A 72,089-nucleotide genomic window follows, 5' to 3' on the forward strand; every position below is an offset into this window, starting at 1 on the left:
CAATCAGAGCAGGACTTCCTCTCTTTTCTACCACCACATCATATCTGCCCCAGTGTTTTCTGCCTTTCCTCCCTTCCAGGTTAACTGTGCCAGCTCTGTTCTAAAGCTAAGTCCTCCACTTGCGCATTGGTCCCGTTTTCTTTTGTCTAACTCAGACTGTTCTCTTGCAAGTTCCCCATTTCTCTCCTGCATGAATTCTTCCGTTTCTACTGGATATTCCTATGAGTATACAAGCTTGTTGTCATGACTCTCATCTGAAAAACCAAAAAAACCCCTCCTTCAACCCCCTCATCTTCTTCCAATTTCTTCCCCATTTCTTTATTCCTTTTGTAGCAAATTTCCTAGAAAATTTGTCTATTTTTGTCTCCCCTTCCTTTTCTCTCCTTTCCTTTGAACTCACTCCAATGAGGGTTTGTCCCCATCATGCCAGTGAAACTGCACTTCTTAGTGTCACCAATGACCTCAGTGTGGCCAGATCCCATAGGTAATTCTCAGTCCTCACCTTGACCTTTCAGGAACAACTGAAACAGTTCATCACGCCTTCCTTTTGAAACATTTTTATCACTTGGTTTCTAGGACACCTCAGTTTCTGGTTATCGTCTTTCAGATCCTCTTTCAGACTTCTTTGCCTGTATTACTTCTTTTTGGGAAAAAATTCTTTGCTGATTCTTCTTCCACTACCCACTTTGAAACACTGGAATGCCCAGGGCTCCCTGGACCCCTTCGGTTCCCCATGTATACTTATCTTTTGGGTGACCTTATGGTGTTCAACGGCTTTAAGCGCATCCACTTCTATTTCCAACCTTAACCTCTTCCCTGAGCTCCAGACACTTTTATTCAACTGCTTACCCAACATTTCCATTTGAAAGACCAATATACAGCTCAAATGTAACATGATGAAGACAGAATTTTTAATTTTCCCCACTGAATCTGTTCCTCCCTGGGAAGTCACCACTATCTACCCGGAGGGCTTAAAGCAAAAACCTAGGGGTCATTCTTGAGTTCTTTCTTACTAAGTATACTTATCCGATCTTGAACCTTTTCTTGTCACTTCTACTTTCAAAACATCCCCTAAATCCATCCATTTTTCACTGTTTCTATTGCTGTTGCCTTAGTCCAAGCCACTGTCAACTTTCTCCTTGGTCTTACCTCTCAGGCATCCATTCATTTAGCAAATACCTCTAAACCCCCAATGTGTACCAGGCACTATTCTTGGTATTGATTTTGCAGCAATGAACAAGCCAAATAAAAATCCCTGTTCTCAACTAATTTAATTTCTGTCTTAAGGAGATTCCTCCTTATTGGCTTCCCTGATCTTTTCTTTCTCTCTCCCCTCTCTTTAGTCTGTTCCTCACCTAACAGCCAGAATAATCTGTTTAAAAAAATCTAAGTAAGATCAGCCCTCTAGTGGCTCCTCTGACCTCACCTCCACTGTTCTCCCTCACTTAGTTCATGCAACCTCCCCTTACCTCCGCCAAAGCACACTAAGTTCATTCCAGCTCCCTGGATTTTGTACTCATTCTTCTCTGCCTGGAAAGTTCTTCCCTCAGCTATTTGTGTGGTTTGCAACCTCACTTTATTCAGGCTCTGATCAAATATCACCCCAGAGAGTTGCCCTGATAACCCTCTCTTAAAGAGCTGCCCTTTATCACTCCCTGTCCTTTGACCTTTGTCTATTTTCTTTGGAGCATTGACCATTACCTGACATACTATATATTTATTTCTTTTTCTGAATTTTATTTTCTCCCCCTAGAATGTAAGCTAATTAAGGTAAAGATTTTTGTCTTTCTTATTTCCTGTTTTTTCCAGCGCTCAGAATATTGCTTGCAATATGGTGGGCTTTGAAAAAAATATTTGATGTATAAATGAATTCATGAATGAAAAAATTATATGTTAAAGTGGAGAAAAAGCCCACTAAACTTGGAATCAGGAGAGCTGGATTAATAACCCTGGTTCTGTCATTGTCTAGTTATGAGACATTTGGCGCGCCTTTTTGACCTCCTTGGGTCTTAGTCTCTGTATAATGAGAAGTCTGGGCTGTGAGCCTTAAGATCCCAATTCTAACATTCCAGGTTCTGTGTGCGTGGTGTCTTCACTCTAGAGACCAACTCCCACACCTCATTTGGCCCAAACAGGATTGATGGCATTTTTTCTAGAGCTGCTGGGAAGTAGACATGGGCTTTTTCTTTTCCTTGTATTCTGTCAGGGTTGAAATCCCTGCCAGGAGGGAAGTCACAACATTTGCATCTGCACAAACATTTCAGTCAAGAACGTCCCCAAGCCTACTGAAGGGAAGGAGCCAGAGTTGGGAATATCACAAGGGAAGAGATTCAATGGAGATTTGATCAGAAAATTTATTACATTTGCTTTCGATCACAATGCATACTCAGGTCTGCAATCACTTACTCTGTTAGGCAAAAATCCCACTGGGAAAAAAAAGCATGTGTGCACGACTCCATCTGTGTGAGCCCCTGCCAGAAACATTTATGAATCACTTGTCTCCTGATAGACAACTTGCTTTCCTAGTTTGCAATCATATTTCCGACAGATGTTGCCTTTGAATTAACCATTGTCTCATTTTAAACGTTTTCTCCTATCTGAGACCATCATATGGGCAAATCTCCCCTACCATCAAAGCTGGAAGCACTTGCTCAGCATTAAAGGAAGGAGACATTTGGGGCAAGCCAGGGATCTGGAATCCAGAATCAGGGATAAACACTTCTCCACAAGTTTGGAGTTTGGTATTTCTCAAGTTCTGGCGTCAGGGATGTTTACTCTCAGGTTATGCAAAATCCCAGTTTGGGTTCTGGAAAAAATGAGCTGACTACTTTGCCTGAAAGGAGTTTCTTCCTAGTTCCTGGGGACATCTTGCTTTTATTAGGCCATATCTGTTGTTGTGTTGTCTATGCTGAGCAATGAGGGTGTTACTCACTGTATGGAACCTATTGCTATTGTGGCCTTTGTTGTATGGTGATTTGTATTCTGTTTTACATCAAGTTTGCTTATAGCCATCTTGTCTGGATCTCAAATGTTACTGAGAAAATTTGGAAGGTAAATAGATTTTCTTTTGGGCATATTTAGAAGTTAGCACCCTATGTTTACAGAAATTATTATCTTCACTTTTGAGTCACTCTGCCATTCAACCTCTGTTGATTCTTCAGGAACTTCAATTAGATTTCCCTTCTCTTTTTTTCTTTAGAGATAAAATATTAAACAAAACCGTATAAAGCAAATTTTATTCCTTTTTAAATACCATGTCTGAATGTGCCAATGGTGTGTCCAATTTTGGATACATGAGCTTGAAGTCAAATGCAAATTTTAATTTCCTTTAAAAGGAGCTGATGAAAATCCATTGTGAAAACGTTATGAGAAAAATCTTATCTTATAATTGCAGCCAAGATTCAAGCCATTATTTAAGACATGAAGCATTTGGCAACAAAAAGATTGTTGTCACTAAAAAGGAAGCCTAACACATTACTCCTGGGCCGAGAAAAAATAATTTAGCTGTCATTGTTACTGAAGGAGCAACACAGGAAGATGGCAGAAATTAAAATGAGCAGCTTTATCTGGAATAATGTAATATATTTTTTTTCACCTAAGAAGCAGAGAGAAACATTTGGTGATTGGTTTAAACCTCTCAGAGAGAGAGAGAGAGAGAGATATTCATTTATTGGTTAGTACCTGACATTTAGCTAAGTTTGTATTCCCCTAATGCATATAGCTAAGAGAAAGTCAGTAGAACTTTACCACAGTGGTAGTAAAGAGATAAGAAGTTCTTTTCTCCTTATATTATTAGCAGCCTGAGGTCTGTAACTTAATAAAATTGTTGCCAAATTGTTAGATATTCTTATACAATATTCATTTTTGGAAAGAAGGGTTAGAAAAAGGCCACTGAGGTCATCCTGGCTGGGCTTAACCTTAGCCTGGATGAAGAGGGCAATGGGCACTGGAGATTTGCACAGGTAAGTGTTTGGAAGGCTCTACTATTTTTGGATGCTACGGAAAAGTCCAGTGTACCTCTCATCAACTCTTTCCAAATAGTTCCTCCAATTGTTCCATCCCTTGATGGTTATCCTGAATCACTGTGTAAAATGGTTCTAGCTGTCTCTTTTCTCATCTCCTCCCAATGCAGTGTTATTTCTCTCTCTCCTTGATATGAAAGAAAAATTGATGGACATAACCCCAAAGATGTTTTCAGCTGGGTTTCTTATTCTAACATATTATCTCATGAATATACCTTTTCCTTGTCAATTATGCTTGCCCTAAACTTGAATTGCACTTCTGGGTAACTAGATTGTCTTTTTCCATTTTGGGGGCGGGGGTGGTGGTGGCGGGCGGCGTGAAGAAAGGGATGGCACATTGAACTTAGGCCATAAAGGAGCGATTAACGGAGGGGCTATTTTCAACGTTGTGGGCAAAGTTAATAAAAACCAACCAGGGATGGGGAAGCACCTCAGTCTCACTGGTCTCCTATCCTCTGATCTCCTACTGGTACCTCCTGTTGACCACAGTCAGTTGGAAGCCCAAGGGAATGCCCTGATGCAGGTCAACCTCTTAAGCACAGAGCAAGGTGGAAAAGATTGATGTGTGTATCTGGATGGACATATAGAGAATACTTAGCACATGAATTACCTCTGGAAAACTGTCATTTTCCTCCTTTCCTAGTACTCTTTGGGGTGCTTTCTTATCCTGTTAGCTGGTGTCCTTAACAATCCAAAACTAACACTTATGTGAGTGTTCAGATGAATCAGGGAGCTGACACATGAAGTAAAGGAAAAGAATCAAGGGTTCTAGTGTATTCACCTTCCATTCACAAACTTAACAAACCTAACCAGAACATAGGAAAGTAAATCTGCTGCACTGTACGGTCTTCTCTTGTGGTACTAAGTGTGGTATAAATTGGGAATAATGAATAATGAGTTGTCAATTCTTCAGGCCCGAGGCAGGTAACTGAGAGCTCATCATATTAAAATTTTTATTTTCATTACTGTGGTTCTATTTCATTTAGGGTATTCCTTCCTTTTCTATATTTACATCCTTACCCCAATCATCTTTCTTTTTCTATCGCCATTTTATCTTCTCACATCCATTTAAATGAATACCTTTTTTTTTTTTTCCTGACATTGATAAAATCACTGCTGTAATTATCTGAAAAACTATCAGTGTGTTTCCTTCAGCCTCCTTCCAGAGTAAGGGAGTTATAGGCTAGTTTCTTAAGCATGTGGGAATTCTTGGCTAAGTAAGGGAAATATTTTAAAGGTGGACTATATATATTCATATACATATATTCTGTGTGTGTGTGTGTGTCTGAGTCTGTGTGTGTAGGGTCCTATATAACCACTCCTCTGAACCTTCGCCCTGGAGTAGATTATGGAAACCTCGGAAACCGTCCTCATCTCATGGAGGATGTAAATATCCTTCCAAGTTTGTGAATGACCCCCATTTCTGCTCCCTGGATTCTCTCTTCCCTGAGTCCTCATGCCACTTCTTTATCAGATGATCTCTAACATTCTGTCGGGTTTCATCTAAATGTCATTTTTTTTAGGGAAGCTTCCGCTGATTCCCAAGGCTAGGATGAATCCTTTGTTGTGGAACTTACTATACTATAAATAATCTCTCATATCTGTCTTTGCCTCTGGTTCATAATTTCCAGAAAGGCAGGAACAATAAATGTCCTGTTCACCACCATATCCCTCAACATCAAACATGCAGTAGGCACTCATTAAATACTTGCTGAGTAGAAATTGAATCTGATAGAGCCAAAGACCAACCAAGCTGCAACCAGGGTGGTTTGGAAACAACAGCTTTGTCAGTCACATTCGGCCACCCCACACTGTCAGGCTTTTCAACAAAGTCTTCTATCTTTTCTTTTTTAATAGCTTTTTTGTTTGTTTTTTGGTCAGTAGCAGGTTTAAAAGTAGAATTTTGCATTTAGCTGCTAGTATAGTGGAATTGCAGCCTTACTGCAATTTACAAAAGCTCCAGAGTCTGGCAAATATTTTTGCCTGCTGCATTTTTGTAAGTATTTATTTTGGGAAGAGGCTGCAAATTTAACTTTCTTTTCATGGTCCCTTTCTTGCCTTATTTTTGTCTGAAGGAAACTGATATGAAATGAACTGGAAACTTTAGCATTCTCTTTATTCTTCTTTAACTATATTATTAAAACAATGTGGAAAGAACACTGGACTTGGACTCAGAAGCCCCAGATTCTAGGCCCCAATCAACCATGTTTTCTCATCTGTAAAACTGAGATAATAATAATAGCAATTGCATAGAGTTGTTGTGAGGGTTAAATGAGATGATCCACATAAAACGTTTAGTGTAGACCTTGGCAAATAGTAAGTGCTCACTCTACTGATAGTAGAGGTGATGGTGATGGTGATGATAATGATAATAGATGCTAAATTAACATATCTGAATACTTGTTATTGTATCTACATCAAAGGATTGGGGAGGTCACGTAAGAATGAGAAAAAATATGTGAGAGCACTTTGTAAACTACTTAACTCTAATGTACAACATTAATAATAGTAGGAATGGTAGTGGTAAATAATGGTAAAAATAAATGTTGTGTGTATTTAACCCCTATTCCAAATAGCATCCAGTTCTGTTCTGAACATACTATTCTGTTTTTCTTTCTGTTTCCTTACTTGGGGAATCAAGAGTAATGATTGGGAATGGACTTTAAATGAGCTGGCAAAGCACTCATTAAATGCTTTATCTTTCTAAATGTTGATGTATCAGTTTCAAAACCTGAAAAGTTAATTTCATGGGCTCTTTTACCTACAGTGTCATGAATGCCAAGAAAATTGTTGATCTAACTTTACATTTGTGAAAAGTAACACTTAGTTGTCAAACAAATACTGAACTCTTTCTGAACTGAAGGAGATAAGCTTGCTATAAACTTGCAAGTCATTGCTTCTGGTTTTGTTTTGTTTTTCAAAGAAAAAAATGTTGGTTTCTTTCATTCTTATCACAAATAACACTAGTATCCAGATTGCCAGCTGCAGTGGGGTCCCTAACAAGAGAGTTTCATTGCATTCTAGGCCAGCATTTTCCTTCCCAGATGCCTTTGCAAGGAAGCTTTAAGCTTAATAGAGTTTTAACTATAGCTAACTCTTTTCTGTTGAAAGCCACTGAAGAAAGAGGTATTTTCAGAGAATTTAAGTATGTGGAAAATTCTGTGGATAATCTCAGAACTTCAACTTCTGATTTCATCAAATTTGACTTGAGAACTTCTCTTTCTTTCCTCTTTGATTAGCAGTATTAATGAGAAATGAGTACCTGATAAAAAGATAAAAACACAATATGGAGTACTGAGAATTTATAATCAGCCTTTGAAGGATTTTGAAGTTCGTGTTATTCAGTAGATGCCTTCTGAAAAGTTGTTTGCTAATCAAAGTCATAAAATATTAGCTCTAGAAGGTGCCTTGAAGTCCATGAGTTAACTTCCTTCCTCTGCCAATGAGGAAACAGATACTTCAGTTACTGCCAGGTACCCCTTATGTATGAATGTTATATTTACTATGCTTTTCTGCATCTCTCTTGTTTGGTCTTGGTTATCACATAAACATTTACCAGCAATGAGTATAATTAGTGTTGGCAAAATATAAATGTTAATGCCTTTTAATCAGCTAGGCTTTTAGAAAACTTGGGCGGAAAGCTTGGAATAATCCTACTTAGCTCTAGAGATGAATGGTGCAGCAAGTTTTAAGAATTTTTTATTCTAATTAATGATGGTGATAGAAATGGCAGTCATGTTCACAGCGATAGAAGAAACTGCAAAGGCATGTGTTGTGTGTGTGTGTGTGTGTGTGTCCTGACTTCACCACGTTTCGCATTCCCAACTTTCTTGTTACATTTCCTTCTAGCTTCTGTATTATTTAGCAATAAACCTGGGTGAAAGGCAATGTGTCGACTACCAAATGTTACTGGAGCAAATCAACCATTTCACTGTAAAAACTGATCATATTTCCTTGGTACATGAGGAATTGGGCATCTGTGCAATCTGCCCTTCCTGGATGCCCTAGTATGGCTTGAAATTGACCAGTTCTCTCTCATAACTAAAGCTTTGGCCATGGGCCTAACTCTGTTCCTTCTATTTCCTTTCACTGCTTTCTGATAAGAACTGTGGGATTTGGTGCCCTGAGGACTGAGAGGGTTAGGATACTTCTACTGCTGCAGTTTAGATCAAAATAGTTGGAACCTAAATATTTAGTTTTTTTTTTTTTTTAAGTTCATTTAGCCACTTAGCCATTGATTTTTTTAAAAATTATTTAATTTATTATTTATTTATTTATTTTGGTCTGTGTTGAGTCTTCATTGCTGCGCGTGGGCTTTCTCTAGTTGTGGCGAGCAGGGACTACTCTTTGTTGAGGTGTGCGGGCTTCTCATTGCAGTGACTCCTCTTGTTGCAGAGCAGGGGATCTAGGCACGCAGGCTTCAGTAGTTGTGGCACACGGGCTTAGTTGCTCCACGGCATGTAGGATCTTCCTGGACCAGGGCTCAAACCCGTGTCCCCTGCACTGGCAGGCGGATTCTTAACCACTGCGCCACCAGGGAAGTCCTAGCCATTTATTTTAGAACAAATTTGTCATGAGTAATCAAGGTGAATATTAAAATGGATTTTAATAAATATAAGAAAATACTTGCATTTCAAGAATTATGTTCACATAATATCTACTTTTTGGATTTTAGAGTCTTACTCTGGAGCACATACCAGTGATTGCCCTAAAAACCTTTCCATGGACAGATGCATGTCTATGACACAATGAGCACTGTAGATACACTGTCTAGTTTCACCCAAGCTCTTCTGCTGGGGCTTACCCCTACACCTCCAGAGCCTTTCCGCATGACAAGAACTCTACCAGACTCTTTTTGAGGGGAGCTTACAGTATCCTAGGCTATAGAACATAAAGAAGAATCTGTGTGGTACCTTTGGATTGGGGGGGGGGCAGTAAACTCCAGGCGTGGGTGGGCTTCATTTTGCTGGATATGCCCAGTGTGGCCTACAGCCAACTCTGGATGGATGGCGTTTTCTAAGAGAGAAGAGTGGCTAGTGTGACTCCTCAGCTTAGGCAGCCTGGGGAACTCACTCAAATGACCTTGAGATGTGAGGGAAGGCGTGGTGGGTGGGCTGCTCTGGCTTCTAAGAGGGACGTCTGTACCAGACAAACGGGAAAGGTGTTTTCTAATATTTGCCTACTCTTTCTGGTCATGGGCCCCTTCTCCACTTCAAGTTTCTCCCCAAGCTTGCTTAATTGCTGTTCTTTGAGAAACATTTTTATTTTTCTGAGATTGTGACCTTTTCCCATTTTTAGTGTTAAAATGTCTTTCTTTAACAAAATGATGGTGATAATAGATGGTATTTCTAGTTTTTGACGGCCCGCTTGGCAAAATTGGCACTTGGCGGCCTTCTGCCAGTTTCCCACATTGTTTTTGTGTTTGTTTAACTTACTGGTCACTGAGCTCCCAGTCTGGAGTACAAGGGTGTGCAGGCTCTCAAGGGCAGGTGTGGCCAGGAAAGCTCGCGGAGAAGGAGGATCTTTCAGACACTGTAGATAGCGTGGTCAAGGGTATTGAGGACCAAAGGAAGGGAGGAGCAAGCAGGTACTTGACAAGAAGGAGGTTAAGTCAGAGGAAATGAGGTCAGGCAGCAAGGAGTGGGCCTTGCAAACTTCAGAGCATAGCAGGTAGAAGAGAAGCCAGCTTTGAGACAGGGTTACACAGCACAGGTGCATGCCGATCTGAGGTCAGGGCTCTTTCCCTGAAGCACGTGGGTGGTCCCAGACCTTGAATGGATACCGCGTAGGTCAGAAGCCTGAAATTCCCCCCAGCCTTGTCACAGCAGCAGAGAAATGAGTATTGCTAGGGGCTCCTGCTGTGGATAAATCTATGTTTCAGTAGAAAAGGAACTCAGAATCAATGTTTTCCTTCAACTTAGAACACACATGGAGGGGCAGGCTGTGGGATTTTGTGGGTTGGCAGAGTGAAGGAACTGTGATAACATCATCCCAGATTGCCAGGACAAGGGGAAGCTGGCACCTTCCCCAAATCTCCTGAGAGTTAAGAGAAAACAGGATGGTTAGAGAAGAATATGGTAAATAAGTAGTTACGATTTCAACTGACTGCACCCTCATGATCTAATTTTTAGTCTAAATGTTTTAAATTATACAAGGATAATCTGAGTATATTCTTATTAGAAAAGATTAAGATAACACAGAAATACATAGAGTAAAAGTGTGAGAGAAAATTCAGGGAAAATATGTAAACATTTAAAAATATTATCCTTCATACTCACTTAAATTTTTTCTTTCTATGCAAAATGTCAAATGTCTTTCTAAATGGAAAGTATCAATTTCCTCTAAAAAGTCTTACCTGGTGTCAGTCACAATTAATAGCACCTCAGAGAAAAGCCCATTTACCAGCCTCTTCACCTAAACCAGGTATTGTTACTGTTTGTAACTCTTGCATCCAAAAGTGATGGATGAAAAAATAGATAATGCATTGCTGTTTAAATGTGCATTTTCCTGATATTAGTAGGAAGAGATTCAACACATTTTCTCATGTTCAGAGTCATTTGTACTTCTTTTGACATTGCCTATATGAAATTGACCACTTAGTTTTCCATTGTCTCATGTAGATGTCAGATCCAGGTAATTAAGTTTTATCAAAGAATAGAATACGCCCCCTTTTTTGCCTTTACCTATCTACCTACCTCCTCTGAGAGATTAAGATCTTGATCTTGGATTCAAAAGCCTAGGTTCAACACTTGGCTCTGCTGCTTACTGTGTGACCTACCTCTTAGAGCTTCTTTAGAACTTATTCCATAGAGTTATTATGAAAATTTAGTGAGGAAATTCCATGTACAGGGCTCAGCACAAGATTTGGCACATTATATGAATGGTAGTGATGGTATTTCATAAGAGGGATTTCAGATAATTATAAAGACCAACTCCCCTCCTCCACTCCAATCACTACAATTCCACCTCCTTAGCCTCAGACTCACATCAGGTAAAGATACTCTGGGGCTCTTCTTTTGAGTTGGCCTGAATTAGCTGCAATTCCTTTTGAGATATTTCTGCATATTAAGTGCTTATTTTGCATTTTTGTAAACAGTTTAGAAATTTGAAAATACACTACCAAGTTAAAAGATTTGGCAGTTTTTACTGTGTGGGATCTTGATAGAAGAAAAGTACAGAATTAACCAGAATCACAATAATTATTCTGGGTTGTAAATTATGAGATCAATAACTAAAGTGAATGAAGATTTGAGTATATAAAAAAAGAGAGTGAAGTTCTACAGTTTTCTGCTAGAATATTCTGGAGAATTATTTGTCATTATTGTCAATAATTTTAATAATATGGAAATAATCATATAATTAAATATTACATTTATAGAATGGGTTATGGCTAAGGTCATTTCATAAAAATAGAAATTGGTAATTTCTCCTAAGAATTCTATTTAGAAAATATGCTACTCTGCATATTATGAGAGAAAATATGCAGTGTTTCTTCTTTTTCCTCTTATTACTAAATTATAATGTGCAAAACTGTAAAACATTACATAAAGGACTTATAAATGTCACTCCAGTCTCTCTTACCAATAACTTGTATTTTATGAAACTTGTATTTCTATTAAAATGCAATAGGTAGAACTAGGAATTTACAATACTAATCTTGATAGCACCATGCTCCAGATACTTTTCTCCCATTGATCTCCAAAGCTTACATGGGATTTTTGAGAGAAAGCAGATGTTATGTCCTCTTGGCGGATATCCATTGCATGTGATCATGAAGGGACTTGCGTAAAAGCACACAGAAGCCAGGCTGGTATCATAATCTAAGTCCCTCAGTTCCCAGAATTGGACTCCTGGAGCTCAAACAAAACCAAGGGTTGAAGCAGTTATGTTGATGATTACCTCAGCTGCCCAGCCTCTTACATCTCTAAGTGGTGCATCCATCAGCTCTAGGAAAATAAACAATTATAAAAGTGTTGGGATTCACTTCTACCTCTTGCGGGACTTTCCTCATTATAATCACATACATTATTGTGAATTGTTTAATACCTATTAATCTTCAAATTATTGTAGTATGAAGGGGATCAAGTGAATGGACACGTTTATTCTACAAGGAATTTATTTTCCAGATGGGAATGGGGTGTATCACCCCAATGGAATGATACACATGGACAGGAACATGCCTAGTATCAGGCCAGCACTAAGGGAAACCAGGCATCTGCAGGCTAGATGGACAGGAAATTAGTGGAGACAAAGCTTATCTTAGCGGTCTGACAAAATTAGTGGAGACAAAGCTTATCTTAGCGGTCTGACACCGTGAGGATCAACCCTCCTGGTTTGGGGATTGGTGGTTCAATTTGGATCACGGGATGAGGTACACCATGGAAATCAGTACAAGCCTTTGCAGCTCCATTGTCGCACCAGAGTTTTGAATTTGCCTCTCATATGTGCTGCTGTATCATAGATTTGACAAGCTCCATGAAAATTAGACGAAATATTATTTATATATTTATTTATTTATTTATTTTGCCTTGTCGGGTCTTCGTTGCTGCGCGCGGGCTTTCTCTATTTGCAATGAGCTGGGGCTACTCTTCGTTGCGGTGCGCGGGCTTCTTGCAGTGGCTTCACTTGTTGCAGAGCACGGGCTCTAGAGCGCAGGCTTCAGTAGTTGTGGCACATGGGCTTACTTGCTCTGCGGCATGTGGGATCTTCCCGGACCAGGGCTTGAACCCATGTCCCCTGAATTGGCAGGCGGATTCTTAACCACTGTGCCACGAGGGAAGTCCGAGATATTATTTAAAAAGAAAAAAAAAAAAAAAGGATGCAGAAAAAGTATACAGAGGGGAGTGTGTTAAGAGAGGTTTCCTGGATGAATATAGTGAACCTTGCTACTCAGGAAAAAAAAAAAACACCACCAAAAGCTGAAATGATTTAAATTGAAAGATGCCTTTTAGGTAAGTGTCTTAGAAAACTCTTTGAATTATGTAAGAGCACAAAATAAATATGGTCATGATGTGTGTTTGACCCAGGGTGTCACAAGTGAATGGCACAACTGTAAGAAAACCAAACTTCCACACATTCATCAAGGTCGCCAGGTGATGGTGCTGGTAACAACTATAAAAAGACTCCAGGACACTTGATGCCAGGCTTCCAGGGCACTGCGTTGCATCTTCACTGCAGTCCCAGAACCCTCACCATGGGCTGGGTATAGCAAGCCACTGAAGGAGATCTACTGAGGGTGAGACAGTGCAGCGTTGTAGCTAGACAGCATGGAACAATGGAAAATGGAGTATGCATAGAAGACCTGGGTCTCAGTCTCAGCTTTGTCCTTCAGTAGCTGTGAGATTATGAATCAATCATTGTACCTTTTAGTATCCTAGTTTCTTTGCTTGTGAGACCAGAAGATGAGACTAGATTATTTCCAAAGTCCCCTTTTAGCTCTAAAAAATTAATGATTTGCTAGTTTTGACAGGCGATAATTACCCTCTTTCTTTTTTCTGGAAAGACATCTATGCTGTTCATTTTAAAAGTGGAGGGTTTAAATATATCATGTTTTCTGTTGGTTTATTCATAGGTACTTTTATTTCAGCAAATGAAGAAACACAGTTGGCATTTAAAGGTAACATTATTGCAGGTATAGTGTTCATCTTTCTTGAGTCTACAGTTCTGTAAGAATAAAGAATTTTCTTAGATATCTGGGATATGACCAAAATTCCTCAGAAATAGGACAGAACAGTGCTTAGCCTAGTTGCCAGAAGATTGGCTTTCATTAAATGCGTAATATTTCTGGTGTTTTTGATCTCAACTCCACCCTGCTGCAAAAATGCAATTTGGGCCAAATACCACATCCAGGGATGAGGTAAATTTAATCTGTTTTTGTTCTGGATGAAATACAACTGATATATTTTTTACTATTTTGGTGCAGTCTTCAATGAGAATCATTATCCTATTTAATTGACTATATTTTTCAAAACTGTGTTGGCAGTAAAGATGGTATCATAAAAATGATATCTACCAAAGTAAATCTTTCTAATGAATAGTTGGCAGATATAAATTATAATGAGAGCCTCTAATTTATTTTGAGCCCCTAATTTATTAAAAATGCTTTAAAGAGATATCATCTATATTATATTTTACCATTTTCCCTTAAGTCTACAATCTGTGTCAGCCTTATTTCAGTTAGATTGAAGCAGAATTCCTTCTTCCCTTAAAAATGTAGTGTTCACAATCTTCTCTGCTCCCATTTAGGCACTTCACCAAGTGTAATATTTATGTTTTCTGTGAACCCACAATCACTGAAAATCCTCTCCATAATAAAATAAAGATACATGTGCATAATATGATCACAGATAATCATATATGGACATCACGTGATACATAAACACACATGACTGAATTTACTCACTTATCAAATAGTGACTGAATGTCTGCTCCAGGTCAAGCACTGTACTAGCACTGGAGATACAGCAGTTGCGATGGTTAATTTTATGCGCCACCTTGGCTGTACGACAGGGTGCTCAGAGTCAACGCTACTTCTGAGGGTCTGTGAGGGTGTTTCTGGATGAATTAGTGTTTGAATCGGTGGGCTCAGTAAAGTAGCTTGCCCTCCCCAGTGTGGTGGGCGTCATCCAGTCTGTTGAGGACCTGAGTAGAACAAAAAGGTTGAGGAAGGAGGAATTCACCCCTTTTGCTTTCTGTCTGTCTGATTGGATGGGGATATCAGTCTTCTGCCCTTGGACTGGGATGTGTACCATTGGCTCCCCTGGTTTTCAGGCCTTTGGACTTGTACTAGAATTACATCGCCAACTTTCCTCCAGCTTGCTGAAGGCAGACTGTGGGACTTCTCAGCCTCCATGATTGCATAAGTCAATTCCTCATAATTAATCTCCATATATATGTATGTACATATTTCAATAGGATATATGTATGTGAACTATACATATGTATATATATACACATACACGTCTCCTATTGGCTTTGTTTCTCTGAAGAACCTTAATACAGGAGTGAACCAAAGAGACACAATTCCTGACTCCCTGAGCTTATTATCAACAGGAGATTGGTTGCTCCAGTGGCATAGTAACTCCTTTCTCCTCACTTTCACACACGCCTGGGAAGCACAGTGAGCATTCTTGCTGCCTGCTGTGGCACAGTGATGCAGAGTCTGTGAAAGAGAAGGAGCCCAAAGATGCCTTCTGCACCTTTTAGTTGGCCTGTGTGCCCAGTTATGGAGTCCAGAAGAGAAACTGGATATTACAGATTCCTGTGGGAGTAATTACCAGTACACAAAAGTCAGGAGGTTTTTAAACCTCTGAATTTGATGTTTATTTCTTTGTTTGGCTTTGTAAGCTTTAGTAAGCATGAAAGGCACTATGATCTAATGGCTAAGAACCTGAGTGCTGGAACCAGCCTAGATGGGTTCAAGTCGCAGCTCTGCTATTTTTAGTTCTGGGACCTCAGACATATGACATGCTGGTTCTCTCACCTGTAAAATAGAGATGCTACTGATATCTAATAACTGATTTATTGTGGCTTATTGTGGGGATGACATAAATTAATACATGTAAAATACTTAGAGTCATTTGGCATGTAGCAGGCACTCAACAAAAACTAGATATTATGTACAATAAAAAAATCTACCTCCCCTAAGAGAGATACATTTGGGAAGTGTTTTCTTTGTCCTTCTGTTATAGTACATTATTTTGGAGTCTTTTTTCCCCCCCTTTTGGTATTTAGAGGAAATTTTGTCAAGAATGAAAAGCGTGACCTAATTTTGGTAAATAGCAAGATGGGGGCTGCATTTTGGGTGCTTCACTCCCTAAAGATTCTTCATGGCTTTGTTCCTGACCTGTCACTTTTGTTCTGAGGGCTTCAGTTTCTCTATGCAACGAAACCACAGAACAGATGTTAGGAGGCCAAGTTAATGGTGGCCCGTAACACCAAACACCTTGACTGATAGGTTCTAAAGCTTTCTCCTAGCAATTCAAGAGTGCCAGGAATGAGTGAGCCAAAAAGTAGAGTCATGGCCCTTTGCAAACGCGTAAGGAGTAGTGCTCAGTCTGCGCTTGACAAGTCTGAGGGTTTAGAAGACCGTTTTGTGGTACAGCTGAATCCCAGTGTGCTGTGTTCCCAGGGAAGAAAACCAATAACAACAGATCCCACAACTCATACCATTTGCTAAATGGGCTTCCTCGCAAGTGGGGCTCTGGGAGGAATCTCACAATTTCCTGCCACTTTGTCTCTGAAGGGTAAGAAAGGAGAATTGTTCTCATTTCAGCTGCTTTCATTTCTTGAGACTGTGGAGAGTGTGGAAATGTCTTTCTTTTCATTTTTGCTTCCAATCCAATGCTCGCTTTTATTAGCTTTATCTTTTTTGTTGCCTAACAGTCTTCAAACTTGACATAAATTTCAAGTCAATTTCTACATTTCACCGGTTTGGGGTTTTGATATGGAAAAATTCTCATAGCTATCTTTCAGTCTCTAAGAATACAGAAAAGTGGAGGAGTCATGATGACAGTGACCAAAATAAGGCAGGACCTCTCCACAGCCAATGTGTTGCAGAAATACTGTAGATTCATATGGTTCACGCCAGAGTCTCCAAAGAACAATTTGTTATCTGATTTTTATTAACACTAATATTTTTTTCATGAAGTGTGCTTTCATGTGACTCTAGAATAAACAGAGTTTAATAATTTTCTAGAGACCAGATTCTGGTTTTTGACAGGATTTTGCAATCAAGTCCTTGAAACAAATTCTGTCTGGCAAACACTGGTGTTCTAAAGACCTAACTCACCCCGTTTTTGAAGTTTGAGATGGCCCAGTTTCATCATCTAAAATGCAGGAGTTGATATTCAGTAAGCTCTTGACCATAACCAGCTGACCTTTGATGTTAATTTTAATATTTTGGAGTCCCATTCACAGTTTGAATGAATCCCTGTGGACTGTCAGTTTACCCAGCAGGGAAAATACTTGGAGTCTGAAAGACCTGAACTAATGACTGTCTTGTCCTTGGGAGTGTAATATTAATATCATGATTTGAGTGTCCTCACTTCTTAGATAGCTAGTGTTCTCTTCCTGATTTAAGAAGTGACTGAGTCACCATTTCTAAGAAATTGGGGTCATTACATATTGATAACACTGAATTTTAGGGGAATACTTTTTTCTTAATTGAAATACATTTGACATGTAACATTATGTAAATTTAAGGTGTACAGCATGTTAATTTGATACATTTATGTACAGTAATATGATTGCCATTGTAGTGATAATTACTACCTCTAGCATGTTATATAATTATGCTTTCTTTTTAGCAGTTGGAATAATTAAGTTCTAGTCTCTTTGTAAGTTCGATGATTATAATATTGTTTATATTCACTGTACTGTACATTAGCTTTCTAGGGCTTATTTACTACTCATTGTAAGTTTGTACCCTTAAACAACATCTCTCTTATCTCCCCATGCCACCATCCTTTGGTAACCACCATTTTATTCTAAGTTTTTATGAGTTTGGCATTTTTAGATTCCACAGGTGATATCATACTGTATGTGACTTCCTCTACTGACTTATCTAACTTGGCATAATGTGTTTAAGGTCCATCCATGTTGTTGTAAATGGCAGGATGTTCTCCTTTCTCATGGCTGGATATCTCACATCTTTTTTAATCTATTCATCTGTTGATGAGCTTTTAGGTTGTTTCTATATCTAGGCTCTTGTGAACAAAGCTGCAATAAATGTGGGAGCGCATATATTTCCTCAAAATATCACTTTCATTTCCTTTGAGTATATACCCAGAAGTGGAATTGCTGGATCATATGGTAGATATATTTTTAATTTTTTGAGAAACCTCCATACTATTTTCCACAGTGTTGAACCAATTTACATTTCCACCAACAGTGTACAAGGGTTCCCTTTTATCCTTCTTTTCTTTTCTTCTTGATGATAGTCATTCTAACAGGGGTGAGGTGATATCTCACTGTGGTTTTGATTTGCATTTCCCTGATGATTAGTGATGTTGAGCATCTTTTCATGTACCTGCTGGCTATTTGCATATTGTCTTTGAAAAAACCATCTATTTCCTTTGCCCATTTTTTAATCTTTTTGTTTTTGTTATTGAGTTGTATAAGTTCCTTACATATTTTGGATACTAACCCCTTATCTGGTACGTATATGGTTTGCAAAAATTTTCTCCCATTCTGTAGGTTGCCTTCATTTTGTTGTTTCTTTTGCTATGCAGAAGCTTTTAAGTTTCATAGTCCCATTTGTTGATTTTGCTTTTGTTGTTTGTGCTTTTGGTGTCATACTTAAAAAAAAAATTGCCCAGACCAAAGTCAAGGAGCCTCTTCGCTATCTTTTCTTCTAGCAGTTTTATAGTATCAGGTCTTAGGTTTAAGTCTTTGAACCATTTTGAGTTTTTTGTGAATGGTGTAAGATAAGGGTCCAATTTCATTATTCTGCATGTATTTATACGGTTTTCCCAACACTGTTTGTTGAAGAGACCATCCTTTTCGCATTGGGTGTTCTTGGCTCCCTTGTTGAATATTAGTTGGCTGCATATGTGGGAGTTTAATTCTGGGCTCTCTGTACTGTTCCATTGGTTTATATGTCTATTTTTATGCCAATACCATACTGTCTCTATTATTATAGCTTTGTAGGATAGTTTGAAATCAGGAGGTATAATACCTCTGGTTTTGTTCTTTTTCCTCAGGATTTCTTTGGCTATATGGGGTCTTTCATGGTTCCATACACATTTTAGGATTGTTTTTCCTATTTCTGTGAAGAATACCATTGGTATTTTGATGAAATTGCATTGAATCTATAGATGGCTTTGGGTAGTATGGTCATGTTAACAATATTAATTCTCCTGATTCATGAACACAGGATGTCTTTTTATTTGTTTGTATCTTCTTCAATTTCTCCCAGCAAAGTTCTGTAGTTTTCATTGTATAGATCATTCACTTCCTTGGTTAAATTTATTCTTAGGTATTTTATTGTTTTTGATGCTACTGTGAATGGCTAGTTTTCTCTACTTCTTTTTCAGATGTTTCACTATTATTGTATAGAAATGCAATTGATTCCTGTATGTTGATTTTTTGTCCTGAAACTATACTGAACAGTCCCAACAGTTTTTTGGTTGAGTCTTTGGGGTTTTCTATATATGAAATCATATCATCTGCAAATAGTGATAATTTTACTTCCTCCTTCCTGATTTGATGCCTTATATTTCTTTTTTGTGCCAAAAATTATTATTATTTATTACCCAGTATCTGAGAAGGACTAGAGAAATGATCCTGAAAATTTCTTCTTTCGTTAGGTGAAAAAACCAAGTCAGAAGAGCCTTTCATAATGATGGCAATGATACTTTTTTTTTTTTGTATTCCTTAATTATATATATTTAGGGCTTTGAGACTACCTGGGGGAAAGTTTGGTATCAGTAAGGGATAAGGAGTGTTTGAAGAAAAAAATGTTATAGAGGAAATAAGGAAACATAAGGATATTAATAAATCCAGTGTGAACATAATATTAGGGCTAGGAGAGGAAGAAAACATGGTTGCATGAGACTGAAATCTCTAGAAAGGAAAGTGACAGGCATTTGGGTCTAGACTCTAAGCATTGATAGTTCTTGACACAGGATTACATAAAATTAATTATCTGAAACTCTGCCCAGTGATTGGTGTGTTCTAGGTGTTCAATATATATTTGCTACATTCCTCTTGTTTTAACACCACCGTATACCATCAAACACATTTCTTGCTTTTTATACATGCTCAGAAATGCTTGAACTGGGGGAGAGGGAATGGGTAGAATTTGAATGGGCAGATTGGATGAAGAGGATGTTGAGAATGGTATGAGCACAGAAATGGATATGTATGGGTAACAGGATATGTATGGGTAACCCAGGATATGTATGGGTAACAGTAAATATACCAGTAGGGTAGGGAAAGGGAGAAATATATTTGGAGAAACCACAGATTCTAAAAGAAGTCAAAACTGCTTTTTGGTTTCAGAAACTGAGGGGCCTTGGAACTCTGATAGCTCTGGGATTCTCTAATACTGTGTTATCTATGTATTTCATGGATGCACATCCATTAACTGTTGTAAATATGTGTAACTCTCCAAGACATGAATCTAGCAAAACCATTTTTATCCCATTAGTTTTCATCCAAGATCTAGTGTTTTTTAGATTCCAGAAGTGTGGAGGTTCTGCTGATTTTAAAGTGATGTAAAGAAAGTATACTTCCTGAGGGGTGGAGTCAAGGTAGCAGTGTGGGAAGATGTGGAATTCATGTCTCCCCACAACTCGGGCACCTGCTGGATGCTGGTGGGGGACCTTGACTCCCGGGAGGAACCCCCAAGTGACCGGGAAGGACGTTGGGGGACTGAGACGGGGGAGAAGGGGAGACCAGACAGGACCAGCACCCCTGAGGGGTGGCTTGGAGGGGGGAGGGGTTCCCATGCCTGGAGGGACCCTCGAGGGCTTGGAGCAGGGGGGAGTGCACCTAGCATTTCCCTTGCCCAATCGGCCCAGGAAGCCTGCCTGGCTCCTGGGCCAGGTCCTAAGCCCTTAGAGGCCCCCTCAGAGCTGCATTGGTCCTAGGGTTGTAGGAGGGATGGAGGAGGGGGAGAAGAGGAGGAGAGGCGGTCAGTGGGAGAGGAACCCTCCAGGACTGCACCATCGGGGAAGGTGCAGTGGGCATTTCCCCCACCCACTCAGCCCTGGGAAGCCTGCTGGGCTCCCAGGCCGGGTCCCCGCCTTCCAAAGCCCCCTTTGGGCCATGTGGGTCCTGGGGTTGTAGGAGGGAGGTTGGGGGAGAACAGGAGAGGCAGGCGGAGGGACCCTCCAGTACCAGGGGAGCAGGAGAGGCACGGAGGGCATTTGCCCCCTCTACTGGAGCCCAGGAAGCCTGCTGGGCTCCCAGGCTGGGTACCCTGCCCTCTAAGGCCAGAGGCACGCCTGGGGCCCTTATGTTGTGTTGAGCCTAAGCCCCACCCCCACCCCATGCAGGACCTTTTCCAGCCCTGTGGTCCTAAGCGAAGGTCCACCCACCGCCTAAACCCCACCCCTGCCTAAGCCCCGCCCCCCACAGCCAAGACCTTTTCTGCCCTTTTTTTCTCCTCTTTTTTACTATGGTGGTTCTGTTTTATCTTCCAGTTGTTTCATCTATATTTTCATTTTTATATTCTTTCTAACATATCTGTTACTTTTCTAGTCTAATTTTATTTTTTACTCTTTCCTATTGTTTTGCTCCTTTTTTTCTTTTTTTTTTGCCACCACACACGGCTTGTGGGATCTTGGTTCAGGAGCCGGGGGTTGGGCTGAAGCTCCTGCGGTTGGAGCTCTGAGTCCGAACCACTGGACTAACAGAGAACCTCAGACTCCAGGGAATATTCATTGCAGTGAGGTCTCCTGGAGGTCCTCTTCTTGGCACCAAGACTCAGCTCTACCCAACAGCCTACAAACTCCAGTGCTGGAAGCCTCAGGCCAAACAACCAGTAAGACAGGAACACAATCCCACCCATCAAAAAAAAAAAAGAAAATGAGACAGCAAAAAAACTATGTCACAAATAAAGGAGCAAGGTAAAAACCTACAAGACCAAATAAATGAAGACGAAATAGGTGATCTACTTGAAAAAGAATTCAGAGTAATGATAGTAAAGATGATCCAGAATCTCGGAACTAGAATGGAGGGACAGACTGAGAAAATATAAGAAATTTTTAACAAAGATCTAGAAGAACTTAAGAACAAATAAACAGAGATGAACAACACAATAACTGAAATGAAAAATATACTAGAAGGAATCAATAACAGAATAACTGAGGCAGAAGAAGGAATAAGTGAGCTGGAAGACAGAATGGTGAAAATAACTGCCAAGGAGCAGAATAAAGAATGAAAAGAATTGGAGACAATCTCAGAGACCACTGGGACAACAGTAAATGCACCAGCATTCAGATTATACGGGTCCCAGATGAAGAAGAGTAAAAGAAAGGGTCTGAGAAAATATTTGAAGAGATTATAGTGGAAAACTTCCCTAACATGGGAAGGGAAATAGTCACCCAAGTCCAGGAAGAGCAAAGAGTCCCATACAGGAAAAACCCTAAGAGAAACACACCAAGACATGTATTAATCAAACTAACAAAAATTAAATTCAAAGGAAAAAATATTAAAAGCAGCAAGGGAAAAGCAAAAAATAGCATACAAAGTAATCCCCATAAGGTTATAAGCTGATTTCTCAGCAGCAACTCTGCAGGCCAGAGGGGAGTGGCAGGATATATTTAAAGTGATGAAAGAGAAAAACCTACAAGCAAGATTACTCTACCCAGCAAGGATCTCATTCAGATTTGACGGAGAAATCAAAAGCTTTTCAGACAAGCAAAAGCTAAGAGAATTCAGCACCACCAAACCAGCTTTACAACAAATGCTAAAGGAACTTCTCTAGGTGGGAAACACAAGAGAAGAAAAAGACACACAAAAACAAATGTAATTAAATGTAAATGGATTAAATGCCCCAACCAAAATACACAGACTATCTGAATGGATACAAAAACAAGACCCATATATATGCTGTCTACAAGAGACCCACTTCAGACCTAGGGACACATACAGGCAGAAAGTGAAGGGATGGAAAAAGATATTCCATGCAAATGGAAATCAAAAGAAAGCTGGAGTAGCAATACTCATATCACATAAAATAGAGTTTAAAATAAAGAATGTCACAAAAGATGAGGAAGGACACTACATAATGATCAAGGTATCAATCCAAGAAGAAGATATAACAATTATAAATATTTATGCACCTGACATAGGTTGGGTAAATGCTAACAACCATGAAAGGGGAATTCAACAGTAACACAATAATAGTAGGGGACATGAACACCCCACTTACACCAATGGACAGATTATCCAAACAGAAAATAAATAAGGAAATACAAGCTTAAATGACACAATAGACCAGATAGATTTAATTGATATTTATAGAACATTCCACCCAAAAGTGGCAGAATACACTTTTTTCTCAAGTGCACATGGAACATTCTCCAGGATAGATCACATCTTGGGTCACAAATCAAGCCTCAGATAATTTAAGAAAATCGAAATCGTATCAAGCATCTTTTCTGACCACAATGCTATGAGACTGAAAATCAGTTACAGGAAAAAGAGTGTAAAAACACAAATACATGGAGGCTAAACAGTGTGCTACTAAATAACCAAAAGATCACTGAAGAAATCAAAGAAGAAATAAAGAAATACATACAAACAAATGACAGCAAAAACACTACAACCCAAAACTTATGGGGCACAGCAAAAGAAATTCTAAGAGGGGAGTTTATAGCAATACAATCCTACCTTAAGAAACAAGAAACCTCTCAAATAAACAACCTAACCTTACACCTAAAGCAACTAGAGAAAGAAGAACAAAGAAAACCCAAAGTTAGTAGAAGGAAAGAAATCATAGAGATCAGAGCAGAAATAAATGAAATACAAATGAAGAAAACAATAGCAAAGATCAATAAAACTAAAAGTTGGTTCTTTGAGAAGATAAACAAAATTGATAAACTCTTAGCCAGACTCATCAAGAAAAAAAGGAGAGGATGCAAATCATTAAAATTAGAAATGAAAAAGGGGAAATCACAACAGAAACCGCAGAAATACAAGGGATTATAAGAGACTACTACAAACAACTATATGCCAATAAAATGGACAACCATGAAGAAATGGACAAATTCTTGGAAAGATACCATTTTCCAAGACTGAACCAGGAAGAATGAGAAAATAGAAACAGACCTATCGCAAGTAATGAAATTGAAACTGTAATTAAAAATCTTCCAGCAAACAAAAGTCCAGGACCTGATGGCTTCACAGGCAAATTCTATCAAACATTTAGAGAAGAGCTAACACCAATCCTTCTCAAAAACTGCAGAGGGAGAAACACTCCTAAATTCGTTCTGTGAAGCCACCCTCACCCTGATACCAAAACCAGACAAAGATATCACAAAAAAATTATAGACCAATATCACTGATGAACATAGATGCAAAAATCCTGAACAAAATACTAGCAAAGCGAATCCAACAATATAATAAAAGGATCATACACCATGATCAAGTGGGATTTATCCCAGGAATGCAAGGATTCTTCAATATATGCAAACCAGTCAATTTGATACACCATATTAACAAATTAAGGAATAAAAACCATATGATCATCTGAATAGATGCAGAAAAAGGTTTTGACAAAATTCAGCACCCATTTATGATAAAAAGCTTCCAGGAAATGGGCATAGAGGAATCTATCTCAACATAATTAAGGCCATATATGACAAACCCACAGCAAACATCATACTCAATGGTGAAAAACTGAAAGCATTTCCACAAAAATCAGGAACAAGACAAGGATGTCCACTCTCTCCACTCTTATTCAACATAGTTTTGGAAGTTCTAGCCATGACAATCAAAGAAGAAAAAGAAATAAAAGGAATATAAATTGGAAAAGAAGAAGTAAAACTGTCACTGTTTGCAGATGACATGATACTATACATAGAGAATCCTAAAGATGCCACCAGAAAACTACTAGAACTAATCAATGAATTTGGTAAGGTTGCAGGATACAAAATTAATGCACAGAAATCTCTTGCATTCCTATACACTAACAATGAAAAATCAGAAAGAGAAATTGAGGAAATATTCCCATTTACCATAGCAACAAAAAGAATAAAATATCTAGGAATAAACCTACCTAAGCAGGTGAAAGACTTGTACTCAGAAAACTATAAAACACTGATGAAAGAAATCAAAGATGACATAAACAGATGGTGAAATATACCATGTTCTTGGATTGGAAGAATCAATATTGTGAAAATGGCTATACTACCCAAAGCAATCTACAGATTCAATGCAATCCCTATCAAACTACCAATGGCATTCTTCACAGAATTAGAACAACAAATTTTACAATTTGTATGGAAACACAAAAGACCCCAAATAACCAAAGCAATCTTGAGAAAGAAAAATGGAGCTGGAGGAGGCAGGCTCCCGGACTTCAGACTATACTACAAAGCTACAGTAATCAAGACAGTATGGTGCTGGCACAGAAACAGAAATATAGATCAATATGGAACAGGATAGAAAGCCCAGAGATAAACCCACACATATATGGTCACCTTATTTTTGATAAAGGAGGCAAGAATATACAATGGAGAAAAGACAGCCTCTTCAATAAGTGTTGCTAGGAAAACTGGACAGCTACATGTAAAAGAATGAAATTAGAACACTTCCTAACATGCTACACGAAAATAAACTCTAAATGTATTAAAAACCTAAATGTAAGACCAGACACTATAAAACTCTTTGAGGAAAACATAGAAAACACACTCTATGACATAAACCACAGCAAGATCTTTTTTGACCCACCTCCTACAGTAATGAAAATAACAACAAAAATAAACAAATGGGACCTAATGAAACTTAAAAGCTTTTGCACAGCAAAGGAAACCATAAACAAGATGAAAAGACAACCTTCAGAATGGGAGAAAATATTTGCACATGAAACAACAGACAAAGGATTAATCGCCAAAATATACAAACAGCTCATGGAGCTCAATATCAAAAGAACAAACAACCCAAATAAAAACTGGGCAGAAGATCTAAATATACATTTCACTAAAGAAGACATACAGATGGCCAAGAGGCACATGAAAAGATGCTCAACTTCACTAATTATTAGAGAAATGCAAATCAAAAGTACAAGGAGGCAACACCGGTCAGAATGGCCATCATCAAAAAATTTACAAACAATAAATGCTGGAGAGGGTATGGTGAAAAGGGAACCCTCCTGCACTGTTGGTGGGAATGTAAATTGATACAGCCACTATGGAGAACAGTATGGAGGTTCTTTAAAAAACTAAAAATAGAGTTGTCAAATGACCCAGCAATCCCACTACGGGGCATATACCCTGAGAAAACCATAATTTAAAAATAGTCATGCATACAGAGTGAAGTAAGTCAGAAAGAGAAAAATAAATACAGTATGCTAACACATATATACGGAATCTAAGGAAAAAAAAAAAAAAGGCCATGAAGAACCTAGTGGCAAGACGGGAATAAAGACACAGACCTACTAGAGAATGGACTTGAGGATATGGGGAGGGGGTGGGGTGAGAGGTGACAGGTTGAGAGAGTGTCATGGACATATATACAATACCAAATGTAAAATAGATAGCTAGTGGGAAGCAGCCGCATAGCACAGGGAGATCAGCTCGGTGCTTTGTGACCACCTAGAGGGGTGGGATGGGGAGGGTGGGAGGGAGGGAGATGCAAGAGGGAAGAGATATGGGAACATATTGTATATGTATAACTGATTCACTTTGTTATAAAGCAGAAGGTAACACACCATTGTAAGGCAATTATACTTCAATAAAGATGTTTAAAAAAAAAAAAAAAAAGACATGTACCACAATGTTCATTGCAACACTATTTACAATAGCCAGAACATGGAAGCAACCTAAATGTCCATTGACAGATGAATGGATAAAGGAGATGGCACATATGTACAATGGAATATTACTCAAAAACGAAATTGAGTTATTTGTAGTGAGGTGGATGGATCTAGAGTCTGTCATACAGAGTGAGGTAAGTCAGAAAGAGAAAAACAAATACCATATGCTAACACACATGTATGGAATCTGAAAAAAAAGTGGTACTGATGAACCTCGTAACAGGGCAGGAATAAAGACGTAGACATAGAGAATGGACTTGAGGACATGGGGTTGAGGGAAGGGGAAGCTGCGACGAAGTGAGAGTAGCATGGACATATATACACTACCAATTGTAAAATAGATCCGTAGTGGGAAGCAGCTGCATCGCATGGGGAGATCAGCTCGGTGCTTTGTGACCAGCTGGGGGGTGGGATAGGGAGGGTGGGAGGGAGGCTTAAGAGGGAAGGGATATGGGGATATTCGTATACATATAGCTGATTCACTTTGTTGTACAACAGAAACTAACACAAGATTGTAAAGCAATTATACTCCAATAAAGATGTTTAAAAAAAAAAAAAGGATGTATACTTCCTGATGTCTCCTTGCATGCTGGTCTTCTGCAGACTGAAATTGAGAATGTTTGAGTCATTGCCATAGCTGATGGTTATTTTCCAGTTTCCTCTCTCACATGTGGTCATTAATGTGCTGTATGGGTCTATAGTTCAGCATGGTTGCTTTTTATTAAAGAATGCAGGGTGTATGAGCATACCTCAAACTTCACAGTACATTATGGTCCCACACTACGTTCCTGCCCGGTTTCCTTTTACTATCCATGTACGTTACATTCCAGAAATTATACTAATCTTTCCCTTTTTTTTCTCCAAACATGCCTCAGTGCCTTTGCACCTGCCATTCTCTCTTCCTGAAATGCCCTTTCCCTCTTCTATGACGGGGTCCACATCTTATTCTTCAAAATTTATTTAAAATTTATCATATTATGTAGAAACTTTCCTGACTGTCTTGGGCTAAATTAATGAAATGTTCCTTTGGGATTGCCAACTCTATATCCTCACAGTATTTTTCTAGCTTTTCTAGCTCAATAATATGCCATTGGAATGTATCTAAGCTAACTGTCATCTTTCTTTAATGGAGATACTTATTTAATGTGTTATTTCCAGGGAAAACACTGTATTTCATGTAGACACAATTTTTAAACCAAGAATGTTTTATTGTTAAAAGCAAATCTATATTACCACTTTTGTTCAACATCTCAAATTGAGTCTTTGCATTTTTCACATTCCTAGTCTAAAGATTCTTCAGGATTACCTTTGTCCTTTGGCAGTGGTGTTTAAGAGCATGATAACATTGTTTTTCATAATCCATGCTGGTAATTTAGGCAGTTTTACCTTTAGAATTGATAAAAATATTTTGAGATGTGTTGAAGAATACCAGAATTTCATCTTAATTTCCTATTTGATTAAATTTTTGGTTTTATTATTAATTGAATTACGTGTCACTGGAAATTAAACAACTTCCTTCAGAAGTTGTCTGAAAGCTTTAAAAGGCCAAATGTTCATAATTTTCCTGATAGTCTGTTGGGAATCTATGTATTCTCAGTAAACTCTCTTAGCTTTGAAAGTTCTGTGATCTTTTCTGAAATTTGGCAATTTCTACTCCCTTAATCACATGGTCTGTTGACTACTGTTGACTGAATAGAGAACTTTTATTTTAAGGCTGTGTTATAATTTATTCTTTTTGAAGAAGCAACGGCAATCCAAATTTATGGTATGACAGTCTCTAGCTTACTTCACTCAGTGTGACGTAAGTCAGGCAGAGAAAGAGAAATATATGATATCGCTTATATGAGGAATCTTAAAAAAAAATGATACAAATGAACTTATTTACAAAACAGAAACAGGCACACAGACTTAGAGAACGAACTTACAGTTACACGGAGGGAAGTGTAGGGGGGGATAGTTAGGGAGTTTGGGATTGACATGTACACACTGCTGTATTTAAAATGGATAACCAACAAGTACCTATTGTATAGCATGGGGAACTCTGCTCAATATTCTTAACAACCTAATTGTGAAAAGAATTTGAAAAAGAATAGATACACGTGTGTGTATCTCTGAATCACTTTGTTGTATACCTGAAACTAACATGACATTGTTAATCAACTATACTCTAATATAGAAGAAAAAGTTTAACCCCCCCCCAAAAAAATTTATGGTATTGTTCAACAGATTCACCCTCGTGCTCTCTGTCCAATATTTTATTCTTTTCATTTCTTTGCTGGGAGGACATTTAAAGAACCTATAGTGCTTCACAAGGATCACAGGGAAAATACAGGGATTACAGAAAGAGGCCAATGTAAAAATCCTAAAATATTAGGGAATGAGTTCCCAAGATTTCTTCCCCTTAACTCTGAAACTTATTTAAAAAAAAAAAAAAAAGGAAAGGGGGTATTTTTTGTTGTTGTTGTTCTTTGTTCTTGAAAAGGTAACTGCAAGAGCTGAGAAGAGTAGAATTTTTAAATTTTTGAGAGTGGGATAGACACCCTCATTTTAATAAGGAGGAAACTGAGAGCCACAGAGATTGAGGCCTTGTCCAAGGTCACCTAGCCAAGCTATCCACAAAACCTGAAAATTTTCAGAGGTAAGTGCATTGGCTTGGCCAAAACAGAGAGGATCAGGTTTTATTTAGTTTTGGTAGCATAAGAACATTGGTATGTGCTCTTGTCTTGGGGGTAAAGATATGCGTATTGGTTACATCTGCATGTCCTTCTGAACCCTCCCATACATGTGTGTATGAATCACAAGTAACATCCATTGTGAGATATATATGAAATGAGCTCTGTGTTCCAGTGACTTAATTTTACATCCCATATCCTACCTAGGTTCTACTTTTAGCCGTATTGCCCCTGGCCCAACATGTGCTTACTGAATCAGATACCAGACATGTAAAGACGATAGCCAAGAAGTTTTATCAGCATTCCTTCACCTTTATAATATATTGTCCGTAACAACGAAAACCTGGAAACAGCTTATTTCTTCGTCAAATGGAGACTTTAAAAAATGAATTATGACAGGCTTCCAATATACATTGTTAAGTAAAAATGAAACCAGAGGAAGAATAATATTTATACTACGCTTGTGGGTATTTAAAAATATTCATATATATGTATGAAAAATTTCCACAAGTATATACAAAATAATTAAAATGGCCTCTGGAGAGAAACTGCAGGTATAAAATGAAAGAGAAACTCACTTTTTATTATATATTATTTATACAATGATTTATGTAATATGCCTTTTTTTATATTTAGAAATAGTTAAATAAGCACATGCACTGCCTATAACATATTTCCTAGTAAGGGCCTTTAAGTGAAGTGCGGGAAATGGAGCTAATTTTTTTTTCTCTTAATCTTTTTTTTTTTTTTTTTTAATATTTTGGTTACTGTGCTTAGTCTTTTGTCTATTGGCTTTCAGGTCCATTTCTCCCTCTTCCCATGGATTTACCATGACCATGTAAATCTTGCCAGTTGGCTTCCATTTAAGTTTGTCCAGTGAGAGGCATAGGAAAGATAATGAAGGGAAGGAGCGGGTAAGAAGTTAGGGTGGTTCTCCCATCCTTGTGCTCCTCCTGGTGGCTTCAGCTACCTTTTTAGTCCTAGCTTCCAATAGGCAGTCCTGTCAGAGTTTCTGTGTCCTTGGGGGGCCCACATCCTGGACTCTAGGAACACCATTCCCTCCCTTTGTCCTTCCAGCCTGGGGTCATTAGCAGCTTTGTGCTATTACTAATTTTTAAGCAACACCATCCCCTGTTTGCTCTTTCAGCTATTCTAATACCTTCACAATTTGTTCTTTATTAAATTACCTGTATTTGATTATACGGCAGAACTCAATTTTTGCTAGCTGGGCCCTGAAAAAATTGCTATTGAAAATGAGATTTTCCGTCTCCTATAATTTCAAGTGAGTTGTTTTTTGTACATAGGACAGGAATTAATTTCATATATAAATGTTATTATTTGTAACGTTATTTATTTCCTTATTTTATTTTTGAAGCGATTTCTAAAGGCTTTAACCTGGTGGCCTTGCCTTGCATATTGGAACCAAGAACCTTCAAGGTCTCAGTCTCCTGATCTGGCTATGTCAGTTTTGATTTCCTGTTTAAGTGTTTGAAAATATCCTTTCTGTTTGTGTCAACCTTAATTTATTATTATTTTTTTTAATTGAGATATAATTGACATCTAACATTATATAAGTTTAAGGTGTTCAACTTAGATTAATTTTTTAAAAAAATTATTTATTTATTTATTTATGGATGTGTTGGGTCTTCGTTTCTGTGCGAGGGCTTTCTCCAGTTGTGGCAAGCGGGGGCCACTCTTCATCTTCATCGCGCTGCGCGGGCCTCTCACTATCGCGGACTCTCTTGTTGCGGAGCACAGGCTCTGGACGCGCAGGCTCAGTAATTGTGGCTCACGGGCCTAGTTGCTCCACGGCATGTGGGATCTTCCTAGACCGGGGCTCGAACCCGTGTCCCATGCATTGGCAGGCGGATTCTCAACCACTGCACCACCAAGGAAGCCCCTAGATTAATTTTTATTATAAATGTCTAATGTTGTGCATTGTGGTTATAAAACCTTGCCTATGCTATATCACATTGGGGAACTTATTGAGATTTTCTTTTGGGACTATTACACTGCCAAATTTAATACATTTTCCAAGCGCCTTTAAAATTTACTTCCTTCAATTTTATGTGTATATATATACAACATCCACATTATTATTATATTTTTGTTTTTTCTATATTGGTACTTATTTTAAATCATCTGTTAAGGACTGTGTATACATTTTTTTATTACTATTAATTTATGTCTATTTCTTTTTTTTTACTTTTTCAGTTTTTGCCTTGTGCATTTTGATGCTATATAATTTGATGCTTAAAGATTCAGCATTGTAGATTTTCACTGTAGACTGTATACTTCCTCATCATGAAATCCCTTTCTTAGACTAATTTAACACCTTTTACTCCAAATTCAAACTTTATTCTTTATGAACACAACCTAGGAATGTATTTTCCTCTAATACAACTTTAAATTTTTTCTAATTTGTTTTCTTTTCTTCATAGAGAATATCATTTATGTACATGTGGGATCTTATTTGTCTTCCATATCTATTTAATTTCTTTAAAATTCTTTTCTCTAATGAGTTCTAATTCTTTATTCTTGTTCATTTTACTTAATTTTCTTGAGTCTGACCTCCATTAGTCAGTCTGTATTTTTGGTGGCATCTATTATGAAACTTTCTGCTTCTGAAGTGGTCTTTATATCTGAATAAGTCATATTTATTTCTTCTAATTGCTTGCTGAATTCTGCCAGCTCACTTGTAATATCCTTCTATTTGCCTATCTTCTTTGAGCCATTCTCTCTTGTTCTAAATACTTTTTTTCAAAAAGACTCTATTTTCTTTAACTTTTCAGTGGCACTGAAAAGTATTATTTGAGGAAGTCATCTATTTCTTCTATAATTGTTGCATGTGAATTTTGTGTACCTCTTTTATTTTACTTAAAAATTTTTTTCTTAAGTTACCTATATATATTGGTTTTATGCCAGCTCCTTTCTGATATTTTTCTCACCTTTAAATGGGGCCATTCTTTCAGGACGAGCTGTGTGCTGAATGCCAGTCTGAGAAGGAGCTGGAGGAGTAAGCTGGGGCAGCAGATAGTTTCATGATGGTCATGTTGCCTCAATTCTCTTTCTAAAATATCTGCCAGGGAATAGAATTTTGCTTACTTCCCTCAGGGATGTTCAGTTTGCCTGTTGTGCAGTGAAGCAATGTTTTGGGAATTTGTGTTTATTAATTTTACTTTGCCAGTTTTGAACAGCATCCAGTTTTCACCCACCATTTCTCTTTGCTATATTGCCACCCTACTAGTTGCAAACATGGTGTGCTTGTCTTATTCCTCATTTGGTCCTGCGTTGCTTGTCACTTTCCACAATTTGCTGTGTCAAATAAGAAATCACTGGTCAGGTGCCTTAGGGCTGTGTCTCCTTCCTTTGTAGAATTCCATGTCCTGCCTGAGGTCTGTTAAGGTATGCATCTATTATGTTCAGTTGAATCCAAATCTTACTGTATTCCTCATAGTTTTTGGTTTCATATTACAGTAACTATTATCATTTAAAATGGAATTTCCTTCTTTTTGTTCCTTACTGTTCTTTTCAGCCAGTTTCAGAGAAAAGAATAGAGGTAGAAGCACCCTTACTTTGCAATCTCTACGTGTATGTGTGTAGGCCAGTGGTTGTCAGATATGTTGTATGCACAGATTTCTGGGCCTACCTCAGAGCTTCTGATTCAGTAGGTTCAGGGTGAGGGCCTAGGATTTGTATTTCTAACTAGTTCCCAGGTGCTGCTGATGCTGGTGGACCATGGACTGTACCTCGTTAACCCTACCTCTAAGCCATTTATTTAGTAGTATGGTCATCCCTGGGCTTACCTAATAGCAGACAGATTTAAGTCCCATTTCAGTTGGAATTTTGCTTAATTATTTATGTAAAAAGAGAATCAGTATATGTTTGGTGATATTGCTGTCTAAGGACTTTCTGAAAACGTTTAAGGCTATTGACTCAGTGGGAACACTGAGTTCATTCTTTTTCTAAAATATTTGTTCATTTTTTTTCTTCAGATAACTGGTCAGTTTTAGTCAAGATTGAGCTAGCTCATTTTCCAGTTGACCTCAAGTTATCTAAATGTAGTTAATGTATGGTCTTATGGCTCACAGTCTACATGAACAGGCACTTCTTGGCTCTGAACATCTGTCCATAGTCTTTAGTCTTGAACTTTCCCATAGGTCTTTGACATATTGAAATGAACTTTACCATGTAGCTAAATCTGTTCCACCTGAATGCTTTTCACTCTGGCCAATATATTTTCAAGTTTGACATTTTGATGGCTCTTTCATCTCTGTCTCAGTTTCCCTCCCTCCCCCAACATAGGACAGAGACTGGCCTAGTAAATGCCCTATTTCATGCAGCAGAAAGCCCAGACACATTTGAAACTGTGATTCAGATTCATCTGGAGGAAACTATAGGTTTGATAGGTAATGAGTTTTTTTGGTTACATGTTAGTAATGAAACCTCTGTAGCTGTAATAATCTTAATTGAGTGAATGACTCATTAAAATTTGAAAACTCAGAAATGGCCTCAGGGAACATAATTTAATGTTTTGTTTGTGGTCCATGGTCACTTCTTTCAATGGTGTCATTTCTGCTGCCAAACTGTAAGCTGCTGTACAGAGTTCAAACCTGAACCTGTGCTGGGAGCTGAAGGATAATTCCAGCGTTTGTTAATCTCCACCAGAAACGCCGGTCTGTAATAATGGGAAGCTTTCATCAAAGCTGGAAAATATTATAATCCCCTTTCAAAAAAATGTAATGATGGAGGAGGGCAGAGTAGGTCCTAATTTCATCAGAGGTTCCAGGAGCATTTTTTGAGTTTAAACTGAGTTCAGAGCCATGTGCCTGGGAAAGCTATTTGAAGGTGTGCACAGTTGTCAGAAAGGTCAAAAGAGCAAGGAGGTCATAGCACTTTCACACTTTTTTCCCTTTATAATCCTTGTCTAATATACACAGTCCACAACTATGCATATCAATGTAAATGATTTACAGAAATACCCATTAAGATCAAGAAGAAAAAGAATTAAGAATAAAGTAGGAAGGTGGCTTAAAAAATCAGCCAAAGCAAATTTAAAAAAAAGTTAATTAAATACCAAGATGACAACTGTCAGTCCTTCCAAAATATTGTTGTTCTTGTGGGGCCTGACCCCTGTTATTTTTTTCTTTTTTAATTAATTAATTATTTATTTATTCAGCATTAGAGCAGCGGCCTGCCCATTTTAATTTTATTTATTTATTTATTTTTAACATCTTTATTGGAGTATAATTGCTTTACAATGGTGTGTTAGTTTCTGCTTTATAACAAAGTGAATCAGCTATACATATACATATATCCCCATATCTCCTCCCTCTTGCATCTCCCTCCCACCCTCCCTATCCCACCCCTCTAGGTGGTCACAAAGCACCGAGCTCATCTCCCTGTGCTATGCAGCTGCTTCCCACTAGCTATCATCTATTTTACATTTGGTAGTGTATATATGCCCATGCCACTCTCTCACTTTGTCCCAACTTACCCTTCCCCCTCCCCATGTCCTCAAGTCAATTCTCTACGTCTGCATCTTTATTCCTGTCCTGCCCCTAGGTTCTTCAGAACCATTTTTTTTTTTTTAGATTCCATATATATGTGTTAGCATACGGTATTTGTTTTTCTCTTTCTGACTTACTTCACTCTGTATGACAGACTCTAGGTCCACTCACCTCACTACAAATAACTCAGTTTCGTTTCTTTTCATGGCTGAGTAATATTCCATTGTATATATGTGCCACATCTTCTTTATCCATTCATATGTTGATGGACACTTAGGTTGCTTCCATGTCCTGGCTATTGTAAATTGAGCTGCAATGAACATTGTGGTACGTGACTCTTTTTGAATTATGGTTTTCTCAGGGTATATGCCCAGTAGTGGGATTGCTGGGTCATATGGTAGTTCTATTTTTAGTTTTTTAAGGAACCTCCATACTGTTCTCCATAGTGGCTGTATCAATTTACATTCCCACCAACAGTGCAAGAGGGTTCCCTTTTCTCCACACCCTCTCCAGCATTTATTGTTTGTAGATTTTTTGATGATGGCCATTCTGACTGGTGTGAGGTGATACATCCTTGTAGTTTTGATTTGCATTTCTCTAATGATTAGTGATGTTGAGCATCCTTTCATGTGTTTGTTGGCCATCTGTATATCTTCTCTGGAGAAATGTCTATTTAGGTCTTCTGCCCATTTTTGGATTGAGTTGTTTGTTTTTTTGATATTGAGCTGCATGACTGACCCCTGGTTTTGACATAGCTGGAGTGTAAGTGCTGCCTTGTGTTTCCTTCCACTCTTTGTCCACACCCTGGCCAGCCCTCACTTCCTCCATCAGTAACACGGGGGATTCTTTTTCCTCTTTTTTAGTGAAAAGCTGCTGTTGTACTTGATCAAATTGGAGGCTAAAGGTATACAGTTACATGATATTCATACCTTCTTCAACTGCAGAACCTTTTTAAAAAAATTTTTACTGAATACAGTTGATTTACAATGTTGTGTCAGTTTCTGGTGTACAGCAAAGTGATTCAGTTGTACATATATATATATTCCTTTTTTTTAACCTTCTCTTCCATTATAGGTTATCACAAGGTATTGAGTATAGTTCCCTGGGCTATACATTAGGTCCTTGTTGGCTATCTATTTTATATATAGTAGTATGTATATTTTAATCCCGAACTCCTTTTTAATGTATCATTTCAATAGTGTGTCCTTTGCATTTCGTGGGAGGGCTAGAGACTTCCCAAAACATGGCCATAAAATTTCTGCTGGTACCTGGGTGAAGCCTGAGCATCAAGATTGTCTGCTTTAAGTTCCCACCTGCATATTTTCTTTTCTCAGTTGTACCATTATCTAATAGAATTCTGTTTATTTTTCCCACTTGAAACATAATATATACTACTATTAATGATAATAGCAACTGTTTTACTTCTTATTTATTATGTTTAATTTTCATAACACTGTTAGTAGTACAGGTCTTAATATGAAGAATGGGCTTACTCACAGGCCCAGAGTAGACCCTGGTATGATTTTTCAAGCACCCCAATCCAAGCTGCATGATGGAGGTTGAGCCCACATAAACCCACTGAACGAAAGACTTCCAAGGTTTAGGCAGCTAATTTTGTAAAAGTGAGCCTACTTAAGGCTTAGGATAGGAACATCTGACTGCATACAGGGGCTGACCAGTTGAAAAAGTCCACTGTCCTTACAAATCTCAGAGATTTGACCAGGGAAGTAGAAAGCTGATTTAGCTTGGCATGTGAAGCTGCCAATTGAAAACATTTCAAGTATGCAACCTAGACTTGTTTTTCCCCCCAAACAAGGACTAATATGGAAATCTAGGCTCATAGAGACCCCTCCGGAAGTTCCTCACATTACTATGAGTATCATTCTTTCTCATAAGTTAAATGTACATGCAGCTAAGGAGTAAAACATTCTAGCTATGTGTTTGTTAACGATTATGCCTTCAGTGGAATTTTGCAGCATCAATGGGAATAATAATAACAAAAAAGAATTCACTGAATCAAAGTGCAGCTACTAGTCTATGAGTGCTAAATCTCACAATTAACTGATTAGTGAAAAACTACGGCCAGTTGGCTTTATAAGGCCTGGGTGTTCATGCTACTGTATCTAATTAACACAGCCAGGAGTAAGTTATAAATATTAATGTCTTCATTTTAAAAAGTGGAAATGCCTACCAGTAAAAAGGAAATCAGAGGATCTTGTAAAAGATCAGTATGAAGATAATTATTAGGCCCATGAATCCAGAATTAGCTTCTCTTTTCCCAGATACTCTTTCTACTTTATAGTTCTTCTCACAGCAAGAAATTTTGGCAATAAGAACATTTGTTCACAGTAAATATACTTAGAATTTCTCCATAGAACTTGGGTTTTTATGAAAAATGAACACACATAAAAACAATAACAACAAAAACCTGAAAGAGAACTGAGAAAAATGAAACAGTAATTGAATTCCTTTAATCCCTGTGGCTAAAGTAAATGTGATCTTTACATGAATCTTAGACATGCTGATATTCTGTGAACCCTCAGTGTTCACTACAAGTCTGCTGGAGCAGGGGGTGAGGACAGAGGTGTGGCCTCCCTGCCTCCCCGCCTCCGCACTGGCCTGGCTTTTCCCTTCCATGTGGGCCCACAGCTCTCTGTATGTAGAGCTGTATTAGCATTTACCACTTGTATTTACAAGTTCATCTCTCTCAGTATGCAGGGTTATATGGAGGTCAGAGGCTGGATCGTATATAACGTCCCACAGCGTCCCCCTTCTCCATTACTCACTGCTGCGGAGGAACTTTTTACATTTCTTAATATCCCCTGTCACTGTTGTTTCATTTCGAAGTGGGAGGAAGATGAGGTAGGTCTGAGGAAGGGAAGAGCGAAGCAATGTTGATGAGCACGACCTACTCCCCTTTGGTTCAGGGGACTGTTTGCAATTCCTATCCTTAGAGAAGTGAGCACCAAAGAACTGGCTGTTCAAGCTTTGGGAATTCTGGCTGGTGGAGCTTCCTTGGAGCTCAGGTGGAAAGTGACGTGCAGAGTTGGAGAGGAATTCTCTTGAGCCCTGCAGACAGGAAGCTTGGGGGCTTCTGGAGGCAGCTGCCTTGACAGGCATGCTGGAGTTCTTAGGGTTAGCAGTGCTACAAGTGAGGCTTCTGAGGCCTGGGGATGTATCATGCTGTAACTTTAAGCAATTGAACTTCCCCTTGAAGTTTCGGGGAAGTTCTTAGCTACTCCAAGATCTTCTCCATCTTGGAGGAGAAGGAGGGACAGAGCGGGGATAGCTTTGTATACAGAACCTTGGATGGATCAGCCAGCCGTGGATTATGCCTATTCTTGCTGTGTTCTGGGGGACCTGGATTGTTCTGATTACAGGAAGAGTATAGAGAATCTGCCGTGGAAGTGGGGAATATCATGGCCAATATCAGCCAGACTTGCTTCCATTGTGGAGTAAATGATGAAGAAAGAAAAAGACCTAGATAGTAATCTCTACAGAGAACACCACTGAAGCCAGTAGAGGCACATGGGGAGAGACTTCTCTCCTTTCTCCTCCTCACTCTCTCCTACCTCTCCTCTCTCCTCCTTTCCTCTCTTTTTCTGTCCCCTCTTCTCTTTTCTCTCTTTCTCTCAGGGTTTTGGTTTCTATGAAGCCTCTGTGAAGGGTTATAGAACATAGTGGGTTATAATTCTTTTCAGCTTTGATTTAAACTATTTATGTTAGTAAGTATCCAACCAGGGAAATAGAAACCACTCAAAGTATTTTTAAAAATGGGCATTGAATAGGGCAAATTGATTAATATATGATGGAAGTTCGGAGAAACCAAATAGGAGATAGAGTAGCAACCCAGAGATTAGCAACAGAGGAAGCCATAACATGAGAGACAAAAGGAGAGTATTCTTTAAAACTTGAGATATAATTGATATATAACCTGTGTAAGTTTAATATGCGCAGCATGTTGATTTGCTACATTTATATAGTGCAGTAGGATTTTTATGGGATCCCAGAGGTTGGGGTCATGCAGTGGAACTTTGAACTGCAGCTGGCATTTCCTGCCATGAAGCTGTGCGGGAGATGTAGCCTGAAGTAGAAATATCCAGGTTGTTCCTTTTCCCCTGCTTTCCAGTCTCCCTACTCTCCTTGACTGAAGCCAGAGCCAGCGGAGAACTCTGGGAGCAGCCTGCAGGGGGCAGCACCTCCTTGTTTCAGAGCAGCCTAGGGTAGGAGGAGAATTGATTTGAGAGCAAAAGAGACCAAGAGTCAGCTCACTCTTCTTATAGCAGCCTTCTGGGTAATATGATGGAGGAAAACACGTGTGTGTGCTTGGGGTGGGGTTTGGGGGGGATGGTGGTCTGAAACTGAGAGACGTTCTTTACTTTCCTGCCAGAAGACTTGAAGTTTATGCTGGCTTGATACTCAGCTTTCAGACCAAAAGATCATATTCAACGTGAATTCATTTCACAGACTTTAATAAATATTAGAAGTTGCCACCAGCTCGAATGAGTTTATCTAAGACTGTATTCCAAATGAGTAGGAGCAGATAAAATTTTATTCTGAAATGTATAAACAGCCAAACAGTTCAGTCAAGTGGTGCTCAGAATTCCCACTGAAATGGTAATAATTATTTCTCATTATAGTAATCATGGAAGAATTAAACTTAGACGAAGCAGACGTATTTATTTTAATTTTTTCATGATGTTGTCACCAGGGATGGGCAAACTTGTTTGGATAATACAAATTGGATTAGAGGCTTAACATAAAAACCAACTATTTAAAGGCTCAAAATGTTTAATTAACTTTTTTTTCCTCTTTCATTTTTATGTGTCTCTTGCTTTTTCTGTTTTCAGCCAAGAAAGACAGCACTGAAATGTCATTAAAAAAATATGTTGGTTTTGCAGTATTTCTCTGCCCTTGGGAACAGGAAATACCTAGAATTCTGCTAGTAAGATGGTTCTTGTGAAATTTCTCATGTAATTTTTATAATGAAAGGGATTAAATATGTTTGAGTGAGTATCCAGCAATGGGAACTTTGTCACTCTGATGTTCCAGACCCACTGACATTTTCCCAAAATGTTCCCTCTTCCATATGTTAGGGGATTACTTTTAACATCAAGTAATGAGTGTAATTTAGTCTGTACTGGTTTTGGATTTCATATTCCTTATGAATGTGAAATAGATCAAATAGAGGACACTTGAGAAGTAATGAATTCCAAACATAATATCAATGGTGCAGTGAAGAGGCTGCTCAAGTGACTTTTCACCAGCGTTAAAGTGCCATTGGCATTTTCTTCCCTTCAGGAAGAGGCGAGTGGGGGCCAAGTAGTGAGTGACAGTCAGCTCTCCTAAGACCTCCCAGGCTACCTAGACAGCTTCTTGGCTTGCGTGGTGAACCTCTGGTCATCTGAGCCATGGAGCCACTTAGCAATGAAGTTCATGAAATAATGTCACCTGAAGGCCAAAATTGAAAATTTATGCTGTTCTCTTACCTTCCTTGAATTGTGGGAAAGAATTATGTCTCTTCTTAATATTTAGTTACTTGAGATACTTGTCTTAGGTTTATTTTTACACTACCATAGATAATTTGATTGGCTTAGTCAAAATTTGAGAGAGAATGAAAGACCAATAGTCACTGAGTGCCCATTATGTTCCAGTTGCTGTGTGAGGTGCTTGTCAATGCTTAGGAGGAAGAAAAGACAGTATTCAATCAATAAGTGGATGGCTTGTCTGTTGCAGCCGCAGGCTGTACTCAGTGATCAATATTGGATGCAAATAAAGGAGGGCATCAGTCATGTCTTAGTGAAGTCAGCATGGACTTTGGAGTCAGGTAGACTGTTGCCTGATTACTAACAAAACCATTTCCTGTCTTGCCTCTACTCCCTTCTCTGTGTTGCAGAGATGCTATTCTTGTTATTTCCAAGACTTGTTCACCAGTCAGCTACTCCCTGGTAGTGGAACTGGGAGCCACTGGCAGGAGGCAGGGGGTATAGAGGAAGGAATAATCCAGGGTACTTATCTCGACCTCTCTGATTCAAGGATATCTTTAGTAGTGACTGTCCTTGTGAAGCTCCAGCTCCTGATAGACAGCTTGTTCTTCCATGGCCCCAAATTCTGCTGTCTGAGCCAGCTGCCTTCAGCTTCTACTGTGTCTTCAGTTCCTGAACTCTGGTTACATCACTCCCTCCTTTTGTCCAGCCAATTCTGGGGATAATAGCAGACTCTTGTACCTGGAAATTCCTGGTTGCCTCCCTTCCAATGTTTACTCTTTTGGGCTCTTCTCACACCTTTGTGAATAATACCCCATGATAAGCTTCCTCTATTGAATTACCAGGTACAGGCATTGGTCTCCTGGCTGCAGCATGAACGATACTGAAACATTGGTAAAGGCTACATTTGCCCCACCATGAGCAACCCATTTAGGCAAGTCACTTAACTGTCTGAGGGTGTTTCCTCATCCATATTGTGAGACTGAGAAGGACCTCCACAAATTGTAATGGAGCTTAAACGAGAGTCCTATCATGACATCTAGCACAACGCAAGCATCCAATAAATCCTAGTTCTTAAGCCTATGATTTAAAAACCAGGGCACTGCTCTCCAAACTCTCCAATACAGAGAATCCGATGGAAACAAAAGCATCATGATTGTATGAGTAAAACATCCATTTAAGAGGGTGTGTGCGTTGTTGGAAAAGTCACTGGAGTTGTTTGGACATACTGTCTATGGAGAAGAGCAGATTATCTAGGAGAAAAAGATGAGACTAGGGTGTATTCCAGGGAAAGAGTCAACTGGGAGGCAAAAGTTGGCTAAAAGACCTTAAGGCGTGACTGTGGAACAAGAAGAGTGGGCAGCAAGTAGTTATAAAAGCTGAGGGCACATAAGGATAGCTTCTGGCGGTGGGAACCATCTGCAGATTAATGCACATCCAAAGTATCAGGGTAGAAGACTCCCTTGTGTAAAAGAAAGCAGTGTTGCCTATCCCTTTTTACTATATAGTTTTGCTAATCTACATGGAACGTGACATCAGAGCTCTTCTAGAACATATTTGGTGATTGAAAATGGACAGCTACTTCAAGGAGAAAACTTAAGCTTACCCCAGTTTATAGAACCATATCCAAAGAAAATCTTAGTTATCCAAAGCTTGCTTGATTTAAGTATGTTCTTAACCTCCTTTCTTTTACTGAAAATGTTATATAGGGAAGTATAGTTTATTAATGTGATAGACACGAGATTTGTGATATAATGGATCCATTTATCTAAGGTTGTGATGAAAAAACATTTTGGCTCATTTTAGTAAATGTGTTTAGAGTGTGACATGAATTTGGAAGATAATAGGTGTCCAATTAGTGCTTGTTGAATTAAATGTGTATTAAATATAAATATTGGCAACCTGGAATGACACATTTTCCAAATATTTAACAAGACAATCACACAGAAATAATGCACTAGGAAATAATGAATGTGAAATATAAAATGTGATGCAAGTGTAAGATGTTATTCTAAAAGTAACTTGTGTATCATTACAAGAGTTGTTGGTATTTAAAAATGAGTCCTAGTTTTAGTCTTGTAAAGAAGAGAGTGTCAGGTATTTGTATCTCTGATTTTTTATCTTAGTAAACCATTTTACAATATAGGGGGCCTGGAAAATACAAATCCAAAGCAGACTTCAGTCTGCTCTTGATGATACTATCTTTGGGTGGAATACAAATAGCCCAGTTTAAAGGTTTTGTGACAGACTTTTTTATCTGCATAACGGAACGCGTAGATTGAGTCCTGCTCTCCAGAGGCCTTGCCCTTTTTCTGGCCACTGAGAGCAAGAAGATCACCCTGGCCCTCCTTCAAGCTGTTTCTCAATACCTTCAGGCTAAATTTATCCTCAAGTTCTGTCTGGTACCAAGGAGATGCACAAGCAGGTGCCTTGGGTCCAGTGCTTGACAGGAAAAACACTGTTCTTTGTGTGTAGAGACAGATAGTACTTTTCTCCGATATTGCGAGGTTCACTTGTTACATTTGCTCTTGGGGAATACTGGAGGAAACACCGTTCAGTATAGTAATCACCATGAGGGTACACTCTTCAAAAATATTGGAATACTTATAAATACAGGTTTGGGGATAAAGATATGGAAACCTGAAGTCAGAAGAAAAATTTCAATGGTTCAGTATTATTTTACACCTTGGTTGAGGTTAATAACATTTAGTTAACCACCATCTTATATAATCTTCCTTTAAATGAACTGACACTTTTTCATAGGACTCTTTTGCTAATTCTCCCTACCTTACCTTTTTCAATATTCCAAATAAATTTTTCTTGAAAAGGAGGATAATTTAATATGCTGCCTAGATACAGCTTGGGGAAAACAACTCCCAAAGTCTTAAGTGAAAACAGAATGGCATTTCTTTTAAATATACCAATATGCTTGGATTTTCACTTTCAGTAAGATTGCCCTGAAAAATAAATACAGTTTCAAATAGCCCCTCTGAATATCCTAAAATGTTCTAAGACATTTTGGCAGCATTGAGAGAAAATTAATTTGTGGTGTGTTCAAATTACTCTACATGAGGAGAAAATAGCTCAGTAAATGAATGGAAACCAATTTTTAAAATGTTTCTTATTTGCCTAATTGCTTTCCCAAGGAATAAATAATAAAGAGAAAGTTCATGAAAAATACAAAACATGCTTATGGCCACAGGGTTTCCTTCCATGCTTTCAAAGCTTTGAAGTTTCTTTTTTGAACCCATCACCTATACTACTCCATCATTATGGACATTGACAAAACACAATAATCCCCCATTCCCCATTCTTTTCACCTTCTCCTACTCTTTCTTCTTATATCTTCCTTTTCTTCCTCCTTCCTCTAAGAGCCTCCTCTGCCTTCTCTTTTTCAGCAAAATAATCTTTATTAAGCATTTTCTGGGCATTGAATACTGTGGATTCAAAGGTGGGCTGTAAACAGTGCCCTGCAAGAATAGAGTGGGTTTTAAACAGAAATTAGGATTCATTGGAGAGAGTCTTTGGGGAGGAGGGATAATGGAGGCATGGTCAAGAAACAGTCCATCACTCTGGCTGGAATGAAAAGAAGTCGTGGAAATAATGAGGGGAAGGTAGGTGGGGGCCTGATTGTGAAACCCTTGACTGCCAGGCTCGGATATCACTCTGTAAGCAATGGAAAACTGTCAGTGATTTCTAAATATGAACATATGCTAAAGAGTGATTTGGGAAGATAAACACATTAGTTAAAGTACAAGTTCTGCTCATCTAAGAGAGACCAACAATAAAAGTGGCTTAAATAAGATTAAAGTTTATTTCTCAGTTTATTAACAGTCTAGGGTTAAGCAGTTCGGACTGGCAGGATGGTTCCACAGGATGACATTCCGGGACCCTCCTCTCCTGTCGGTCCACCATCCCTAGGCTTGTCCTGGTTCCCACGGTCCATGACAGATTGCCTTCACTTCATGTGTTGCTGCAGAAAAGGGCCCCAACTAAAATACAGTTTTATTAGTATAAAAAAGAAAACTAGGGAACAAGTGTCAAACTTGGTAGGCAGCAGTATACAGAATATACTAGAATAGGGTATCTAACTTTGTCCCTTTAGGCTTACATATCCAGAGTTCTGACCCACATGTTCCCTGGCGCATTGGGGGAAAATTAGACCATTCCTTGGAGAGATTCTGGTAACAAGGAGATGTAAAATGGTGCATGGAAGTAGTCGCCAACTCAGTGTCAAAGGACTTAGATTTAAGTCTCAGCTTGCTGGTTGAGTGACTTTGGGCAGGTTACCTAAACCTATTGAATCTCATTTTTATTATCTATATATGAGGTTACAAATGCTTTCTCTTCTTCTCACGTTTGTTAGAAGAATTAGAGGGACTTCCCTGGTGGCGCAGTGGTTGAGAGTCTGCCTGCCAATGCAGGGGACACGGGTTCGAGCCCTGGTCTGGGAGGATCCCACATGCCGCGGAGCAACTGAGCCCGTGAGCCACAACTACTGAGCCTGCGCGTCTGGAGCCTGTGCTCCGCAATGGGAGAGGCCGCGATAGTGAGGCCCGTGCACCGCGATGAAGAGTGGCCCCCGCTTGCCGTGACTGGAGAAAGCCCTCACACAGAAACGAAGACCCAACGCAGCCAAAAATAAATAAATAAATAAAAGAATTAGAAAACAGCCCTCTTCTAACTCAACGTATACAATGAAGTCTAATGTAAGATCAGTTGATAGACTAAATGATCTCTTATGATCTAAAAAAAAAAAAAAAATTAGAAAACAGCAAAGTATTATCATTGCTTTGCTGTTAGTATAGGATATAGATAAATCTTTGTATGGGTATGTGTGTATGAGATAGATAGAAACACAGACAGACAGGTATTTTAAAAAGGAATAAGGGAATAGTGTCATCAGGGAACAAGCAAGAAAATGAAAATGATTACGATTGTGATCTTTATTCATTCTCCACCATGTGGCACATGGCAGGCTGTACATACATCAGTTCGGTTTGTTCGTTGTTTAAACTGTAAGTTTTTCTTTCAAACATCACGTCCAAATGCTTTTAGGGAAATTATTTATATTTATTTGGAGTTTGTCATGCCTTTCTTTGTCTCATTTCCGTCGATCAACTCTCTAGAATAGACCACATTGTAGAGACGGTGTGATTTAGTATAACACGTCTGTTGTTTCTCATATTATCAGAAAAACATCTAAAGGTATATCAATATTTTGAATATATATAACAGTTGTAGTTTTCATTCTTTTTAAAATCATCTTTTCCTGAAGGCTATCTGTCATTAAGACTAGCTATAAAGTTGTTTTTTTTTTTTTTTTTTTTTTTGCCCTGGGATGAGTCTCAAAAATGACTTTTTTAGTCCATAGTAATAGAATGGTTTTGAAATCTAGTTTTCTTGAGAAGCAAGAGAATTTATTAAATTTCTAATTCTCTCTCACTATAAATATCAAAAACCAAGCCTGGCACACTTGCTTCATAGAGTTTTATTATAAGTCATTGTATAGAAATGTTGAAGTCTGTTGCAAGGAATGTTCCCACCAGGGTACTTAGGTTTTTTGTTTCTGTGTTTTCTTTTGTTTTGTTTTCCCATGGAGACCGGAAGGTAGGAGGAAGAGAAACAAGAAGTCAGATATTATTGTGCTAGTTTTCCTTTCTTGGAGAAAACCCCAAGAAATGGAAGTGAGAAGCAGAAACACCCAGATAGTTTTGGGAAACTCCCAGTGTAGGGGGGCTTGCTCCTTACTTCCCAGACAAGAAACATTGAAGCCAGTTCCTTAGAGAATTTGTTTCTTTCTCCATGTATTGGAGCATTATTGTGCCAACTAGGTAAGTACTGCCTATCAAGGCAGATAGGTTAGACTTGATGCGCTCGTAACCTATAGGCTAGGTGTGGCCTTTATGGGATCTAAATATTTCTGTATGCCTTGCGGAGGAGACACCTAAGCACTGAATCAGGACAAGGAATCAGCAGAAGTTAAAGTGGTGCCATGCCAGGGAGCAGTTTCATCTCAACAGATGTCGTAGGAGGATTCCTAGGGACAAGACGAGATCAAGCACAATGTGCTACAGAGGGAAGAAAACAGCAATGAAGGACATGTAAGACTCCCCTGCACCTAGATGCCACCTTTGGAAGGTGGAGCCAGGTGGGGGGAACTAAAAAAGTGAGAAACTTACAGTTGACTGAATTAACCCAAAGGAAATAATTTTAATTTGGAAGAGAAGGTTTTCCCCCCACACACACCTTAATCAGGTTTCTAGAGAAAGACGAGATGAGTTAGATATAATAGCAAAAGGTGTAGGGTATATCTGGGTTACTGCATATATATTTCAGTCCTACTACATGTACTTAAAATATACAATACTATCTCAAAACGAATGTTGACATTCATTGGCACTTAACATTTTTGCTGTTTTAATCAGTAATTGCATAAAAAAGAAGCCATTGATTCCAGAACTTTCATAACTTCTGAATTTCTTCTTGACTAGGTAGGGTGGAGAAATTTAAACTCTTCAAGAGAATCCAACTGGTCTCCATGAGCTCTTGTCGAAGAACTTGGAACTTCCATGGGAGGTCGATGAGCATAACGTGGAAGGTATCAGAAGGACCGGGAAGATGCCTGTTGCTAATCCTCAAAGGTAGGGCCTGGAGGCTGAGCCGGGGCACCCGCTCTGTTTGCCTTTGTGACTTCTGTTTGGCTTGGCAAAGGCAGGCTCCTTTGCAGGAGGGAAATGGTCTCGACATTGGTCCACAGACTAAAAGGATGTGGACTCAAAAGAAAGGAGGATTGAGTTGTTCTGGCTAAACAGGTTTGATTCATTTCCCTGAGATCTCCCCAAACACACTGATATTTTCACAAGAATGAAATGAAGGCAGTGCTGACAAGACTAAAATTATAACTGTTGTCTGAATTGCCAGTTAATATAATATTTACTTGTTAATGCTTCTAAAATGGTTCTGTGAAGAAGGAAAATTCCAAATTAGTCATCTAATCTATCTTCCTGGTGGTACCGGATCATCACCTACTATTTATGAAGGGTTAGGTAACAGATTGAAAATTTTCTAAGTTATGAAGGAAAAATAAGTTCGGGTAATCCAAAAGGAGACACTTGGAAGAAAGCATCATGCTGGGCAGCTTTATCCTATAATTAAATGTATTTGCCAAGGAACTCATAGTCTAAAGAGATAGTCAAGGAACATACACTTAAAATGTAACAAGTCTTTTGGTATTTGAGCATTCGTGTGTGGGCGTCTTCTCAAATGCCATCATTGTGCCAAGTATTGGCCTAGATGCTGGGAATGTAAGAGGTGGCTCTCTAGCTGGGATGATGAATTTGAATGATTCATTTGAGAGAAGGAAGTGCTAAGAGAAGGGCTTACAGAGCCCTAGAAGAGCCTGAAGGTGTGATGATGAGGGAGCATTGTTGTGGAATCAGAGAAGGCTTCATGGAGGAGGTGGTATTTGTGAGACACTCATACAAAGCCACATGGAGTCACATCTATGATATAGCAGATGCTTTAATGGAGAGGCAGTTTTCAGAATTTTCTTTAAAAACAAATGTATTGATCAACAGGAGGGAGTTTCTTTAGTATTCTCCTGAAGATGACCTGAAATGAGGAGATCAAGCCATTTTTTAATGTTTTTTTTTAAAGATTTATTTGCTTATTACTTACTCATTTATTTATTTATTTGGCTGCGTTCAGTCTTTGTTGCTGCACGTGGGCTTCCTCTAGTTGCGGCGAGCAGGGGCTACTCTTTGTGGAGGTGTGCGGGCTTCTCATTGCAGTGGCTTCTTTTGTTGCAGAGCAAGGGCTGTAGGCGTGTGGGCTTCAGTAGTTGTGGCACATGGGCTCAGTAGTTGTGGCTCACGGGCTCTAGAGTGCAAGCTCAGTAGTTGTGGCGCACGGGCTTAGTTGCTCTGCAGCATGTGGGATCTTCCCGGACCAGGGATTGAACCTGTGTCCCCTGCATTGGCAGGCGGATTCTTAACAACTGTGCCACCAGGGAAATCCCTTTTAATGGTTTTTAAAAGATTTATTTTGATCATCACTGAGGTAAAATCAGCTCTACCAAGTTGTGTTGTGCTGATCATTATGCGTTGAGAATGGTCATTATGAAAGCCAGGGTCTGCTGGAGCAAAGGTGGAAAGAAAAGTGGAATTTGTGAGAGATGTGGTCTATTGACTTCACTTTCTTGTCCCCTTCCTTTCCTGGCCCCCTCACCTCTTCCCCTTGACCACTGTGGTGTGTATTTGAGGTTCCTCCATTCTTCTTCTGTCCTCTTGCTGGGTAGGAAAGACACAGACAAACTCATTGTCATTCAGCTTTTAGAACTTAATGGCTTACTTCTTCTCTGGGACCTCTGTTTGTTAAAGAAATTTATAGGCGGAATACTGTGCTTAACCAAAAAGAATAATAACATGTCTAATAATGAAGACACTTAGACGTAATTGTCAAATAAATGAAGAAATGCGATTGTCACAACTGCCTCCTTTGCCTGGGTGTCAGACTAACTCTGATTACAACCAAAAAAATTTTCCCCAAAAGGAATTTTAGGATATTTAGTTGAACTGTACAGACAGAGCCCATATGACTACAAAATCCTAGTCATGGTATTATTTATACTTTAAAAACTCATGAATGAGATTTTCTCACTGCTTGAGACCTACATAGATATGTGAAAATTCTACATTTTTATTCCCAACGTAGACTTGAGTGATGAGGGTAAAGGGAAAAGGAATAACAGGAAAAAAGTTTTTGTATCTGTAAACATATACGTCTATAATATGTATGCATGTGTATGTATATGTGTGTGTTATATATTACACATGTTATGCTAAATGGTGATGATTGTGCTGCTAAGAAGCATAAAAGAGTCTAGAAAATTTTAATTCAGTTCATTATTATTTTTTCTTTGGGTCTGGCACTGCCATTTTCCACCCCCAGAACATGTGAACTTTTCAGCTTCTGAATTGATTGATTGTTTTTAGCCATTTAACCACTCTTGATTAAATGGGATGATTTCCTGAAAGAACTTAGTGCTGATCCTTTCTTAGAGAAGGTGTGTGATTAACTGTATTGACAAGATTTCAGTGGTTTTCAGTTTCCCTGCCATGCATGTGTATCCCTATGAATTTTTCTTTGTTATTTCAGCTTATTATCTTGTCTTATATGCAGCCTATCACACCATTTATGACAATTCTTGTTCACCTTAATTCCCCACTGATTATTCTAGAGAATTATTACTATATTGATCAATATTGAGCCCAGCTATGAAGTACACTTTTTTCCCCTTTCACATGTTTATTTTCTCTTTTTTAATTTTGCCAAAGCTCTACACGGCTCTCACTATATCTAATGAAAAATTCTTGCCTTATTTAATATTGTATTTGTTTATTACTTTCCTTTCAGTTGCTTATGATTTCTTATGAATGTCAAGTAGAAGCAATCATGTAAAAAATTTAATATCTCTGCAACTCATAAAATCTTAAAATCTAATTTTCAGTTTGACACAAAATTCAAAGCAACCAAAACTGTCCAAATGCAACTTCTTGGAAACATTTCCAAATTGATTCCAAATATTCTTTTGTAGCTATGAGTCCCAGTTCCCACTACATATTTGTTAATTTTCCCTTTTTCCCCAAGTTTCAGAAAAGTGAGAGTTCAAACAAGAATCATATGATCATTGACACACATACTCATTAGGTTGGATAAGACCTTCATAGTTATTTTATTCATCTACTTATTGCATTTTTCAATGTCCTTTATATACATTCTCTCCTGGGTATAATCTGGCTTATACTTGAATGCCTCCTTTTAAAAAGAAGAATCACTAACTTTCAAAGCAAGTGTTCCATTGTTAAGCAGCTATTCAGAAGTTTTCTCCTCCCAGGACTTTTCTCCGCTTGGTCTTAGTTCTGGGGTTATAACCCCTCAGGAGTTATTTTGAGCAATTCTGGTTCCTCAGTTACTTGTAAAACTTTCCCTATTTTATGTCAGCAACTATAGGCTCCCAAAGTCTTTATTTCTTCCCTCACAGGTCCATTGTTTGCCATTTTCTTGGTCATTGCTTATATTATATGGATGACTACGGCTCTTAGAACATGTTCCAGTTTGTAATCTTGCCCCAAACTGGACACAAACTCCAGGTGTGCCCCAATAGAATTATCATCCTTCCTCATTCTAAAATAATAAACTTCCATCAATATATCTCAGGATTGCACATTAGGACTTTTGGACATCATACTTCCTTGGTGACTCATATGAGGCTTACTATTGACTTAAACCATAAGCCATGTTCTTTCCTCTTCATGCTAAGTCCTGTATCCTTCACTACCCAGAACTCAAACTGGTTTTTGGGCGGTGCAGGACTTTAAATTTATCTCTTTTAAAACTCATCTTATTGTATTTAGCCTGGCTTGGAAATATGTGTTTAGTCTTTATTGGGTCCTAAATCATTCATAATCACTTACAAATTTATAATCATTTCCAGCTTTCTACAAATTTAGAATGCCTATCTCCCATATGTTTATATGAATCATTGATAAAATTATTTGGAATGGGAGAATTGCGGCAAACTCTGTAGCTTCCATTGACCCATTGCATGTATTTCTTCAAAAATTACAAATGTAACTAATTGAAGGATCATCTCATCCCCATTTTCCCATATTATCAACTAAGCTATTTAAAGAATACTTTGTAAAATGCAGACAAAACATGTTCTGTATCTACTACAGTTTTTGGCCTGCCAGAGTAGGAAAAGTAGGTTAATCTAATGTGACCTCTTAGTGAACTCATGCTAACTCCCAGTAGAAACTGTTAACTGTCCACGTCCTCACCATATCTTCCTATTCTGGAGTCTTGTTGGCATTGATGTGTGTTCAGGGTCCTTTGATAGGTGCTATTTCCGTCTCTTTCTCTGTTTTGAACTGAGACAATTTGGTGGGTCTGCAGTCCTCCAGCTCCTCTACTAGTCTTCCCATTTCCTCACTGGCACACCTCACATTTGCATTATTCTTAGCTTCAGGGGATGACATTCCCTCTAACAGGTTCTTGTTTAGAGAACAAGATGTTATATTAAAATTTATTATAACATTGGATGTTTCAACCCCCTCCTGCTAGTGTTTGTAGCATAATATTCATTCTGGAGAACATTTGCAACAGAGAAGATGGAGATCAAATAAGAGGTATGAGCTTTTACCATCTCTCCATTATCTCTCAACCCTAAATTGTGGGCTTCAAAAGTAGGCCTATAGCTCTTCAAAATTCACTCTTAGGAGAATGAAAAGACAAGCTAGGAGAAAATATTTTCAAATCACATATCTGATAAAGGACTTATATCCAGATTATAAAAGAACAAAACAATGAAAAGACGATGATAAGAAAATAACCCAGTTAAAAATGGGCAAAAGATCTGAACAGTCACTTCACCAAAGAAATATATGGATGGCAAATAAGCGTATGAAATTATGGTCAACATCAGTAGTCATTAGGGAAATGCAAATTAAAACCACAAGAGATATCACTGCACATTTATTAGAAATTCTTAAAGAAAAACACTGATCGTACCAAGTGTGGGCAAGATTGTAGAGAAACTTGAACTCTAGTACAAAGATGGTGGAAATGCCAAGTGGTTCAGCCACTTTGGAAAACATTTTGGCAATTTCTTATAAAGTTAAACATACACGTAGTGTGTACAGACCTAGCAATCTCATTCCCTAGGTACTTACTCTAGAGAAATTAAAACCTACATCACACAAAAACCTGTATGGGAATGTTAGTAGTGACTTTATTTGTAATTGTCAATAACTGAAAACAACCCAAATGGCTCTCAGCTGTGGTCTAACCATGCAATGGAATACCACACAGCAATAAAAAAGAACACACTATTGACACATGTACAACATGGATGAATCTTATATGTATTGTGCTAGTGAAATAAACCAGGCTCATAAGGTTGACTCCTATATAATTCCATGTATATGACATTCTTTCAAAGGCAAGCCATAAGACCAGAATAGATAGGTGGTTGCCAGTAGCTGGACAGTGAGGGAGGAATTGACTACAAAGAGGCAAGGGAGAATTCTTTTGGGTGATGAAACTATTCTGTAACTTGATTGTGATGGTAGTTATACATGATCACGTGTGTTTGTCAATTCACAGAATTGTAACTACAAAGGGTGAATTTTCTGGATGTAAATTAAACCTTGATTTAAAAAGGTAGATGTATAACTTCTTTGTTCTTATTATTCGAATACATTTCATTTTTGAAAAACAAAGCCATTTTAAGTTTCCTAACATATGGTGAGCCTCAGCCAAAAATATCACAAATAATAGCTGGGCAAAACTTCTAGACTGACCATTCCGAACCCTTTCCACGCTCTTCCCTCAAGGACTTTTCTCTCCTCAGAGTTTTCCGGTATAGATCTGATGGTAGCCTTCAGGATTATAGTCACCCGTTAAGAATGGCTCAGAATCTTTACTATTTCTCCCTTAGGTTAATATAACACAAACTCAAGAGCGAGAACCTTTCTGTGATTTTTTTCAAATGCCCCTGAACCCTAGTCCCAGTTGAATGTTTGGGAACGGCTCAGCCATGATGAAATACACACAAATTAAATATGTCTGGAATGACCACATTTTCCTGGTACTTTATGGAATCGTGAGGTTTCAAAAACCACCAGTCCAGATCAGATTTTCCTTGTTTGTCAATGAATATGGAATGTGGGGTGGAATCATAGAATCACAGAATGTTCAAGCTGGAAGACTCCTAAGAGTTCATCTAGTCCAATTCTTTATTTTACAGAATCAAAAGCTTCATTAGCTGTTGGCCATTATCTGGTAACTTCAGGCACTCTCTGATCTCACATTCCTTGGGTTCCATCCAGACCCCGGTCTGAGATACGCTGTGCTCCTAGAGAAATGCATTCCACTTGGATAAAGCAAAACAAAAGCCCAGCCACCTATTCTACCAGCAGACAGGGGTATAAATATGCAGTTCTGAGGGTGCATCAGCGATCAGCTATGCTACGGTTCATTAAAATGAGGCTTATTTAAGTAGCCCTTGGGTTTTCCCCTAAGGTTATGCATTTGGGTTCCTTTAAGGTTTTTGTTGGTCCCAGTAGATAAAGACTCTCGATTTATTTTATTTGTCTGTTGAAATGTAACTGCAGTTCAGGCTGAATATCCTGGATGTAGGGAAGTCTGATCCTCTTAAACATTTATCTTCAAGTCTACTTTACCTCATTTGTCCTCAGAAAATTTCTGTAAAGGGAGTTCAACGCTCTCTCAAAAAAAAGAAAACGCAGAGTTAGGTTTTCTGCTGCTCTTGGCTTCTCAAAAATAAAGTTTGTGGCAAAACTACAGAACCGCCAAGGTTTGGAGTTCTCACTACTGAGGATGATTAGGTGATATTTGAGAAGGTAGTCTCAGCTGGAGGAAAACAAGGCCACTCGGCTCAGTTGTTTATTTCCCTTCCTCTCCATGAGTTTATTAGGAGAAGCTTCTGGGTCCTCAGTATATTTATCTTTTTAATTTCCTTGCAATGACGTCTCCCCAGCATGAATTGTTGCTTTTAATTTTTCTCTTAACAGCCAAATGCAGGAGGTTAATCCTGTTCCTGCTGTCCTTCATCTCTCTTTTGGGGACCAGCGAAGTCACTATCTCTGGGCATAAACTTCTCCTTGAACTGAAGTGGCAAAAGCTCCGGTGTATGGGATCTCTGGTTGCTGAGAAAAAATCATGTATGTTGTCACCAGGGTACATGGAAGAGCTAAATAGTTAAAGTGATTGAGGCTCACTGTTTTTACTGTTTTCTTTCTTTATCTTCCTATTGTGAGACTGTGGAGAGCTTCCTGTCTGAGTAGAAACACTCTCGGTAGAGCCTGCATGGGGGCCTGGGCAGGGATTGCCAGAAGAGAGCACCTGTATTTCTCTGGATGCTCTTATCAGCAGTTTGTGAAGCTCATAAGAGCTGACCATTTACTCTTCTGAGCTCCCTTTTGGAATTCTTCCCCGACACACTTCTCTAACTCCTCTATTGCGCTCTGGTCCATTGGTCAGAGCCGGGGGGGATGTGAATGTCCTACGGGCAGTCCTTGTGAGTAGTCCCAGCCATTCTCTGTCACCCAGGTTCAAGGCCCCACCTCACTCTCCACAGTCATGTTCCCAAGACATGGCCTCATTTTCTGAGTTCTTTTAAGGGGCTGGTTTAATCTGATAGGTAAATAGGAGGTGAGGAACACTTGGAGATTTCAACAGCAGCCGTCTAGAGACTGTCATGTGCTATTGCTCTCTGACTTCGAGGAAAGACTCTCAGGGCAAAGCTGGGAGAGCCGAGGAGGGCATCCCACCTGGTGTGACGCTCCCTTGCCTGCCTGGCTTGGAGCCGCCTGTAGGTAGCCTTGTTCCGGCGCAGTGGGACTTAGACCCTGCTCTCGGACCCCACATGTGGCTTTCTCTGTTTATTCGGCCTTTCATGCCTGCATGGACATCTCATTATCCCCAGGGGGCATCAGCAGTGGTGGGGCTCTTCTGGTTAATGTTGCTTGTGAATAAGCCTCCCAGATCACAGAAGGGGACAAACTCCCATTAAGAGAACAAGCTTTTGCAACATGCATCCAATTCCCAAAGCCACTTGGACTATACTTGACTCAACCTTAGGGAAAATGAAAGTAGAACAAGAAGTTGTTTATTAAACATTAAGAAAGTTAAAAAGTAGCTGTTTATTAGCATGTTTGTCTCCCTTTCCACCTCCTCATGAAGAAAGGAGCAACATTTATATGACAGCAGCACACGCTTAGATGCAAGGAACTCTATCTAATGAAAATCCTGGGCTCCAGGCTGAGCTGCTGAGAGCATCTTGAGAGGCTCAGACCCAGGCCTTCAAGGCAGGCGACGGACACCGTGGTACTTACTTTGCGGTGGAAGATCTGGAAAAAAGCATTGGTTGCATATTTGTAACCCTTGGCTAATAAGTCCCAGTCAGCAGAGGCTGAGCTGAACACCACACAGGCAGCAGACCATCAGCTTGCTTCTAATGAATGCAAAGATGTCAGCGGAATCAGGCCTCCTCTTTTCATGTAAACTGGCAGCTAATTTACCCCCTTAATTAGTTACAACACAGCTGACGCAAAACAAAGGATTTTGTTATTTTCTTACACAAACTGGTGTTGGAATCCTAGAATTTCTTAGTGTGTCATTAAGCATTTTCTAAAAAAACAAGCTCGAAGGTCAGAACATTCAGAGATTTTCTAGTGGAGACTGTCAGTTACCCGTGCTTGCAGGGTTTCTTGAAAGAAGGCGTGATGACAGAAAGATATCACAAAAGTGTGACACACTTTTGCATCTGTTCCATCTCCCCCAAGTCCGTCCCTATGTTGTAATAACTACAATTACATTATAGTTGTTATTGTTATATTGCTATAATTACTACCAATGCAAAAAGTTGGTATTTTGGAGTTGGCAGAATTTGGATATATAGAATCTTCAATGGAGGTCCTTACTAGGATTAGAGGAAAGAAAAAAGAGATTCATAGGGTAAAATTTCAGAATATTACCACTTGGAAGGGCTTTCGGGGTCTTTTAGTCTAGCAGTTCCTAAACTATGTTCAGTAGAATACTAGTTCTGAGAAATGATATTAGAAAATAGGGTTCCAGGATCATATATGTTTGGGAAACATGGAACTCTATTTCTTCTCCTCACAGGGGAACTTAAAATATTTATAGTCTCTGAGGAGTCCTAAAATGAAAAAAAAAAAAAAAAAACTTTATTTTAATGCAGAATTTCCCACTTTTGTTTGATCATGCAGTATCTCAATATCTCTTGCTTCTTTTTTTTTTTTTAAACACTTATGGAGACCAAAGCCGTAAAGTTGCACAGCTAATTGGTGGCAAACCCTGCTCTCAGGATTCTCAGGCTCCAGATCATTACATAACTTGTTAAGGTTTGTGACTTACTCCCTCCGTGACTCACAACTGAGGACTTGTGACCGGGCTATGTGTCTGTGGTCTGTGCTAAGATTCTGGTTTGCTAAGTTATTCTTCTGAATCTAATGATGTTTGGGTGATTCCCCAGGACATCCTGAGGAGGAGGCGAAAGCAGCCTATGCATGGGGCTCATTGATGAGTGGTTGAAGGTTGCAGTATGTCTGAGCTCCTGCATCTGAGAGGGCTTTGGTCCTGCTGCCCACAGGTGAATGCAGGGAAAGATCACCGGGCTGTAGTCAAGGCCAGGCCAAGGCAAGTCAGTGAAGAGGGGACATGTGCCTTCAGATAAGTGCTTTTTTCATTTTATTTATTGATCCCTTCACTTCCCCAGTGCCTTTTAATAAAAATTCTGCTCTGGGAGCTTTTATTCATACTAAAGTGTAAATGATTGATAACTATAATTAAAGTGTTACCTATTTCATAGGGACTTACATTTTAACCTAAATCCCATGCTAAAGAAATAAAATTCTGAGAGTGCATCTTGAGACAAGTAAGTGGGTTGGGGAGAATTTATAGGAGGGTACATGGAATCTGAAAACCATGTAAGGTAGATAAATGTCTATTCTATGTTTGCATTTGAATAAGGATAGCCTGGGCTCCAAAAATACACATTTCTAGTCTTATTCAATATAATGCACATGCCTTGACATTTTATTTTAAGATTTCTGATAATGTACCTCTTTTCACAGGCTAGATTAGCCTTGGTGGGTCCTTAGGCAGCTGTGTGACTTGACTGTTCTACTACTCAAGGAGGTGGGTGACCATGCTCAGTGCTGCTCAGTCCTACACGCCCATCCATTCATTCTGTAATAGTGAGTAGCTGTCATGTATCAGGCCTCGGATGAGGACCCAGGGACACAGAGAGACCTAAGTCATGGCTTTTGCCCTCAAGGAGATTTACTTTCAAGACGGATCATTAATGTGTTATGTAAACAGTTAATGATAACCTGATAATTTCTATCATGGAGGTATGTACCAGCAATGGTGAAAGTGGGTCTTTTTGTCAAGGTGTTTTGAGCTCCCTTGATAAAGTTAATTCTATCTGATATGCACTTCTGTAGAGCTCCAAATTCATGCCATTCTTCACACCCTTAATTTAGGCCAGAGTCATGGGTAGTGCTTAAAACATAGATCCTTTGCCTGCATGATGTGTGTGTGTGCGGTAAAAAAGCAAGCCCTCATCGTAAATGGCACAAGATTTTAAGGTGTTGTGTATGTTTAGGTTGGTCTGAAGTCTTTTGTTATTGGAGAGAACTAACACATGAACTTAGGGAAAATTGTGATTTTGAAACATAGTAAGAATTACTTAGCCAGCAACTTCTGAGTAACATGCAATAGGAAAGAAAGCCATTATTATTATTATTATTATTATTATTATTATTATTATTATTATTATTATTATTATTTTAGCAGAAGGGTAGCATTTAGTGAAGTCATTAGGCCCTGACATTTCAATTATCTTCTTTGAAGCTAATCCATGCAACGAAGATACCAGCATATTAGTCAAGCACATCAGGAAGTATTGACACAGGAGGAGTTGTCTTAACTTTCTTCACTGGGGCTTTGTGAAGCATCTCAGTTATGTAAAATCCTGGATGGGGGATGCGGTGGTGACCAGTGCCCCCAGGGGTTATGCAATGTGGGGACAGTACCCTGTCTGTGAGTGTCTTGGTTTATTCCATGTCCTTCTTTCCATACAGCACTTTGTGAATTCATAGAGCATTGGGTTAAACAATAGAACTGCAGAGCTGTAAATGACATGGACTCTCTCTGAGACGCAGTAGTGGGACAGCTGAATGCTCAGTCTTAGAAGCAGACACATTTGGTTTTGAACTTTGGCTAGCTGTGTGACCTGTGAAATGCGGAATGTAATACCCAATGCATTGTGAGATCATGCAGGCGAATTCTATGAATTTTAGAACCTGGCACAGTATAAATGTACAAATAAATGTAAATTATCGCTGTAACCTTATCTCCGATCCCTCCATTTTAAAAAACGTTTATGAGTCAGCAATGTGAAATGACTTGTCCAAGGTCTCATGGCTGGCCAGTAACAGTCAGAAGTAATTTAATGCTGACCTTATCGGAGCCCTGGGATTTGCTCAATAGAGTTTTATGTTTTAAGCCATCTTTCAACACATCCATAGAGTAAGGCTTCATTTGGGGTTCTGGTTCTTCTCCTCCTGCTGCCTTTCACTCTTACACTGTGACACACTTTTTGCAAACATTTCAGTAGTTTTGACGTGGAATTTTTTGAACTCTTAGCCTTAATATTCTGTTTTTCACAGCCTGTTGTCCACAGAGCGAAACCCACAGTGCATCGTGTTATTACTCAACCCAGATCCTCTGGAATCCCGTTTTCTATTTATGTCTGTGAGCTTCCTTCTTCTGTGTGTTGGGTTTTCTTCTAACACTCCTCACTTGCGACTGCCTTCTGGAGTCTTATGTGTGCAGACAGCTGGCAGTGCCCGGGATTGATGTGCCCTGTCACCGCCATTCCCCCGAACCTTCAGCCAGTGAGTGTATCTGCGGGAATAGGAAAGCCCAGCCCTTGTGCCTCTGGTTGGCACAAACTCTGAAGTGTAATTTACATTCCAGAGGTCCTTTTAGGGGTCAGGCTGGAGATTGGCTTTGCCTGAAATCCCACCTTTTCTTGGCTGCTCCCTCTTCCCTGTGCAGCTCCCTCAGGGTCTGCCTCTGGAACCCCAGGCTTGCTTTTACTGACCTCCTGTCGATAAAGAAGAGCCTTACTTGAGAACAAGCCATCTTCTGTTTTACATATACATTTTCTCATTCTAGAAACTGTTTATAGCGAATGGAGTGACTTGCTGTCTCAATGAGATCACATATGTAAAAGCTCTTTGTACACTGTAGGAGCTATAGAAATGTGGGTTATTATTACTGAAATATGTAATTGCCATAATTTTGAGTTAGGGAAGAGAAATCTGACCTGCAAAGTCTATATCACAGTTTCCTTTTCTCAGCTTTCGACTGCATGGGAAGTTTCTATTTCCATTTCGAACCCTGTGGTTCCTCTGATGCCCTGCCTTGCTGCTGATTGTATCGGGCTAGGGTGTAGTTTTCTCAGAGTAAGGGCTGCAGGACCGGATGTCTAGTGCATCTAGGGCTAGGTGTAGAACGTGTCATGTGAAGGTTGTAGATTATCCTTTTTTTCATGATACTTAATATACCTTTATTCTTTAATTTATGCTAGGTCTTAGTATATGAAAGTATGTAACAGTATATAGTACTTCATTATAATTGTCAATTGTTTTTCTTATCTATCTCCCTTCATGTTCAGGAGAAAGGATAATTTAGTCCTTAATTTGAAAACAACAAATGAACAAGGAAAAACAAGCTCACTACAACAAGACTATTTCTGTGCTACACATATCGATATAAAACTTTATCCAGTTTTTCTGCTTCATGCCCTCATTTAATGACTGCAAGAGCAAATATTTTTCTGTTCAAAGGTTCAAAAGAAATTAAGAAGTTTGTTTTTGCTGTAATTCTCTGTGGTTTCTGAAGCCCCCCCAACACCTCTTTCCATTGTATTTGTAGTGGTTTCATTGGGATGGGGGGTGGGCTGGAAGTTGTCCGCTTGCAGGCATTACTGGGCCAGACTCTGTCCTGTATTCCCGTAACATGTCATGTGTTTTGAATAATAAATGTGCTCTTTAGTAGCGCTTGCAGGAGTAGATGCTGAAACCTCAAGCCAGTCATTTTTCTTCTATATAGTAATGGTTTTAACACGTGCAACCAGTGACAGAGTTCGAGGTAGGGCCTCCTACTCCCAGCCTACCACCCTGCTCTTCCCTGGCCATAACCAAGAGCTCCAGATTGCAGAGATTCTGATAAGTGAATTTGAGGGTAACCACTTCTTTTCCCAGATGGCCCACTTCAAAATTTACCTCTGATTTAGAGTTGGTTGGGAGAGATTTGCAGACCACAACAAGCTGGGGAACCATGACAAGACACCATTGCCTTGGAGGTCCCAGGCACAAGCCCCAGGAGTGCCTGGCCATGTGGACTTGGGCAGAGGGCCTGTTAAGGCTGCAAGTGACACTTAGCACATCAGCGACTCCCAGCCCAGTGCAGTAGGTTTTTCTTTCTTTCCCAGTGTTTATCCGATTGCAAACTCTGTACTCTTATTTGAACAATTGCTATATTTACTCTCAGTACACCAAAATGCGAGGTTCCTGAGTAATCCATTTGGCACCAATTAAAAAAAAAATCATTGCTGAAATGTATAATTGTTATATTGGTGAAAATATGAAGAATAAAATGATTCTGACAACCCCAGTTCATCTTTTCTCTCATTTTGAGCTTATAATTCTGGCTTTAAATCCCAGATCAGTGTTCCCTACCAAAATGTACTATCTCTGTTTGTGCCTGAATAGCTCAGAATAGTTTTTTCAGTATAGTGGAGAATTCCCTTATTTCATCCAAAGGATTATAAGACCTTTGTGTGTATCTTGTTGCTGAACTATAGATCCTTAAAAGCCAGTTTTGGTTTGCTGTGACTTATCTGAGGTTTTTCACTGCCGCCAACTCCACCCTTATTTTGTGCATATTCTCAGAAGTGAATGTTTTAGAGAGTGCACATGCCATGAACACTCCTTGGATGGGCTTGTCTCACAGCCCCTGGGCATCCTGAAATCCTCACAGAAAACTGTGTTTGAACTGCGTGAGTAGATTTTATTGAATTAGGTTCTGATTTCTTGATGAAGAACCTCATCTGTGTTGTATTTGCCATAAGCAATGCAACTGATATGATTTGGACACACGCCCAGACTGCAGGCTATGTGATATTGGCTTTTAGGTAAGTCAGGATTGAAATATCACATTTGCCCACAGAGGCATACCTGACTCCAAGCTCTTGGCACAAAGCTTGATAAATCAATTAGAGAGAGAGATGGTGGCCAGGGGACTGCAGTCACTTGTGGACCATTGTGGGCAACCTGAAGCCATAAGCCAAAATATAGGCATTTCATCCTGGTTTGCACTTTCTCATATGAGTTGACAGAAATTCATGACGTGTTTCATCTAGTAGTCCAAAGCCATATGCACATGCCTCAACTATTCCTCATGGTCAGCCTAATGGCCCCAGCTTGCTGCTTGAAAGAAGAGTCAATAGAAGTTTCTGCTCCTACATGTAGGTCTAGGTGTACAGGCTGTAAGGGGTTGGCTTCAGAGGGGCCTGCCCCATTCTGGCTCCCTCGCTTTCTCTATAGGTTTATCATGGATTCTGGGAAAAAAATAAGCCTTTCCTCATGCACAGCAACACCACTGGGTCTTCAACAGCATAGCACCGCTCTCTCTGCTTAGTGAAGTGTTGAGGGAGGCCGAGAGGAAAGATGCAAGGGTGTCCTTGGAGACAGTAGTAAGCCCCATATCTAGCTGGAGTCCTTAGGTGATCTTCCAGTTCCGGTGTTTCCCTTGAGAAAAGTGAGTGTTCTGGACACCCTCGTGCATGAGGCAAGATGGACGGTGGAGAAAGATAGATATACTCGGTTCACACTCTGGTTCTACCATTTGCCGCTCTTAGACCTTGTGCCACTTTCCCAGCATCTCTAAAATGAGGCAAGTGGTATTTACCTTGTAAAGATATTAGGATTAAAGATAGCATATATAGAGCATGAAATTTTCCGTTGTGATGGCTATTATTATTATTATTACCTAACCCACTGTATTTGTGTTAGAAACTGTGTACACCTAAGTAGCATCATATACTGATTTCTTGGAGTGTCTGTCTTTTGGGTAACTGATGTTTCTCTTACATCAATATCTCCTGTTATCTTTAAAGAGAGAAGTGCATGCAAAAATGAATTTAAATGCAATTCTTTTGCCTATTATTTGGAGTTTGGTTCAGCCAATATTTTTCTGAGCTTGAGTTATGTTTGTTAAGTCTATTTTGTGCCAGGCAATGTGCCATGTGCTGGGAATACAAGAATGACTGGGTGCTTCTCTCTGCCAAGTGCCATTAATTCTGGTGGGAGGGGAGACAGAGACAGACACAGAACATTTCAAAGCAATTTGATCAGTGCTATGCACAGGGTGTGGCAGATACTGTTCAGTGCCTCCCCAGCAACTTCTTCCTCTTTGTAGTTGACAGAAGCCTAATTCTGTTCAGGCTGGTACGGTTTCCAGCTAAATTCTCACCTCCCTAGGTTCCCTTCATGCCAGGTATGGTTGGGTGATGGAGATCTGATGGGTGGGACACACACAGAGGTGTGATGGGGATTCCGATGGAGCTGTTGTCCGGACAAATGGGGATTATCACAGAGGGCACCGGCCTGCCCCCCTTTTCCTACCTTGAACATAAGCATAATGTCCAATGATGCAGCAGCCATCTTAAAAAAATAAAACTGTGTATATTGAAGGGATACATCACGATGTTTTGATACACATATATATAGTGAAGTGATTATTACAGTCAAGTTCAGTATCATATGGGTCACCTTACACAGTTAGCATAATTGTTTTTGCTGTCAGAGCACCTGAAATCTACTCTCGGCAAATTTCCAGTGTACAGTGCAGTGTTATTAACTATAGTTATCATGCTGGACATTATATCTGTAGACCAGTTCATCCTACGTAACTGCAACTTTGTACCCTTTGACCACTGTCTCCTCATCCACCCTTGCTTTCCTGCCCTTGGTAGCCAACGTTATACTCTCTGCTTCTATGTGGATGCCACATATAAGTGAGATCATGCAGTATTTTTCTTTCTGTGTCTGCCTTACTTCACTTAGCATAATGTCCTCCAGGTTCATCTATATTGTTGCAAATGACAGGATTGCCTTCCTTTTTAAGGCTGAATAATATTCTATTGTATATACAGGTATACACCACAACTTCTTTATCCGTTCTTCCATCGATCAGCAACCATCTTTTGACCATGAAAGAGAAAAGCATGAGGGAAAAGGTAAGAGAATTCCAGAGATGGTAGCCCTGATGTCACTGAGCTTCTGAATCAGTGACAGCTGCCATCTAGATCCAAAATCTTATTAGGTGAGAGAAATACATCTGTATCTGTTGGAGCTGCTATAAAGTAGGTTTTCTGTTACTTGCCACCAAAGACATTCCTAAACAAGACAGCTCCCATTGGTGTGAAGATAAGAGGTGATACTTCTTGCAGAATACTAAGTAGCTGAGAGGAAGTGCTATGGCTCCAGACAGAAAACCTGCCCTCTGTTGCCTGGGAAGAGTGCTTGGCAAAAACCTCTCAACGTGGAGATTCTCACCTGCCACCTATACTTCAGAACTGTACTCAGGCTGTAATCGAGAGAGACAAAAAACTTGGACAGACCTTCTTCCTGTGAGATTCCATTCCAATTTGAGGCATATTCCCCCAGAGTCTTCCATGAACTAAAGACAGTCTGTAAGCAAGGGCCAAACTAGTCAGTATGTCACCTGAGTGACCTTGCGTGCTGAGGGACCTAGGTCAGGAACTCACAGTTTCCTCTGATTTAGATCACACCAGAGCCCTCCACGGTCTACATTTCAGGTTAAACCCTTGCCACATTTTTCAGAAACAGGGGCTTAGAAACCCTGACTGTGGCCAGATTCACAGATATGCAGCTGCCAAGACTAACAGACTAGTAGACAGTCTTTGTGCTGCCCTCTCAACTCCCAAAGAGATACCTGCTTTTTCCAGTATTCACTTTTCTCTCTCTGTCTCGCCCTTTTCTTTCTCAGACACAATTTGAGAGTCTCACAGATGGCTTTGGGGAAGATAACTGCTTGTTCTCAAACATGCTGCTGGGAAACACATTCCTGCCCCCTCCCTTCCTCTCTCAGAGTCCTTGGCCGGCCTTGGCCCTGTCTCCTGGAGATCATGACACTGCAGCCTCGCTCTGCAAGTTCCCATACCTTCCAGCAGTCCTACTGACAGCCTGAGCTGCTGGCATTTACATTCTTCTTCTAAGTAGCTTGGCAAATAGGAGCCTTTGCCTCTCTGTTTTAAAAGCCTGACTTTTGGTTTCTGGGCTGAAGGGAGCATTCACTGTTGTGCCCATGAACCCACAGACCTCACAGAATGTTTCCACTCCTTCCTCCCATGCCTACCTGTATCACCAAGGTGTGGCTCAAGGTGAAAAACCAACCACCATGGAGTGAGCTGGTTTGAACTGGAGTCCCATTTGTGGGGTGTTGAGGCAGGACAAGTTGGGTGCCCATAAGGCATGAGCTGGCATGGAAGGGCTAGAAGAGAAGGCTTGGGGACCCATGAAGATGCTGTATCTCTGATCCAAAATAAGGTCAGGCACAGTTTGAGTTCCCAGGTTTAGTTTTGATGGATTGGAGGCAGGTGAGGAGACCAGGGACCTTAAAGAAATCCATTTAAAGTTAATCTAGATGTTGTCAAAAATTAAAATGAGCATTGGGATAAAAGGCAGGTGACATCTGACATTCAGAAGAGACCAGGGATGTATTAAAACATGGTTTTGTCTTTGGGTTTCCAAAGGCCCCAATATAAGTGGAAACTGCCCCTGATTAAGATTTATTTCTGCTTCTGCCCTAAATTTTATTTTATGTATTCTTCTGAGTTTTAGTTTCTTCACTGATAACTTGGGGATATATATATATATATATATATATATATATATATATATATATATATATGTTCTTCTAAGGGTTATTTTGAAGCTCATATGAATTGATGGTTTTGAAGGAACTTTACAATCTCACAAGTTAATTTCTATTTTTCTTCTTCCCTCCCTCCCTCCCTTCCTCCCTTCTCTCCTTCCTTCCTTCCTTCCATCTCTCTTTATCTTTCTCTCTCTTTGTCTCCTCCTCTTCTTCCCTTCCACTAGAATCAATACCCAGGAACCAGAACCAAATAAGAAAAGTCAGTCATAAAACAAGAGGCAGAAAGGCAAAGCCCAGGGAGACACAAGTCAATACCCGCTTCCAAACATTACATTATTGGGGTGGAGAGGGAGCAGAGCTGCTTAAAGCCTTAGACTGTGATGTATTTTTGGTTACTTTTGCCTTTGCAGACTTTTAGGGAACCAACTCTCTGCTTTCAGACTCCACAGGGTAGACACACTCCATTTATTTCCCTCCTATCTCTTCTTTGGGAGGGAGACTAGAATCCACATGTGAGAACAAAGACACCTGGACATCAGAGAATGGACAGGTGCATTCTCTGGGAAGGTGAGGTTACATATACCTAGAACTTAATTTTAGGGCTTTAGAGGATAAGGGCACATGGCTCTAATGTTCATCAATATCCACTTCTGGATACACAAGGACTACAGTCCCATGCCCTTGGAAGTCGGGCGTTGCCTAGAAGTGACTAGAGGCGGCCAATGAAACATGAGCAAGAGTGCCATGTGTCACTCATAGTGCCTATGACTGGGGTGGGACTCTCCTGCTCTCTCCCCCACTGTGCAAGCCTGGATTGCAGTGTCACCACACGAGGGACAGTTGCCCTGGAGAGTATCCAGACTGCAGAGGATTTTTGGGTAGGCAAGAGGTCAACCTTTGTGGTATTGGCTGGAGTAGCAGAGCCTACACTGGACAGTACGGGCATGTGCAGAGAAGACTTTTGCTCTTCCCTCGGTGGCTTTCCTTACACTCAAAGCAGCCAAACTACTGCAGAGTGTCCCACTTCTCTTTTGTTTTTCTTCTGTCCTAAACCTAGAGTAGCGGCTCTGTGGAGGGTTGCAGCTGTTGGAACTGAAGGGGGAAAAATGGCCGCTCCTCTTCCCTTCGGAATTAGTCTTGTCACATAAGTGGTTTACACACTGGCGGTCTCCACAGACGCCAGGCATGTGTTCTCAGGTGCTTCCCCCATTCTGCATGCACCCCACCTCGTCTCCATCCCAACACATAGACAGGAGCCATGGACACCCCGACAGAGCCGGGAGGTACTGTAATACTTCAGGAGACCCAGGTTCAGTTTGGAAACTGGCAGACCTGATGTGCACCACCCACACACCCAGCTGTTGCAGGACTGATGTAGCCACAAGCAAAGAGAATCTGCAGAGCTATTTCCTGAAAGGGATGATGAATGTGGTTTTCTTTTTTTTTCTCCCAGAGTATGAAAATAGTATATTTCAAGTGACTTAGAAAGGGATAATATGCCTGAAAGGTAGTTTAAGTTATTCCTGTGAGTTTGCTTACCATTATGTCTTCCTTCTGCCTTTTTATCAATTATACACCACCTCTGAGGCTTTTAGAATTTGTATCACTGTCTCAAATGTGGATGTTATTTTGATTTTTATTTAATTGTGTATAGTCATATTTTAATGTAATTTTCCATAGAATTCTTTTAAAAACCTATTGCCGTATTTTAAAAATATGTAAAATGTAATAAATGTGTAGACTGATTGAAAGATGTTAGTATTTAAAACTTTCCAAGTCTAAAAATGGAGCTTTTAAATATATATTACCAAAACATACCTTTCCAGGAAAATTTTGGCCCTTTATTACTTTTTTCTGTCTTTACCTGTACAACAGGGTAATGATAAGAAAAAGTGTTAAGAGTATGCCAACATACCTAAGCCATTGGCTGTTAAGAAGTATTGATGGTCATTAAATTATCTAAAAATATAGACCGAACTTACTGAAATCATTTTTAATTTTGTATTCATATTTATCTAAGAGATGGGAAAATTTTGTCAGGTTTGTTTTGTTTGAACTTACTCCATTTAATATGTTTTAAAGATTTTTATTTCTTCTCACTAACTAAATTGCATTTCTTTCTTTCTGGAACAAACTCTTAGCTCTACATTTCTGATCTGGAGAAAAAAATCTAAGTGGAAATCAAAGGACAGGGACCATTCTGAACTTGAGTATAACAAATGACAATTTATACTAGGTGTGATAACCCAGTATTGATTGTGGTGTATAAGCACACCCACTGTGGTAGGGTTTGGCTTAATCCTTGTTTATGTAGAATTGAGAGAAGTAAATGCACATCTCTGTGTCCAGTCCTCATTTACTCAAATTTCAACTTCGGAAATTCAATCCTGATTCTTTAGGGTAAATTCCAGATGAAAATTTAACACAGAGATTAAGTTAAAACACAGATTTTGGCCAAACTCTACCTTAGCTGTGCTCAAACAGTGTTTGAGGCTTTGTTAGGAAATCTTGCCAGCACATGTGTGCACAAGATTTGGCTTGGATCTAAGTGGTTGTCATGTACAGAACTGGAAATTGCTTAGTCTATTAATGAATCCTCAAATTATTCACTGCAGGCATCTTTTGACTGGGGTTGCCAGTCGAGACTAAGAAAGCCCAAAGGGACCCTGAAATCTGTGAAATGAAGCACCCAACCACTTAGGCTGGAGGAGAGTCAAAGTGCAATAATAGCGTATGTCTCCAGCTCTGTTTACCCTTGGAGAGTTTGCCAAGATTAGTACTTGTCTGAAGACTCTAAAGGAAGGATTGTCTAGCTTGTCTCAATAGGAAGACTTGGTCTTGAAACTGTGATCTTTGGAGGCAGCTGAGATTGGGGGAGGAGGAAAATTAAAGGTTCTCATAAATGCAGCCATTCCTATCCCTCCTCTTAGGTCTCCTTATGCAGATGACTATCCATGGAATTATTTCTTCCACTGGTTTATTTTTCAGTGTCATAGACTGCAATACTTATTGAAAAGCTTATTAGCAATAAGCTGACAATGAGCCTTTGAATGTTTCAGTAATAGTCTTAATTAAGAGCAGTTCACACCAAAATTTCATAGATTCAAAAAGACTCCATTGACCTATGGCATTTAGCATTACTGCTGAATTGGAATAACGTATTTAAAGTAAGTGTACCAGTTAAGATAGGCTAAGTTATCTAAGTTATGCTTGGTAAGAACTCTAAAATTTTAGAAGTTTTAAATATTTGCTCACATTACACGTCCATTGTAGGTTGGTTTTTGTGGGGAGGTGGGGCAGGGGATGATCTGTTCCTTGTCTTCCATCAGGAAACAGGATAGGAAAGGCCACATGTCTACACTGCCAGATTGTCAAGTCAACCCCCCCATCCCGCAATTGAGGTGGGGCACAGATCATACACTGATTCTTAAAGCTTCCTCTTGGAAATAACACATCACTTCTGCTCACATTTCTTTGGCCAAAGTTATTTACATAGCTACACCTAAATTCAAGGGTACAGTATAACCCTACAAAAAATTCCCAGGAGAACTAAAAATATTTGGTGAACACTGTTAATGACCACCAAACTGAACTTTAATTCATGCTAATCCACCCAAACCCAGCAAATGCTGAAGTGCATTTTACTCAGGAGTTCATCCAAGTCCTTGTGTCTCACAGAGACATCTAGAGGACATCTAGACTTCAGCCTGTACTTCTGGAAAGTTGGCTTCTTCATAGGCATGAAAATGAGCTTAGATGTAGCAGCAAAGTATAAAGGGGCAGATGATCAGCCAGCACTCAGAGTATCACTCTTTTGAGGGTGGGCATGTTGAAAGGGGGCCAGGGAATAAGCATGAACAAGAAGATAACTATGGTATAGTAAAAAAGAAGACAAACACTTGAAGTCAAACCAGTTTTAAGCCCTAACTTGGCAGTTTACTGTCTAATTAATTATGTGTCCATTATTTATTCTCTAGGAGTCTGAGTTTCCCTGCCCTGAAAGATAAAGAATCAAATGGATATTACATGTAATGTACTTTATGACTCATAAGTACTATATAACTGTCATAGAATAAGTTATTTGAGCCCTAGGCATGTCTGAACTATGTCCAGATTTTAATGAATCCTCGACTCTGTCTCAGAAAATAGAAATGGTATTTGGTATGGCATCAAACCATTTTTATATGTCAGCAACTCGAATTCACAATCTACAAAATTTAATGGTAATAAAGATAATACTTTATAATGCTTTACAGAATTATTTCACACCATGACATCTAAAGCCCATATCAGTTGCCGTCACTGATCAGAGAAAAAGACTCTAAGAAATGATGTGAGTAACAAATAAATTAAGAGAGCAGGTAACAAATCCTGCACAGGAAATGAACAGAACAGAAAATGAAGCCTCATTGGAGGAAGGCAAAGTAAAAAATAGAGAGACCAAAATGTAAGTTACTATATCTTTACATTGGTTATATATAAGCCTGTACATTATGTACAAACTCCCTTGTTTATTATATCACCATATTTTGAATATTTAAGGACTCTTTGCTCTTCCAAAAAATAGTATTATGGGCTTACTAATTGAAAATTTAGGTTCTAGATATTTTTGGGGTCATATTTAAAGCTTAAAGTCTTTCTTTGCTTCCTTCCTCCCTCCCTCCCCTCCCTCCCTCCCCTCCTTCCTTCCTTCCTTCCCTCTCTCCCTCTCTCCCTCTGTCTCTTTGTTTCTTCTACATTAATTAACTATAGCTTTTATGTTTCAGATAAAGTACTGGTATTAGGGAAGTCAATGTTCTTATAATATTTTCCCTTCCCTAGAAGGATGCAAAAGCTAGAGAGAGTAATGAGGTGGAGGCTATAATACATGTATGAATAGAATGCTACAAGAACAAGAAAATAAAAAGTGTCTGTGTTCAGGAGTTCAGGAAAGAATTCACACTGAATTTGACATTTCTCACTGAAAGAAAGCAAGGCAGGGAAAGAAATTCTAGGTAGAAGAAACAATTAGTGCCAAATGAGAATTATCATTATGCACCTTTAATGTCAAGTGATTTAATGTAGCCGAAATGCAGGATGTTTGGGGAGAGGTGAAATTACAAAGTAGGCAGGAGCCTGACCCTGGTGGTCTTCATAGGCCATGGCCAAGGAGTTTGTGGTGCATCCTAAGTGGACTTTAAATAGGGTGAAAAACTAACATTTTTATTTATGGAATATCCACATTATCTACAATTAGAAAAAATATTGTTTATTCTCAAGTTTATGAATTTGTGAATTACCGTGATAATTTATTTATTGGTACCTAAAATTAACTCCCTACTTCGGCTCATGTACGTGATCAAGATTATACCTACATCAAGTAACAAATCTCCTGTCCTGATCTTAAAGTCACTTCATGAAAGTACCAGTCCCTATTAGGGAACCTCTTCCACATACCCAGTATTTTAACTCCTAAGCATTTGAGTATGATTCATTTCTTAGAGTAGTGATTTTCATGTAATCATTACAAACACACAGACATAGGAATGTCCTTGAGATTTCTCCAATGTGTAACCCAGTGCTGAAAGCTTTCAAAATAGATAGAGCTGGCTGCAATTTCTTTCCCTTTCTTATGCCATCTCAGTATGGCTAACAGTCTTAACAAGTTAATTTTTGATAGTCAAAGAGCCAAAAGCTCTATGGTCTTAACTTTTGTTAAATGAGTTCAATTTGTCCCATGTTATGATGATAAATACCTTTGGAAAAAAACAAACAAAAACTAATGACCATGATCCAGAATGTATTAGCAAGCTGGAAACATTTCGGTCATTGTAGCTGTATGCTTTAAACAACAACAAAAACAAACAAACAAACAAAAAACCCAACAAACCTTCAGTTAATACATACTCTCTTTTTTGTAACTGTAACATTTATGCAGGCTTTATAGGCTAGAATATGTTTATGGTATATTTAAATTTAATATAAGCTACAGTAATGGGGCATTTTATTTGGGGATGCAACCATAATCTTAATTATATGACTAAGACTCTAATACGTAATCTATATTTCACTGAAGATGAATAAGACCAATAAGATAGGTAGTGCCTTCTAAGTGAAATAACTAATGATTGTCCTTGGGTTCTGATGTCTCTGGGACAGTATATGAGGTTCTGTAGAAGGGTAAATAAAAAGCAAAACTTGAAAAAAGGTCATTAGTTTAAATGAGTAGAAAGGAAGCACTTCAGAGTGAAGTTTTAGTTGAATATAGGCAGGAGTCAGATAATAATGCTATAGGATGATGAAGAAAGGATTAATATAATTTATTCTTATCTCTGTACACTCTTTGTTTACTGTACCTTTATCCTGTTCATGTTAAACCTTGGTTTCTTCTGGTCACAGCTGAAATGCAAAATGGTTAATTCTTAGCATTTGAAATTCTAAGGTCTTGGAACCTGGTTTACCATAATAGATGTGGAAAAATACTTGGCTAGTCAATTCACTCACTCCCCAACCCTCCTCACTACCCTCTCCCCCCCCCCCACCACGCCCCTGCCACCTAGCCATGGGGAAAGAAGATAAAGACTCTAGATTGAAGGGGAATTTTCTGAGGTGAGCTGATTTTTTTCCCCCTTAGGGACATTTGCTGGATCCTGGGAATTTTTCCCTTTGGGGAATTTAACTGATTAATGGCATGGTTGCAGATTGGGCTTAATTTAGGCATTAACCCACTCTAAGCAAAAAAATAAATAAACTAGCAAAGTGTTGTTGTTGTTCTTGTTGTTTTAGCAGTTGTAGGAGGTTAGAGAGGCAAATTTGAAACTTTAGGGACTTCTTCAAATGCCTGGCTAATTTACCCCATGTGACATTGTCTCAATTCTAGAGATCTGCAGCAGCATTGGAGATAGTGAAGGAAGTCCAAAAGCTTCAAAAAGGCAAAATGAAATCTAAGCCATACCAGGGAGAGTGGGCCTGCCTTAGTCACTTCATTAAGTCTCTCAATCAAGACATTTGCTAGATCATTAAAAGGCCTAAAGTGGAGGCTGAAGAGCTGGGCTGGAAACTTATGAATGACAGGCTGGAAATCCTAAAGTATTTCATGATCAAGGATAAAGAGAACAATTTGACTGTCAGTAAGCTGCAGATGGCCGTTCCCAAGGAAGTGGACTGAAACAGATGTAAACTGATTCTTATTCTGAAATCCAGCTCTGACCCAAGTTAATTACTGATTAGATAGAATGATCAGCATCTTACCTGAGCTGCATAACAGAGGAAAGGGGGGGACCCTTTCTGGTTAAAGATAATATCATTCAGATTCTCTTCATTTCTTTTATACTCAATGTCTGACACAC

Source organism: Balaenoptera physalus (assembly GCF_965194825.1).
Source record: "Balaenoptera physalus genome assembly, chromosome: 4".
NCBI lineage: Eukaryota > Metazoa > Chordata > Mammalia > Artiodactyla > Balaenopteridae > Balaenoptera > Balaenoptera physalus.